The sequence below is a fragment of the Camellia sinensis genome, chromosome 12 (assembly GCF_055761805.1).
Source record: "Camellia sinensis isolate YWXY chromosome 12, ASM5576180v1, whole genome shotgun sequence".
Classification (NCBI taxonomy): domain Eukaryota; kingdom Viridiplantae; phylum Streptophyta; class Magnoliopsida; order Ericales; family Theaceae; genus Camellia; species Camellia sinensis.
Genome location: NC_138972.1, coordinates 42983333 through 43055421, shown reverse-complemented (window position 1 = coordinate 43055421; position 72089 = coordinate 42983333). Strand labels below are relative to the sequence as shown.

Sequence of the window (72089 nt, the reverse complement as noted above, 5' to 3'; positions counted from 1 at the left end):
ATCTAGACTATGTTGCCTGGGACTGCTGTGGGGCGGGACCCCTCTTCCTCTTACTGTCTCAACTCTCTCCCTAAACGTCCTGACTCCTCCTAGGGCCTCTCATCCTCTCCTTATCTGCCTGAACTATGGTCTCAAGATGAATTGCCGCCTCTACAAGGCGTCCATAGTCCCTAATCATCAACTTAGCTACCTTGAAAAGGAGCCCGGTCCTCAACTTCTTCTTGAACTCAACATATCGGCGTTCCTCAGTCGCCATGAATTCTGGTGCAAATCTAGAGAGGCTAGTGAAAGTTGCCTACAATTCGGCTACTGGCAGGCTAAGCTGCTTGAGTTTCAGGAATTGATCTCTCAACTTCTCCCTAGTAGTGGGAGGTAAGAAATTATCTTGTAAGGCATTGACAAAAGCCTCCCAAGTCACTCCAATGCGCCCACGCGCATACTTCCACTATTGACTCACATCTCTCTTCAGCTGGAAGGATGCCAAGGCCACTCTCAGCTTATCGTCTTTGATGCCAAGCATCTCAAATGTTTTTACCATCTACTCTAACCACTCATCCACCTTTAGTGGCTTCTTAAGATCACCCAAAAACTCGTCCGAAGTGGACCGAAAGGACTCCCTCTTTAAAAATGATGGCCCTGCCTCAGCAAATTGGGCCTGAACTTGATTCTCAGCCTTGATAATATCCATGGATTACTGCAAAACTCCAGTCATTTCATGGGCCAAAGCCCCCATGGCCTGCTGACCAACTTTTTCGGCCACATTGGCCTGACCAACCTCTTCCTCTTGTGCTAGAATCTTACCTAGTAAAGGCACCTCATGCTTTCTAGGCCTATCACAACTACCACCACTACATCCACGTCTTGACATCCTAATGAAGGTAACAAAAGATATTAGTAGATTTACAAATGTGCGAAGTTAAGTCACTTGTGTCCTAATGCGATGGACAACAGTAATTCACTCCACATAAGTACATAATCACATAAACACATATGAATTTCCTTCCTAAATAATGATCATCCCGCAGCATTGCTAGAGTTCCAATTAGAAATAGCAGTGATCAAGTGCTCTTCTAATAGGACTTCTAGAAACTCGTAGACCCAATCAATATCTTAGGAATTAAATCGCAAACCCATATAATCATATAAGCATGTTATCACATAGTATTACAAACATACAAACATCTTCATCAAGGGAGATAAACCCATTGTGATATGAACCACTTCCTACGTACCCAAAGTATTCAAACCCGGTTGTAACACCCCAAAATAATAGGCAATAGACAATCCATTATACACATTAAATAACTACACCAACATAAGTAATTATCTTTCATTAATTCCAATTGAGTTTATAAAAGAATGACATATACAGAAATACATTCATAAGTCTATCCCTGAATCTATCGCATATGTCACAGCATGAGATAATATCTGAAAATAAAACAGATAATAAATGCCCTAAAGACTTACAACTTTCCAAGACAGTACTTGGTTACAACAAAAGTGGAGTTTAAGTCTAATACACATAAAGCCCTTGGATTATACAAAAATGAATATAACAAAATGAAACTCTTGCTTCAAGTCCTCCCAAACTATTGCCTTGGTGGAGGCATATCATTAGCACTTGAAATACTTTTCCCACATAAGGTGAGCCAAAGTCTAGTAGAAATAATCCATCAAAGTATATGAATCTTAACAAAGTTATAAGATGAATGCATATGCAATGCTTGTATCAAAACATTTTATCTCTTTCCAAAGACCATGCAATGCCAAATGAATATCATAATTCATAAAACATTCTCCTTTCAAGGGAAACAAGGCAGTATATTTCTGGAAATCTCTAAAATAGTATCACATTTCAAAGAAATTTTGTTTGCGGGAAATCGTAAATCGGCACCTATGTAAATGTAGGCTATACAAACACTATTATTGTCATTTTACGGATATTTCGTCTGCGGGATCGACACCCATATATATGCGCGATTTTTAGGACTTGCACCCGAGACACACAAGCCAACTTATTTGATATAACAATAAATTATTTCCAGATTTACTCCTTTTCTTAAAACAATGTACATTTGTAATGTATAAATATGAAATAATAACCGATGCAAATGAATGAGAAAAATAGTTTCAATTTCCCTAATTCTTATGCAATTTCTACAACAATCATAGTTATCTTCCACCGATAGTCCAAAACAAATATTTCTAAACTAATAAAGAAGAGTCCATAAAGATAAACTTTCCATATTCCAAAGTGTGGATGGTAATACATACCCAACTCCATCAAAACTAATCCAATTTCATAATTTCAATATCAATCTCATTATTTATATAAAATCAACATTTGACATAATTAGGGCACATCCCCTTTTATTTCTCAAAATCAATTCTACATATTGAAACCAACTATTTATTTCCAACTCAACATTATTTTCCACATCAAAATCATTTTCAATGATTTATTTGAAAAACCCCTCTTATGATTTTCACCTAAAACCCAAGATTTGTTCCAAATCTTCCAAAATCTCAATATTATTTAGGAATAACAAATAACTAAGTTAAAACTCATAAAAAGTGTAGAGATATCCCTATCTCAAGTTTTAGAAGATGAGAGAGACTGTGTAGGAAACCCAAAGATGCAAAAATCAACTTTGCTCTGATTAGAATGAAGCCCTCGCCGAGCTTTACCTTTTTAACAAAAAGACATGGGTGAAAAACTCTACATATCTAGGTGTATTTCTAGAAAGAATGTGATTTTTAGAGAGAGGGAGTCTCAACTTAGGATTTTGAAATGTTAAGAGAGAGAGAGAGAGAGAGAGAGAGAGAGAGAGATGAAAAAGTAATGTAAAAAAAGACATTTACGAACTGATATACGCGCAGACCGCTTGAGCACAAGAAGTGTTGCTCGAGCATCCAAACACAAAAGATGTGACCGATTGAGCGCAAGAAGCTTAGCTCGAGTGCAGAATATAAACTCCTAAAAGTTTTATAAACCGTAGACGATCGCTTGAGCTCAGTAATGGTTGCTCGAGCCAAACACCGCTCGAGCGATAGAAGCGTCGCTCGAGCGTACAATACCACTTCCCAGTAGTTTTGTAGTCCTGCAAAAGTACTGAGAGTTCACAAAGACCGTTCGAGTGCAAGAAGTGACGCTTGAGCAAAGGAACAAAATTCTAGGCAACAAAAGTTTGAAAAACAAGTTACCAACCTATTCTAAACGCAATCAACACTTCCCAAAAGCTGAACTCAAAGAGAGATAAGGGGAAATAAGACATGAATAACTATATATGACAACGAAACCATTCAAATGGGTCAAGTTCAAACCAGAATCACTATATAGTCCATAATATATTTTTGTATTTCAATAAGTCTTATTATTTGAACATTGGATCCACAAAATCCTAATTCTTATATTTAAGGTATTTTGTAAATAATTTAACCTTTACAATATATTTTTTAAACCCTTAGCAATTTAATGATGTGAACATTCATATTTGATAATGTGAATGTTTACATCACGGAACATTCACAATATTAATGTGAACATTAATGCACACTTCATCCTATTATTATTAGGTGTATTTTGGTATGACTTCGAAAAGTCTACAAGTGTTGAGTGTATTTGTTAGGGTTTGGTTAAGGGTGATTTGTTCGGTAAAAGTTAGCAAACAGGAGAGTTTGTCATGGGAATTAGTGTTTTTGTATGTTATTCATGTGACGTGTGTTAATATAGTATGTGAACCAAGGTTTGACCTTATCGGTCACCGAGGGATTGAGGTCTGGTGTTTGACTGTTATTTGGTTCATGTGCTACATAATGGTAGTACTGTGGTGCGATAGGCTCTTGTGAGTTGGTTTAGAGTAGGTAAGTGTGTTTGGTTGTTGGAAACCTAATCGGATTGTGAGAACATCGGTGGAATAAGGAATTCAAGGTCGAGATAACCCACTTTGGGTAATGGTAAGATGTTGTATAGCAGTTAATAGAGGTTTGTTTTGTGTGGTATGTAATAGTGTATGGGTGATATGTAGAAGGGGATTGGTCATGAGACTATCCCAGGTGGTGGTCTCGGTATTAGGCACTTGCATATTTAATGTGTTGTTATAATGTTTGATAGTACTGAGTCACTTTTGATGTGTGTGTTTATTTCTTGGTAGTCTTGTGTGGAATCTCTCATATTGGGACGATTCTTATTGTGGTTTCGGTTTATGAGTGGAACTGTTGATAGTGTAGTAAGGTTGTTATTGATAGTATAAGTCCTTGTGCGTGCGTGCGTGAGTGCGAAGTGTTTGAGAACCATGGGATGACGTAGGACTTGACTTGAGGGGGTTGGTTATGTGTTATGATGTTTAGAAGTTTAGCTTAGAATCACGTATGGTGTGAGGATGTGTTTACGGGGTAGGCGTATGTGTTATGGGTTAGTTGGGAGTGGGAGGAGTGTGGGTAAAATTTGAGTGATCCGGCATGATTCAATGAACATATGAGATTGTGGGTGTGGAACTCCATCTCAGAGTTAGTGAAATTGGACAATATGTTGGTGTTGATGTTGAATTAGGCGGAGTTAAGTGGTATGTTAGTGTTTGGAGGCTAGTGTAAGGTTGTGGTGTTGGATAGTTGATTGGTTGGTATCCAGGTTGGTTGACATATAGTCACCTCGGGAATAGATTGGAGTTGAATTTGAGGCTCATGTCGTTAAACAGTGCCATAATGTGGCCTGTAAGCATTAAGTCTCGTATATATAGATGGGAAGTTGTTGGGAGTTTGGAGTTACAGGTGGGAACTTTGGTCTTGTGAGCGCTTTTGCACCATTATGTGTTTGACGATTGTGGAAGTTTCTTGATCCTCCTTTGTGTTGTTGGTATTTAGGAAATTTCTAGAGAGTTGTAGACACCTCATTTTTGACCGTCCTCAAGACTTGGACGTCATCGTTTGAACACTCGATGATCATCCATGCTCATGTTTGTTTTGAGTTCTCGGAGGTCTCGGCTATGCGCCTTGCCTCAAGATCTCTCAACTTATCTATTTTGTGCTTGGTCATGGACCAAACACTTGTGTTTTGCTTCTAAGAGAAGAGGGTGGCTTGTTTTCCATCCCCTCAACCCACCGGCCATGGCATGAGGCCATCGGCCCTTTTTTCTTGCCACCGGCCAACAGTGTTGGCCAGTCGGCACTATATTTGGTCTGCCGGCACTTGTGTTGGTTGATCGGCCATTTTTGGTGGCCGAACCCTATTCATCTGCTTTATGCAGATATTTTATGCTAGCTGGTGCAGCTGGTATCCACAATTAACCCTCTCCATACACGTGTATAGAGGGATTTGCTCCTTGCTTGGCTTCTCTTGGAAGCCTTAGAATTTGAGCCTCTATAAAGAGGGAGCCCCTCCTCCCTCCTCCAGGGTTCAGAAAATTGGTTCTTGAGAGGATAGATATAGGATTGTATCTATACTTCCTTGTTTAACCTTGTTTTGTGCTCAAAATAGTAGTATTGTCCTACTATTGTACACAAACACACACTAGAACACCATCTTTGGTTGCTGAGGTGCTCGGAGGTTGATTTCAGTGTCCTTGGGTTAGTTTGACCTCAAAGAAACCTGCTGGAGCTTTGTGTTTGAAGAAGTTCTTCAAGGGTGAGAAATTACCCTATTTATTCCCCATTTTTGCACAAACTTTTAGCCTATCTTGCATGTTGTTTTGAGCTTAACCTGTAACTGATAAAAGTTCTGATTTTGCATGCTTTTGATCTTTGTTTAAGGTCTCTTTGAGGTTTGGGGTTGTTTTCCCCCTCTTAGGCCTTCTTTTAGGCCATTCCTTTTGGACATTGTTCTTGTCTTTGTATGACCTCTCTACCACTGAAATCCAAAGGATTTTCATTCGTGGAGAGGTGGTTTTGGTGTCCCAAATAGGAGAGGGTCATCCCCTCTCCTTGTTGTCTCTCATGCTTGCATAAATGGCTTATGTTTATAGCATGTATGCCTAGCTTGTTTTAGCTCCATTTCAGTATATATTAGGCTTTGTTTTGTCATGATATAGCATTGTTTTGACTTAGTTTAGACATGCCATGCATGCTTTGTATACTTGTCTTGTAATCCCATGATTTGCCTTAACATGCACCATGTTGTAACATGCCATTTTAGCATGATTTTGGCTTAACTCCATGAAGCTTCTAACTTTGTTTTAACATGCTAAAGCTCTGATTTTGGTTGTTTTGGTCATCCATGACTTTCTTTGTATAACACTAATTTGTATAATATTTTTCAAATATATAACACAAATTAATTTTACATAATATTTTTCATATATATAATTATTAATTTGTAATAAATTTAATATCTTAAATCTCCCTCACACCTATTTTTTACTTTGATATTTCATTATATGTTAAATATATATATGTATTAATTATAGCAGAGCAGAACAGTTTTGACGACGAATTATAAATTTTAAAGTTTAAACGGCGAATAACGAATAGAGCGGTACGAATTGATACAAATCAATGCGATTTTAACAAATTGATCGGTATTTTACACTGCCCTAATTGGCAGAGTATTTGATACGAAATTTTAGCATGATTTTGGCTTAACTCCATGAAGCTTCTAGCTTTGTTTTAACATGCTAAAGCTCTGATTTTGGTTGTTTTGGTCATCCATGACTTGCTTTGTGTAGCCACCATGTAATCTAGCTTGTAGGCTTTGAGTATTGAATCCTTTGACATACTTTACTTGGACCATTTCAGTGGTTTGGCATCACTTGTCATGTTATTTCAGTCCATAAAGTATGCTCAAACACTTGCATTTATCACTCCTTTAATGCTTTGAAGGATTTGTGTTTTATGCCTCTTGAACGGTCCATTGTGTATGCCACCATGTTTAGGCCTCTAGGATGCCATTTCAATGTGTTTTGGTCTTGTCCTAACATGCCATAACTCTGATTTTGGGTTGCTTAAATCATACCATGTTTGGTTTTGATAGGTGTTTTGTAACACCTCTTTTGTAGCTTTGCTTGCCTCTTGTTTTGGCTTTGTGTTCTAGCATGTTTTGGCCTCATTCCTTGCGTGTTTTAGACTTACCTTGACCTGCCTTGGGACTGTTTGAGTGCCCTTGGCCCTTTGGGGCTTGCTTCATGTAGCCTTGGTTTGAGTCCCTTGGCTAGTTTCAAGTTTTAGGCCTTATTGCATGCCTTAATTGCATAGTTTGGTTGATTTGGCATCATCCCTCGCATGATTTCAGGGCTTAACATGCTTGTCTAATATCCATGCTTTTCATTCTTTTTTTAAGTATGCTTAAAACTTTTATGTTTAAAGTAGTGGACCATTAGCATGCATGTTTGTATGTGTATTCCATGCCTTTGTCGCATCATTTTGGCTGCTGATTTGGACCTATTTGAGAACTGTCCATTTTGGTTTAAGTCCATCCTCGCATGTTGTTGCATGCTTACCTTGTATGTCGTCACATGCTTGTTGCATATTTGGTAAATTGCATGTTGTAGTGTGCTAGTTCAATTGTGCCTTGTTATGTACTTGGCCCATTACATGTTGTTGCATGTTAGTATATTGCATGTTGTTGCATGCTAACCCCATTGCATTTTGTTGCATGCCATACTAGCTTACGTGTTTAGGTTGTATACCTATTGCATATTAGCTACATGTTTGCCTTATATGTTATTATATGCTTGAATATTGTTACATGCCTTGCATATTCGCATGCTTAAGTCGCATTTTGCATGCTTGTTAGCTTGCATTTCGTCTTGTGCTTGATATGTTGTTACATATTCTCACGTGTTCGAATGCATGTTAAGTAATATTGCATTGCTTGTTTGCATGCTCATGTTGCATGTTTGTTTGCATGTTCATGTTGCATTAGCTTGCTTGCACGCCTAGGTTGCATAGCATTAAGCATGCATCCCTTGCCCCTTGATAAACCATGATAGAGGCTGGGGGTCTTTCATGTGTTTTGTGTGCATTTCATTTGACATTAAAATGCACACTTGGCACCTTGGGCCATCATGCATTGAAATGCATGATTGATGGCCCGAGGGTCGAGAACCATACTCCTTTGAGTCTCAAACATGATAAGGAGGGTGGTGGTCCAAACATTGCCTTGAAAATGCATTGACATGCTCTGTCTGTCCTTTGCTGCAGCAAAACAGGATTCTGCAAGAAGAAATGGCCAGTTGGCCATCTTCAATGCCGGCCGGCTATGCATTATTGGCCGAGGTCTCCACAAGTGGTCGATGACCAGTTCCCCTTGGCCGGTGGCCTTAACTTCTGGCCGGTGACATCCCACAGTGCTTAGGAGGTGATTCAGAAGCATCCTTGAGACTTGCAAAGTTTCCAGAGGTGCAAAGCAGTGTAAACAGAGGCAACATGACATGGCGATGGATTTCCGAGCGAAGCCGAGCATGCATGCATTCGTCCCTCTTCCCAAGGATGCTTTACTGCTTTCAGTAGCTTAATTATTTGTTTAATTAGTTAAGTGTTGTGTAATAATTAGTTAGCTTGTTAGTTAGTTAATTATTTGATTTGTATTATTCCTTCGGTCCCTCCGTCGAAAGGGCGCAATTGTGTAATAAACGTGCGTGTGTGTGATGCATGTCTTCCAACCTCCACTTCTTTCTCCCTTTTACTTAACCGCTTATGATGGTTAGTTCTAGGGCACGTTTCAATTAGCATACTTATGCTTGCATGTTTGCATCATTCATCTCTATTGCATGCACCGGGCTCGACGTATCATACTAACTGCATTGTATTTAAATTCCAAGTTGAATACATGTGTCGAATTGTCGCATCTCATATGCCACTTTAGATTAGCCGAGCCTATTCTAGTTGCATTTTGCCTGCGATGCATTAGTCATCTTAACATGGACTTGGATCATACATTTGATTACTAACATGTTCCTTATTTTGGCTCGGAGTACACTGTGAGTGTTTATGCTTTAGCATCTTGCACGTGTGTAAGTGTTAACATGACAACATGCTTACCATGAGGCTAATTGCTTATGTGATATAATTGCCTGAATGCCTGTGGGTGAAGGTTGGGTTGCTTGAATTGGGATAATTCATCAAAATCTGTATTTTAGCCTACTTGCGAGTAGCAAAATTCAAAACCATTTCCAAACAAACAGATATGCGATGCTTTGTTCCAAGTTAGACGATCTAGTCTATACTTGTGTGTTGTGCGCATCACATAGTAATTCTAGCTAATAATCGGAATAAGAACGCATGTGTTTTCAAAAACTCTATATCATGCTTAGTACAGGCCGATCTTCGGATCGGGCGAGCGGGGGTGCTCATAGATGACCTTCCCCAACCGTACCCAAGTTCCCGATCCGAGGCAACTTTGGTGATGACGAACACGTGGCCTTCGGCAACGAGTCAGGGTTTCCTAAATTCTCCCAAAATAAATATTTAGGTGGCGACTTTGTATCTGGAAAAGCAGTCCATGTTTGGCACTTCTTTCTTAAAAATCAGTTTTCCAAAACGATTTGCCAGATTTGGACTCTTTGGTGATTTATCAGTCTCGCATAGCACTTTGCGGGATTAGATTTAGAACCGTGACATTTGTGTCTGAACTGTGGTAGCATAAAGCCCGAGGGCGCGTCCACAAGAGTATTATTGTAGAAATTTTGTGTTAGTGTTGTCGTATCACTCTGGGTGTGATGGGTGTTGTTGGGTGACCGTTGTGGTTCATCAGAGCAATGCTAACAAAATGAGTTTAGGAAAAATAACTTTCTTTTGATGGTGTGGCCTTGGATGGCCTTATTGAATTGAAACTGTTTTGGCTTTAATTAGAAATGTAAGTTTTCAATTTAATAAAAAGCTCAATCTAGCAAATCATGAAGATAAGAGAAGTTTTGTGTTATGAATAACACTTTTGATTTTCGAGAAACGATGTTTGAATTCTTTGAGTTTTGTGGTGGATGATTGAAAATGTATTTTGGTTGTGGGCAGTGAGAGTTTGGGCACCTTTTGAAAAAGGAAGGTTTTTAAAGAAATGGAGAAAAGAGAAATTTTCTTTAACTTGAATTTGTTGTTAAGTTTTTTTATTTAGTATTGTGGAGTTGTGTTATGACCTAGCATGTTTTGCTAGTTATGTGTTATGTGTGGTTTGCGAGGAGGTTAGAATTGTCGAGGTTGTTATGCCGTATTCGTTGTCTTGTAATCGTGTTGGGTTGTGTCTTCTCTTTTGGGAGATTGACCGAGATCTTTGTGTATGAGTGGTTTTCTTGTTCTTTATATTTGAGTGTTGAGCACTCAGTGGTGATTTGGGTATTGTCGGTGGTTGAGACGTGGTTGACATCTTTGAGTCCAAGTTGTTGTTGTTGCTGTGGTTGTTGTTTCTTGTCTGATAAACCTAGTGAGTTATGTGGGTCAAAGAGGCATCTATGAGTTTTCTTAGCATTTTTGGTGTTCAGGTGTCTTTGGGGCACCGAGGTGTTGGATTGAAATCTAGGAACTTATCCCAAAATGGATAAGCTTGAGTTGGTGTTGTGTTCTCTTGTATGGTTTGATGGCCTTTTTGTTTTTGGCCTTTCTTCAATTTCGGGGATGAAATTTCCTAAGTGGGGGGCGATTGTAGTGGCCTTGGTCAGTTTAACCTGGCCCATTTTCATTTTCAGTTGGGACACGGAGTTGTTCTGAGTGACTTGGACTTTTTTAGGTAGTTTGGACCTTGGGAGTATGCCAGGCTAGACTATAATCTTATTCTTTTATTTCTAATACGTATTGATTTTTAATATAATATTTTACTCTTCTTTGTAAGTTCAGTAACCCTTTTTCAAGATCATAGGTTTTCAAAATGGGTTAAGGCTCCACCAGAAATCCGGATAATACTCTCCAATTCTTGACTCTTTCAAAATTTACACAACATGAGGGACGGCAAATTTTTTTGATTCAATTGTATTTGCTCAAAATCGATTTTATTATAAGCGAAATTACATGTTAGTGGGACATAAATTGCTTTTTTACATAACCATGGAGGGTTGCAAGTAGTATTTGTACCATCACAACTTTTCACTTGCATTTCACATGTTTTTATAATCTTTTTTCTCTGTTTCACTGTACTGTAATTTCTCCTTTAATATAAATGGTTTGAAGGAACATTAATTGGGCAGGGTAAAGTATAGGTAGGTAGGTCAAAACTGTAAACTTTATAGTAAAGTATAAAATTGTATCATTAAAATAGTTGAGTTTAAAAATAAAAATTCACTGATCCGTTGCCATCCGAGGTAACTTGAAAGAGAGAAGGCATAATTACCTACTTCAAAATGGTGATTTTTTTAATGGGTAAATTACAAATCCACCCTTTTAGATTTTCTTAAAGTACAGATTGTCTCTTGTGATTTAAAAAATTACAAATGTTCCATTGTTAAAAAAATTTTACTTAACAGAATTAACCAAAAAAATGAAATTTATAATTGCTTTATTATACAATAACAAAATTACCTAAATTATTAATTGAAATATATTTCTAACATTATTAAAAAACAGTTAACTGACTTGATAATTTAATAATAAAAAGGGCAATTTGTTATGAAATTAGAAAGCTCGTGGGTGGAATGTAATTTTTAAAATCATAAGAACAATTTGTATTTCCAGATTTTTGCTTCTACTCTCGAGCGTAGCTTTCTGCGGTTGAGCGGTCTTTGTGAACTCTCAATACTTTTGCAGGCCTACAAAACTACTCGAAGTATGCATTTTATGCTTGAGTGGTGTTTACTGCGCTTGACCGGTGGTCCTCTATCTGCAAAACTTCTGAGAGTTTGTATTCTACACTCGAGCAGTCACATCTTTTGTGTCTGTATGCTCAAGCGACACTTCTTGCACTCGAACGGTCTGTGCGTATATTAGTTCGTGAAAGTCACTTTTTACATCACTTTTTTATCTCACACTCTCTCTAAACATTTCAAAACCCTAAGTTGAGACTCTCTCTCTCTCTAAAACTCACATTCTCTTTACAAATATACCTAGATCCGTCAATCTTTTCACCCGTGTGCCTTTGTTAAAAAGGCAGAGCTTGGTGGGGGCTTCGTTCCAATCGGAACAAAGTTGGGTTTCGGCGTCTTTGAAGTTTCTCCATTCTCGCTTCTTCTTCTAAGCTTGAGGTAAGGATACTTTCTACACTTTTTATAAGTTTTAACTTAGTTATTTGTTATTTCTAAACAATATTGAGATTTTCAAAATTTTGAAACAATCTAGGGTTTTGGGTAAAAATCAAAATAGGGGTTTTTCAAATGAATTCTTGAAAATGATTTTGACATGGAAGATAATTTTGAGTTGGAAATAAATTGTTGATTTTTAATGTTGGGATTGATTTTGGAAAGAAAAGATATTTTGCCCTAAATGCCTCAAATGTTGATTTTATATAAATAATGTGATTGTTATTGAAATTGTGAAATCAGATTGATGTTGATAAGGATAGTGGAGTTAGATATGTATTATCACTCACCTCCTGCAAATTTGGAAAGTTTATCTTTATTGATAATTATTTATTTGTTTAGAAATATTTATTTTGGGCTATCGATGGAGGATAGCTATGAGTGTTGTAAAAATTGCATGTGAATTAGGAAATTGAAACTATTTTTTCTCATTCATTTGCATTGAGCATTATCTCACACTTATACATTAGAAATGTTACTGTTTTGAGAAAATTGGTGAATCTGGAAAGGAGTTGTTGTTACATCAAATATGTTGGCCCGTGTGTCCAGGATGAAAGTCCCGAAAACCGCGCGTATGCATGGGTGCTGATCCCATGGATGAAATTTTCGTGAAATGGCAATAGTAGTGCTTGTATAGCCTACGTTTACATGGGTCCCAATTTACAGTTTCCTCCGGATGAAATTTCCGAGAAAGGTTGTATTGTTTTGAAATTCCCAAAGTGTAATTCACTACCCTATTTTCTATTGTAAAGGGAAATGATTTATGAACCATGATATTATTATGGAATTGTATAGTTTTTGAAAAATATATAAAAATATTTTGGTACGAGCATTATATATGCATCCACCTTATAGCTTTGTTAAGATTCATATACTGCATTGGAGTATTTCTACTGGGTTTTGGCTCACCCTATGTGAGAAAAACATTTTAGGTGCTGATGATATGTCTCCTCCAAGGCAATAGCTTGGGAGGACTTGGAGCATAGAGCTTCTTTTCTGTATTTTTTGTATTCATTTTTGTATAAGCTAAGGACTTCAACTGTATTGGATTTAAGTCCACTTTTGTTATAACCAAGCATCGTCTTGGATACATGAAAACCTTAGGGCATTTCTTATATGTTTAACTCCCATTTTCTCTCTTTAGTTTGCAATATATGCTATATTAGGGTCAGGCATTGTGAATGTATACCACATATGTTTCTCTTTTGTAAAATCAATTGGACTTAATGGAAGATAATGACCTTATCATTATTGTCGTTTATTGATATTGTGGATAAATTATTGTAAGTATTTCGGGGCGTTACAATTTGGTATCAGAGCGTACGGGGTTTGAATACTTTGGGTACGTGGGAAGTGGTTCTTACCAAAATGGGTTTATCTCGCTTGGTAAAGATACTTATATGTATAGTATGCTTATGTGATAACATGTTTATGTGATTATATGGGTATGGGATTTAATTTCTAAGGTATTGATTGGGTCTACGAGTTTGTAGAAGTCCCGTTAGAAGAGCACTTGATCACTACTATTTCTAACTAGAACTCTAGCAAAGTCGCGGGATGACCACTATCTAGAAAGGAAATTCGTATGTGTTCATGTGATTATGTGCTTATGTGGAGTGAATTACTATTGTCTATCGCATTAGGACACAAATGAGTTAGCTTCGGCACATTTGTGAATGTGCTAATTTCATTTGTTATCTTCATTAGGATGTCTGGGCGTGGACGTGGTGGTGGTAGGTGTGGTAGGCATAGACGGCATGAGGTGCCGTTACCGAATGAGATTTTGGCACAAGAAGAAGGGGTTGGTCAGGCTAATGTGGCCAAACCAATTGGTTAGCAAGCCATGGGCATTTTGACCCGTGAAATGGCCAGAGCTTTGCGGGAATCCATGGACATTCTCAGGGCTGAGAATCAAGTCTGCCCAAGTTGCTAAAGTAGGGCCGTCTTTCTTGAAGAGGGAAGTCTTCCGGTCTAATCTGGATGAGTTTTTGGGTGAGGAGCTACTAAAGGCGGATGAGTGGCTAGAACAGATGGTGAAGATGTTCGAGATACTTGGCCACAAGGACGACGGACTGAGAGTGACCTTGGCATCCTTCTAGCTAAAAAATGATGCAGTTCAATGGTAGAAGTATGCGTGTAGGCGCATTAGGGTGACTTGGGAGGCCTTTGTCAATGCCTTCCAAGACAAGTTCTTGCCTCCCACTGCTAGGGAGAAGTTGAGAGATCAGTTTCTAAAGCTCAAGCAGCTTAGCCTGCTAGTAGCTAAGTTTAAGGCAACTTTCACAAGCCTCTCTAGATTTACACCAGAGCTCGTGGCGAATGAGAAACATCGTTGTATTGAGTTCGAGAAGAGATTGAGGACTGGGCTCCTTTTCAAGGTAGCTGGGTCGATGATTTGGGACTACAGTCGCCTTATGGAAGCGGCGGCGCATCTTGAGACTATAGTTCAGATAGAGGAGGAATGAATGAGGGGCTCCAAGAAAGGGACAGCCGGCCAATAAAAATTGGCATGCCAGCCACCTGTTGGCCAGCAGGCCTTTGAGTGGTTAGGCTAGAAAAAATTGGATTTTAGTCCAAAGGAGGTGCAAGGTTTTAGGTTCTAAAACTCAAAACTAAAGCTTTTCTGCTGAAGAAATTGAACGGTTTGTACAGCGTATTTTTTATCATCGAGTGTTCACCATGAGACGCCCAAGTCTTAAGGGCGGCCAAAAATGGAATGTCTATAGTTGCCCCTCTTTGATAGAGCTCAAAGTCATGAAATGACGTGAGTGAATGTCAAAGTCCGAAGACGACCTATTTTGACAAGGCCATAAGACTTGGGCAACAAAACAAAATACAGATGCAGTTGGTTGAACTCGAAAGGTGCTTACGCATCCTTTTGCAAGGAATCAAACCAGCATAGTTCAGGGGCATGATGCAAATGATACACAATGCAACGAAATAATGCAAATGATATACAATATAATGAAATAATCAAACCACGAGCAGTGCCTTCTACACAAATATCATAAAAGAATGGAGATGCAAATCAAACTATGTTTTATACAAAAAATGTACCGACGCCCTCAAACCAAAATTCTTTGTAGAATATGTGAGTACATAAGTAGAACTATGCATCTTGCAGAAAGAGCACAAGTGTTGGGTGGTATGATATAAGTGAGGAATGATCTATTGGGGAAAGATGTATTGGGAAATAACAATGCAATAGGATGATAATGATCCTAAACGCGTTTATGTGAAAAGGATGAATGCAACAAGATAGAGTATGATGCAATGGATAAAATGGATAGGGGCATTGGTCGAACTACGTTTAACCTAGAAAAGGCGTGGACACAAAACAAAACCACGTCTAACACAGAAAAGGTGCCGAAACCCTCAAACCACAATTCTTGCAGAATAGGCGCGTACACATGCAGAGCTATGTTTTAACGTGAAAAGTGTTGGGAAGTGGTTTGGAAATACCCTTCGGATCCTGGGAGACGCTTCGGTTCCTCAGATAGTCACCTGAAAGGAAATAAACACTCCCACGTGGGTGCCGGAATTAGCACTCCGATGGACAAGTCAGTCTCAAGCTCTAGGTTACTTGTATTCTAAGTTAAACAAGGAGATCCTTACCCTTCTCTGTAGTTCCTGTATTTATACTCGTTTACTGGGCCTCGGGGCCAGGGCCTACTCGTTACTTATTATCCTCTCTCATATTCAGCTCCATGGATTTACGCTTATCCGGCCTATCAATTGTATTCGACCTCCTGAATGCGTCGGGTAACGCTGAATAGTGTCTGTTCTGCAGAGTACGCTTTTCCCGGCATTGCTAATTATTCGGCTCCCACAATTGCCCCCCAAACTCGCCATTGACAGTAGTTAACTGGTGTGTTTGGTTTTGATTTTAAACAGCCAAGACATAAATTAGGCAGCTTTGCCTATCCCAATGTGTCAGAGCGCGCACGTCTTTTTGGTCATCATTATGCTTTCCCGCTTCATTTGTGCACCTTTTTCATTTAATACGATTTGAAACTTCAGTCCTTTCGAATGCATGCTTTTCTCGAATACTTGGGCCTCCTGGATTCCCAGACGGTATCATCCTTCTGACGCTTTTCTCTGCAACTTTCGTCCATCTATCCTCGTCTTCTTCACTTGTCGTAAGTTTTCTTTCTTTCTTTGCGATCCTATTTTCCGTGCTTATTTTAGCTTTGGTATACCCTCGGATCTTTGCTAAAATGGCTAAGCACCTGAAAGACCTCCTTTCCGAAGGTCGTACCTCGGGATTTCGACGACATTTTTCTATTCCTAATGATGTTCATCTATCTCTAGTGATGGAGAATCCTCTAGATATGGAGAGAGAGGATCGCAAGACAATCGTCTTGCCTCTCCTATCCATTGCGGACAACGGAGTCCGTTTTCCCTTACATCCATTCCTTAGGGCCGTCCTCCGCCATTGGGATCTAATTCCTTCTCAGCCCAATGTGAATTTTTTTTGAATTGTAATGGGGATCGTAGAGTTGAACCGGCACCTCAGGATCAATCTTGGCATTTCGGCTATTCGGCACTGCTATGCTTTAGCCAAATCTTCCGGTCGGCTCGGGCGGTACTTTCTTAGGGCCAAGAATACTGACCATCATTTGGTATCCATGCTTGCCAACTCTGGCAAGCAAGTGGATGACGTGATGGTCAATGTCCGAGGGAATTGAAAATTTGGCGAAGGCGAGGATCGCCTAGACCCTATTCCCAGACGGAAGGGTGAACCAGGTGGTCGTAAATCTCTTTGCGTTTATTGAACTTTTTTTTTACTCGGCCTTCTCTCCAAGTCTAACCCTTTATCTTTGCAGGCAGTAAATTGAAGAAGATTCTGACTTCTACTGATGACGCAGTCCTTACGCAGATTGCGACTGCACTCGGGTACTTCGGCCGTCCAAACGTACAGAAGCAAGGGAGAGCGGCCCACGTACTTCTTCGATACGAGCCTACTTATACTACTTTTTCGGCCGCGGACAACATTCCAATTCCAACCGGCGATCAACACCTTGCGGCTCTTATCTTCCCTAGCTTCATGAGCCTTAGGCAAGTTGGTCTCGAAGCTTCTGATTTGGGGCAAGACGTGGTGCCGGTGGTAGAGGTAGTCGTCGAACCAGCCGACCGATGCAATGAATCAGCCTGTGTGTGCGAGTTTTAGGAGTCGAATGGGGATATGATTTGCAGTAAGGGCTCCGAATCCAGAGACTTAATCGGCCCCAACGTGTTGTACACCGAAAGGGGCTCCGAATTTGGAGACTTAATCGGCCCTTAAATGTCATGCACCGAAGGGCGCTCCGAATCTAGAGGCTTATTTAAGCCAATCGTGATATCTACAAAGGGCGCTCCAAATCCGGAGGCTTATTTGAGCCAATCGTGATATCCACGAAGGGCGCTCCGAATCCAGAGACTTAATCGGCCCCAACGTGTTTTACACCGAAGGGGGCTCCGAATCCGGAGGCTTAATCGGCCCTAAGGTGTCATGCACCGAAGGGCGCTCCGAATCCGGAGGCTTATTTGAGCCAATCGTGATATCCACGAAGGGCGCTCCAAATCCGGAGACTTAATCGGCCCCAACGTGTTCTGCACTGAAGGGGGCTCCAAATTCAGAGGCTTAATCGGCCCTAAGGTGTCATGCATTGAAGGGCACTCCGAATCTGGAGGCTTATTTGAGCCAATCGTGATATCCACGAAGGGCGCTCCGAATCCGGAGACTTCAACGTGTTCTGCACCGAAGGGGGCTCCGAATCCGGAGGCTTAATCGGCCTTAAGGTGTCATGCACCGAAGGGCGCTCTGAATCCAGAGGCTTATTTGCACCAATCGTGACATCCACGAAGGGCGCTCCAAATCTGGAGGCTTATTTGAGCCAATCGTGATATCCACGAAGGGCGCTCCGAATCCGGAGACTTAATCGGCCCCAACGTGTTCTGCACCAAAGGGGACTCCGAATCCGGAAGCTTAATCGGCCCTAAGGTGTCATGCACCAAAGGGCACTCTGAATCTGGAGGCTTATTTGAGCCAATTGTGATATCCACGAAGGGCGCTTCGAATCCGGAGACTTAATCGGCCGCAACGTGTTCTGCACCGAAGGGGGCTTCAAATCCAGAGGCTTAATCGGCCCTAAGGTGTCATGCACTGAAGGGCGCTCTGAATCCGGAGGCTTATTTGAGCCAATCGTGATATCCACAAAGGGCGCTCCGAATCCGGAGACTTAATCAGCCCCAACATGTTGTGCAAAGAAGGGGGCTCCGAATCTAGAGACTTAATCGGCCCTAAGGTGTCATGCACCGAAGGGTGCTCCGAATCAGAAGGCTTATTTGAGCTAATCGTGATATCCACGAAGGGCGCTCCGAATCCGGAGACTTAATCGGCCCCAACGTGTTCTGTACTGAAGGGGGCTCCGAATCCGTAGACTTATTGACACTAATGGGAAATGAATTACGCAATTGAAAAAGATGAGACTTTTCATTGCAGAAGTCAGCTAAATACAAGTATCAAAGCGCACAAGTCGGGTCAGTGATATAACTTTCATAAAACTGTTCATGCTGACTACCGGCAGCCACGGATCTCTTCAACGCCACGGGCTGTCGAGAAGCGCATAAGCTGATGATAGGTGCTTGGCACGGCCTGCATGATATGCAACCAGGTTCGCCCCATGATGACATTATACGGTGAAGGAAGCTTTACGACCAAGAATTCAACCTTGACTGTTCTGGAGCCCGCTTGAACGGAACGGGTACTCTGGATTCGTGTTGAAGCCGAATAACAGATAAGGCGCCAGAGACAGATCTAACTTGTTGAAGCCGAGTTTGATAAGGGTCTCATAATACATAACCTCCGACGTACTCCCTGGATCTACGAGAATGCATTCGACGATAAACTGGTTTACGCGTAATCTGATGATCAACGGATCAATGTGGGAGATTGTCATGCCGACAAGATCAGAATCGTTGAAGGCAATACTCGGAGCTTTTTTTGGCCGTTTGGTTGGAGTATGTTGCTCTCGGGGGACTGGATGCGATTGATTTGTGTGCACGGTTAGAGGTGCCGGCAGGCTGTATATCATATGGATCACGCCAAGTGGAGGTGAATCTTGTCTTAAGGCTAGTGCCTTGGTTAGGTTGCCTTTTCTTACGTACTATTGCAACCAGCCATCTTGCACCAGTTCCTCCAGGTGATCCTTTAATGCGTAGCACTTTCAGTTTCGTGGCCATGATCTTTGTGATACTCGCAGCGTTTATCCCACATTCGTGTGTCAGGAGGGCCTACCATCTTCGACGGCCATTTGAAAATAGGAGATGTTAGATTTTGGACATTACCGCATTGATCGGCTCTGTTAGTTCCGTATATTTTTTGTCGGTACGTCTCGTGCCCCTGCTGTCGACTTACAGGAGTTCATCCGTTCGGTGAGAGCACTGATCGTTTGATCGGCGAGAATCCCGCCTTTTATCTCATTTACCCCGTTGCCGTGGTTCTGGGCTTTGAGGTGGTACGGAACTTATTGGCTGAGCAATTTTAGGGGATGCTGTTTTACTAGATACTCGTCCGGCTTTAACTCGCAAGGCATCGTCCTCTACCTTGTAGTATTCTTTAACTTTCTTCATCAACCCCCAGACCGTTTTGGGGGGTCTTCTGGTCAAGGAACTGCGGAGGGCACTGTCTGGTTGCAATCCCATTTTCAAGGCGGTGATGGCCATGGAGTCGTTGCAAGCGTCGTCAACAAGATTAAAGTATTCCCAATAGTGCGCCAAATACGCTCTCAGTGTTTCTTTAGGTTGAATTTGCATTGCCCAAAGAGAGTCTGCTTGTTTCGGCTGGACCTCGTTGGTAATGAATCTGGTCCTGAAGGACTACTGTAATTGATAGAAGCTTTTGACTGAAGCCGGCTCCAGTTTGTAATACCACCTGACTGCTAGAGGTCCCAAGCTGCTGGGGAATATTCAGCACATGAGGGCCTTGCTTGTAGTGACGGATGTGATCGGTGGGGTCTGATTTTCCATCGTAGAGGGTAAATGACGGAGCTTTGAACTTCTTGGGCAAAATTGCCCTTGAAATCCGTCAGACGAAGGGATCGTGCTGATCATCTTTATCCGAACTGTTTCTCCTGCACTTATTCCTTATTTGTAGACATTTTTCGGAGGAGCTGGAGGTTTCGGATCGTCCCTTCTTGTCGGGCTCTGTGGATAATGAGTTGGAGTCACTATCGGTGTCCCTTGGTCGGGCTCAAGGTTGTTGTTCACCTGCCCTTGGAGGTCGTTCGGGATCTTGGCGCGTGGCTTCTCTGGATTTCGCTACTTCTAGGGCCAAATCTTGACGGAGACATTCATTTTCAGCGATCATATTCTCCAGCCTCTGTTCATTCTTCTTTGCTTGTTCCATAATTGCTTGCATTGTCTCTTGCGCTGAAGTCGTTGGTGAGTCGAAGTTCAAAGCGCATCTTGCAGCGATGGTTTCCTTTCCGAGCATATTTGCTGGAGTAAGGTCATCCCTCTGTGTAATCTCGTCAGTGGCTACCGGAGGATCTTCAGCTACGCCTTCCATGGATATATTCGAGTATTTCCACAGACGGTGCCAATTGTAGGGAAGTGGTTTGGAAATACCCTTCGGATCCTGGGAGACGCTTGGGTTCCTCAGATAGTCACCTGAAAGGAAATAAACACTCCGACGTGGGTGCCGGAATTAGCACTCTGACGAACAAGTCAATCTCAAGCTCTAGGTTACTTGTATTCTAAGTTAAACAAAGAGATCCTTACCCTTCTTTATAGTTCCTGTATTTATACTTGTTTACTGGGCCTCGGGGCCAGAGCCTACTTGTTACTTATTGTCCTCTCTCATATTCGGCTCCATGGATTTACGCTTATCCGGCCTATCTATTGTATTCGGCCTCCTAAGCGTGCCGGGTAACGCCGAATAGTGTCTATTCTGCAGAGTACGCTCTTCCCGGCATTGCCAATTATTCGGCTCCCACAAAAAGTATGAGCACATGTCAAACTAAGCTTAACATGGAAAGGATACAGGTAATAAAATAGTATGATGCAATGGGTGTAATGGATAGTGTAGTAGATGTATGCGATGGATGCTACATGTAATGCGATAGAGGTACTAGATAATAATAGATATGATGTAGTAGCTGGGAAGTGAAAGTACCTTACGGGGGCAATTGGTGATGACTCACCTCATGCTGTTGGGGATCTTTCTCTTCTTTTTGGTTTTAAGACTTCTTCCTTCATCTCGCGCTTCTAAACAATAAAACAATCGCTAGGACCCCAAACACTCAATAAAGGTATAATCTTTACGCAAAAACCACGGGTACTACTTTTCTCCCTGGACATGTTTGTAACTTTCCCTATTCTCCAACAGGGTGACAGACTAGATTGGTTCAATATCTAGGACGGAGGCACATACAAGCTACCTTAACCTATGGGGCTGCTATACAGATTTCAAGCCGATGATGTTTTGAAATAATCTCTACACCTCTAGGTATTTAAACCAGACTTTAGTCTTGAAAATTCCAAACCTTTGCATTCTAGGCCTCGACCATTCGAACTCTAGTTTTCACCGTCTCAATTGGTCTCCTAAGAACTCACTATAAACATAGTCGGGTGGCTATACCTGACTGCTTGAAGCTATTTGGGAACAACAAACACCAAATGAATTGCACCTTTAGAGGATCTAAGGTCTCCTAGACCTTGTGAGTGCACAAGACTATGTGGGTGAGGTGCACAAAACAATCTCAGGTGAATGAATGCACAAAACAGTGCTATGTGGGTGGACAAGATAATGTGATGTAAGTGCACAAGACAGTGCAATACGGGGTGCAAAAGATAGTGCGATATGGGGTACACAAAATAGTGCAACGCAGATGCAAAAAATAATGCGATACAGGTGCACAAGACAATGCGATACAGGTGCACAAAATAGTGTGATGCAAGATGAATGCACAAAACAGTCCAATGTGGGCGAATGCGCAAGATAGCGCAATGCAGGTGCACAAGATAGTGCGATGTAGGTGAATGCACAAAACAGTGTTGTGCAGGTGAACACACAAAACAGTGCTATACAAGTTGAATACATAAAACAGTGCTATGTAGGGGAATGCACAAAATAGTGCGATGCAAGTTGCACAAGATAGTGCAATACAGGTGCACAAGACATTGCTATACAGGGTGCAGAAAACTGTGCTATGTGGGTGCACAAAATAGTGCTACATGGGTGCACAAAACAATGCTATGTAGTTGCACAAGACAGTGCGATGCAGGGTGCACAAGACAGTGTGATGCAGGTGAATGCACAAAATAGTGCTATGTGGGTGCACAAGACAGTGCGATATGAGGTGAATGCACAAAATAGTATGATGCAAGTTGCACAAGCCAGTACGATGAGGAGTGCACAAGACAGTGTGATGCGGGATGAATGCAAAAAACAGTGCTATATGGTTGCACAAAATAGTGCGATATAAGATGAATGCACAAAACAGTGCTGTAGAAGATGAATGCACAAAACAATACGATGCAAGCTGCACAAGACAGTGCGATGGGGGGTGCACAAAACAACACGGTGCAAGAGTAATGAGCAGTACGTAAAGTAGTGCATCATATACCTTATGAAATGAGTGTATGGCAACTTGCCATTATGTATTGAAATGTAACTGAAAAACACTGCGAAAGGTAACTCAATCAAACTCTGCCATTACAAGTATGAACAAAGTCAAGAGTATGAGCAATCAATCATGCAATTCAAATTAACCAGAGTGTATAAGCATTCATGCATGATCCAAAGCACATATATTAACCAGATGGAAGATGGCAATCCCAATAGAGCTTTGAAATGGTTGAAGACAACTTTCGAAAGCTGAATCATATCAAAATCATCATAGGGGTAAACTACTTTAATCTAGGAGAAAGTGCCCTACAAATGGCTCTAAGCGGATTGAGAGAAATGTTGGGTTCATGCCCCTTGTTCAATTGATGACCCCATCAGATGCATTGAAAATTGTCCCTAGCATACAGTCATTGGCCACCGGTTGGGTTCATGCCCTTTGTTCAATGGATGGCCTGATCAGATGTATTGAAAATTGCCCCTACTGTCTAGTCACTGTACACCTTTTTCAACATTACACAGGCACGTATGATGGGGATCATCAGATCGTGGAACAGTTACCAACCAATCAGACTCATGCTTCTCTTCTATTCCAGCATGTTGAGAACTTACTCTAGTCCCCTCTAAAGCAATGACAGATTCCTCATATACATTTTGCAATGATCATGAATGTGATGCCCCTTGTATGGGCACCCTCAGTTTGCTTATGAATCCCACACATGGACTTGTTTTGGGTTCGAAGCGAACATTTGTGTATGAAATTTTGACCATGCCACTCTGTTGAACTTGAGCGACAAACTCGCTAGTGTGACTCGATGAAGAGCATTTTTAAATGACCGACATGCTATGTTAACTCGATAAAGAGCACAGACTGAAACAAATATGGGGCATGATACAACAGAACTCACAATTGACCTAAAAGCAGAAAAAGACTCAAAGTGACTGATAATTCATAGTGGCCCAAGTATTACATAGGCTCCCTTTAAAACTCAATTTTGATTCCTTTTTTTGTTCAAGTTAGAGATTCTACTAATAAGTTCAAGTATTGAAAATTGATACACTTGTTGATTCAAGCTAGCTCTTTCTTACCCAATGCAAGTATGTGGTATGCACAACAGTCAATGTAGCTCATGGATTGATGCGAAGCTGACGACGTGAATTGGGCTAGATGATTGGGTCGAGATGAATAAGATGAATATGGTTAAGATCGAACTTCAGGATGAAGTTGCCTACGTATCCCAAGATGGGAATCAGGTCAACTTAGTTCATGGTTAAGGTGTACTCGGGTGTTGACACTCTCCTTTTGCGCTCTAACTTTTACCAAAGTCGCCCATTCGGGGTTTTCAACCTTACGCGCTATATTTGTTTGATTTCTCATTTTTCATGCTCTAACTTTTGCCTAGGTCACCCTTTCAGGTTTTTGGCCTAGCGAGCCTCCCAAGGATAGCGTTACAACACTTGTGGTGAATTTGATCAATAGTCATCCTTACCCTAACACAGGAACTAGCTTCGCCTTGATTTGAACTTGGTTCTCCATTCCTTTATGCATGTCCTTGTCCTTTCTTTTGCTCCATTTTCAGAGTTGGTTCTTCTTGCAATGTGGTACTTCCTCGCATTTGGCCTCGCCGAATTCAGACAAAAGTTCATTTCCTCACAGTTGCTTGGATACCACACACAATTCTGAACCTATCTTTGCAATTTTCCAAAAGAAAAACCTTAAAATTTTGAACCCACAAAGTACTTTGCGCCGATAATCTAGAATCCACTCAATCCATTTAGGGGATCCTTCTCAATACTCAAGCTTATTAACAGAATCTCATTCAAAATACAAATTCAAAGCTTTTTCTATTTTGAAAAGGTCACACATGTATTACTGTAGGCATAACAAAATGATAAAAAACTTGACTCTTGCTTTCTTATTTAGAAAAACGAAGACCTGAGGGTACACGAGAGCGACTCAACAAAAGAGACTCAACTAACGCAAGAAAAGACAGAGAAAATAAAACTCACAACTCAACTATTTACAGGACACAACGCAAAACAAAATCGGCATCCTTAAGACAAAAAGGGGTTTTCACTCTCCAAGTCCATCTGTAGAATTCGTGAAAAACTTCAAGTAGCCCCTGGGAGGGTCCAAACCCACCTTTAATTCAGCATTACTAACATCCACACCCAGCAGCATTGATTTCAAACTATCAAATTGAGTCTCACAGATTTAGCCTCACAATTACCCCAGTTGTCCCCACACATCTCCTTGACCGTGCTAGCTGGGGTCAAGGTTGATTGTTGGCAAGCCATGGATGGGATTTATGTTATGGAGTGGCAATCTATTGCAGTTGGAAAGAGGGGTATTGACAACTTTGGGATTTTCAGGTGGAGTGATGACCTTATTGTCAATCAAGTCTTGAATTTCATGGCGAAGACAAAAGCAACGGTCATGTTATCCCAGGTAGGCAACCTAAGAGGCGGGGTGAATTGGGTTATTAAAAAAAATTACAATATTAAAAAAAATAATAAACACAATATTTAAAATAAAAAACAAGACAATAATTATCAATATAAAAGTAAGAGAGATAGGGAGAGAAAATCAAATACTGAGATTTATAGTGGTTCGGCACGCCGGGCCTACGTCCACTCCCTATGGAACCTGCTTGAGAATTTTTTCACTATCAAAATAAATCAATATGCCACCAAGGCTTCACCAAGCTTGTGGATTTTACAAAAGTCTTACTTTTATCTACTGAGCTTCACTCAACAATAAATGCCCTACCCTTATAAAATTTTCTCACAAAATAATGAATAAAAAATAAGAGGTACTTTAACCCTCTTTTACATAATTTTCTCACAACGAGTAGATATGAAAGTGTAAGAACAAATACTACACTTAGATCTAAAAGTGAAAAAGCATAATGCAATACACTCAAAATTTTGGAGCACATAGATTTTTTCTCTTCAAGTTCTTACTTTTTCTCCCCATACAACACTTTTATTTATAACCAAAAATATATACCCGTTGGAGGAGAGGACGCTCCTCTTCTGACTTTGGAGTCCCTTCACGTGGGTTTACAGTTGAGGCATGCTCCATATGTGGTTTCATCTTTTCAAAAAGAATAGCAGCTAGTTATTGGTGCTTTTTAATTTTCAAAAAAACAAATCAAACACTTTGAATAAAAGGCTATAGGTTAATATCAATAAATAGTAACAACTCATTTTAAAACATTTCACTTAAGAAACAAAATAGTGCACAGTGATTGCATAGTAATTTTTATATTAAAATATTTGTATGTATAGTAAAATCTCTAAAAAAATTAAAACTGACATAAAACTACATACTTCTTTTAAAAGTTTTTTAATTGTTGAAAAGATTATAAATGCACTCAAATAAAAATAACCAATCATCCCATGTGAATATATCAAAAGAAACAATTCATCAATATCACATTTGTCAAAATAATACAACAAATTAATCATTTTCATCAAAATAATACAATTAATCGATTTTAAATTTGTCAAAAAGTGAATAGTAATATTTTCAAAATATTTTCATTTGAATAATATTTATAACAAATATATCATACAACCTATATTTTAAAGAGATAATATTTTGTGTCAAATAATATAGAATATGTATATTAAAAATCCAAAATTTTCAAATAATATTTTAGACATCATCAAAATTAAACAACATGTTAAACAATCTCCCGCTTTTTGATGATGGTAATATCTATATGAATTTGACACAAAATAAAAATCAACAAATTATTTGATAATTTTAAAACATAAGATATTTGATAATTTAAAGCACATGTATGGCAATTCCAATTCACATTTTACAATTAAAATTGATAATTTTCTCTCCCTTTGACATCATCGAAATAAAATATGGAAAGAGGAAGGTTTTAGAGAGAAAAAAATTTGCAGTCATCAAACCAAAAATCAGACAAACTCATTTGAGAAAATAAAATAAAATAATGGTTCTTCTGTCTTATCGTGATCATTGTAGGGATTTTGGAGCATCTCTTGAACAAATGGTGCAGCGGCGCCCAAATTGTTGACAAAAAAAATGTTTGAGTAGTTATGCATCGAGTATTGGATTGGAGGAGTGTATAAAAAGCGACAAAGATGATAGGTACATATATGAAATCGTCAAGTGTTGTTAGAGAAAAATTTGTTTTACTTTATTGTATAATCATGTCATTTCTTATCTTAGCCATCAATGGTTCTGACATGCATGAGGTGCCTGTAATGCAGGCAAATGAGAGGTTACCAATGGTGCAGTCACACACTATTCTTGTAAATAAGAGTCCTAGTGTGTTTGGTAATCAGAATGATGTTGATGGTATTAATAACAGTATTGCTCTTAGTACACAGACGATGACTGTAATTTCCAATATGGTTCAACGACTACAAGTAAGAATACAAGAAAATCAGCAATGGAGAGACGAAGTGTGCTTGTTAAAACAATGACTGGCTAATGTTCGCTAGGAGAAGAGAGAGCTAGGACAGTTGAGTTGGAGATGGTTATGGTCAAACTTAAGGACAAAGTTGCTTACGTATCCTAAAAATGAGAATCAGGCCTTACGTAGTTCGGCTCTGGTTCACTCGAGTATTAACTCTCTCCTTTTGCGCTCTAACTTTTGCCAAAGTTGCCTTTTAGGGTTTTCAACCTTGTGAGCTCTGTTTTTCTTTATTTCTAATTTTTCATGCTCTAATTTTTGCCTAGGTTGCCCTTTCGGGTTTTCGGCCTAGCGAGCCTCTCAGGGGTAGTATTTCTTCAACTTGTTCATATTAATTGGTTGTGAAAACTCCAGACCATCCAGGTCCATGAGAATAATTGCCCCTCCTAACCAGATTGACTTGATGATATAAGGACCAATCTAATTGGGTCTAAACTTGTCATTGGGTCGTAGATGGGAGCTCAGTTGTCTTTCAGTACCAAATCCCCTTCTTTAAGATTTCTAGACTTAACTTTCTCGTTAAAAGCCCTAGCAATTCTGCGTTGGTAGCCCTGGACATGATACAATGCCCTTAGCCTCCTCTCATTAAACAACATTAACTCCTCAAAACTTCTCTGTTTCCAGTCCGCCTCCACTATCTGACGCTCGACCATAACTTGCAGCGACGACACTTCAATTTCAATTGGCAAAACGGCCTCCATCCTATAGACGAATGAATAAAAGGTTGCCCCCTGTAGATGTTCGGATTGAGGTTCTGTAGCCCCAGAGTGCGAATGGTAGTTTATTCGGCCAGTCCCTATAAGTCTCAACCATCTTCTGCAAGACGTTCTTGATATTTTTATTGGCGGCTTCAACAGCTCCATTGGGTTGTGGCCTGTATGTGAATGATTTATGAAAGGCCACGTTGTATTTTTTCAACAAGTCTATCACCTCTTTCTTGAAGTGCGAGCCGTTATCTAATATGATATCGTTCAGAACTCTTTACCGGCAGATGATGTTGTTCTTAATGAACTTAGCCACATGTGATGCTTTCAATACAGAATAGGAATAGGCCTCCACCCATTTAGTAAAGTAGTCGATTGCTACCAGAATGAACTCATGCCCATTTGATCCCTTTGGCATGACTGCACTAATAACGTCAATTCCCCAGACTAAAAAAGGCCATGGTGAAGTCATATTGTAGAGTTTAGGCGGTGGCATGTTCATGCGATTAGCATGAATTTGACATTTATAACATCGTCAAACAAAACCAATACAATCATCTTCCATGGTTGACCAGTATTAGCCTTGTCTAAGGACTTTCCGGGCCAACATCACACCGTTCATGTGGGCTCTACACTCTCCTCTGTGGACAGCTTCCATAAGACGCTTTGATTCCTCTTTCTCCACACATAGCTTATGCATTCTCAGATGGCCTCTTTTGTATAATTTACCCCTACAAATGATAAATTGGATGGCCAAACACGGTATTCCCCATTTGTCTTTGGCATTTGTCCCTAGTGGATACGTCTCTTTTTCCAGAAAGTTCCAAATATCATAATGTAAGGGGTTTTTGTCTTGCATTTCATCTATTGCGGCAATGGTCTCATAGGTCGACATGTACTTCTGTCTAATAATGATCGGATGTATCCTGACTCACAACAGAATGTCTACCATAGAAGATAAAGTTGCTAGTGTGTCAGCAAACCAGTTGTTCTCCCTTAGCAGATGGGTAAACGTTAGCTTTTTAAACCTCGGAATTAGCATATCCAAGGCCTGATGGTAAACCTTCATTTTCTCCTCTTTAACCCTCCAATCTCCATTGCCTTGAGACACAACCAAGTTCGAATCCTTGACGACGTCCAACCTTTTTGCCCCTAGTTCCCAGGCGACTTCTAAACCAGCAATACATGCCTCATACTCTGCTTCGTTGTTGGATACTTTGAACCTGATTTTGAAGGCTAAGGGTATATAGGAGTCATTGGGTACTATCAGCAACACACCGATTCCATAATGTAAGCACAGGTTTCTCGAAGAAATATTTAATGAGATCTAATCTCGAAACCAAGATTACAGAATGAGCTAGCAAGTAGTGCCTCAACTTCCTGGTGGCCCATACCAAGGTTAGGCAAGCTTTCTCCAGGGGAGTGTAGCAGGTCTTGTAGTCTAGCATCTTTTTGCTCAAGTAGTAGATGGCCTTCTCCACTTTGGCTTCAGATTCTTGAGCTAGCATGCACCCCATAGTCAAGTCTGTTATTGATAAATACATAATCAAAGGCTTCCCCGGCTCTTATGGCGACAACACAGGCAGATTCTATAGATACTGTTTGACCTGCTCAAAGGCATATTGACAGCGATCGTCCCATTGAAACTTCTTGCCCTTCTTTAGGAGACCAAATAGTGGTTCACAAGTCAAGGTTAACTTTGAAATAAACCACCTTATAAATTGCACTTTACCTAGAAAGCCACGCACCTCATTTTTAGTCATTGGTGGTGGCATTTCTAAGATGCCCTTGATTTTGGAAGAATCTACTTCAATTCCCCTCTGCGTGATTAGGAAGCCCAGCATTTTCCCTGTTGTTACGCCAAAGGTGCATTTTTGCGGGTTTAACCTCCATCTGTATTCCCTGATCCATTGAAAGAATTTCTCCAATGCAGTGTTGTGGCCCTCTCATTCTTTGGACTCGACAATCATGTCATCTACGTACACCTCAACCTCTTTGTAGATCATATCATGTAGAATGGTGGTTGCAACCCTCTGATAGGTAGTCCCAGCTAGGGGTGTGCGCGGTGCGGTTCGGGCGGTTTGAGAGTAATTTTACAGACCGAATGGCGGATTGGCGAATTACCGGATTGACAAATTGCGGTTTGGGCGGTTTTTGGCGGATTGGCGGATTGAAGAATATTCTAACTAATTATCATACATTTACATAAATATAATACTAATTTGTATCATATTTTTTAGATATATAACACAAAGTAATTTTACATAATATGTTTTATATATATAACCACTAATTTGTAAAAAATTTCATATCTTTAATCTCTCTCGAACTTATTTTTACATTGATATTTCATTGGAGGTTAAAAAATATATATGTATTAATTATAGCGGAGCGGAGGGGTTCGGTTGGTGGATTATAAATTTTAAAGTTTAAACCGCGGTTAGCGGTTAGATCAGTGCGGATAGATGCAGATCGGTGTGGTTTTAGCAGATTGGGCGGTATTTTGCACAGCCCTAGCTCCAACATTCTTCAACCCAAATGGCATGACTCTATAACAGTAGTTGCCCCATGGAGTAGTGAAAGCGGTTTTCTCCCTATCCTCGGGTGCCATCAGAATCTAGTTATATCTGAAAAACCCATCTATGAATGACAACAGCGCGTGGCCGGCGGTGAAGTCTACCAACTCAACTATGTGCGGTAGTGGAAAGTCATCCTTTGGGCTGGCCTTATTCAGATACCTGAAGTCGACACAAACTCTGATCCTGTCATCCTTCTTTGGGACTAGAACAATATTGGCCAACCACGTTAGATACTCAGATACAAGCAAGAACCCTGCCTCAATCTGTTTGGTAACTTCTTCCATGATCTTCAAAGCCCAATCTAGGCGAACTCTACGTAGCTTCGGCTTAACTGGTCGGGCTTCAAGGTCAAGAGGGATCCAGTGTTGTACAATCTCAGGATCGATTTCAAACATGTCTTCGTAGGACCACATGAAAACATCTATGAAATTTTTTAATAAAGCGATTGAATGCTCACGCTCCTCCGAAGGCAACATGGACCCAATCTGGACCAAGCGAGGGTCTTCCTCAGTACCTATGTTAATTGATATGATTTTATCTATACAGGGTTTAACACGCCTCTCCTCTTTATGATCAACTAAAATTTTCAAAACCCGAGGAATTTCTTCCTCTTCGTTTAAGCCGAAATTTTGAAAATCAAGATCAGTACAACAAACCAAAGGCATAGAAAAATAGGTAAAGTCTATTGCATTCTCTTTCAAAAGGTCCTGATCCTCAGTTAAAGTGAACTCGAAAGAAAGGCTAAAAGACGACTTAGACTGGACTTTGGTATCCGGGTTACCACTCCCAGAAGTACCAAACTCAGAGGAAATTGAATCTGACTCTGATTCCACATACTCAATGGAATTAGATCCGGACTCACCATCCGATCCAAAACTGCTGATGACGCCTTGCTAAAACTTCCAAACCAGGCATGGAGCCTCAGATCCATCCACGATGAGGCTAGTGAAATCTGTTTCTGGGTGATCCTCGATCATTGAGATAGTAAAACCATGCCCCAAGTTGACAGACTCAGTTTCAGCACTAAAACTTGCCAGTAGATCAGCCAGCGCTTTTCCTAATAGCTCTTCCTCTTCAATGTCCAAACTTGCAATCCCGCCTTGATCTATACTAAGGCTCAAGTCTGCTTGTTCATCCTCCTCTTCTGGTAACTGGTGTTCGAAGAAGATCTCGAACCCCGGATACCTTCATTTTTGTTTCCCAGTCATACCAAGGTTCTAGAAATCCACAGAGAGGGAAATCTTTTCCTTGGCGTACAAAACGTCCGTTCAAGGTTTCCCGTATTAGTTTGTGGACTAACTTGTACTACTTCCCATCCCTCTTTGCGTTTAACCTTCCTCTCAACTTCTACCCTTTTCTTTGCCAATCTTCAGCGATAGGCTTGTATCCCAGCCCGAAAGCGTGGGGGTTATGACTCATCTCCTTGGCAACGGTACCTCCCTAGTTGCCACTTCGGCCTAGTCCTGATCTAGGCATATGTCCCTGTTTGTTCACCGTGTAGATGGACTGAGCACTCACTTAATTCCTATAGCCCTCTGCCATGATGGTTTAGACCAACTGGGCCTCTGCTAGAGATAAGTTAGAAAAGAACACATCCTCCTCCCCATGTATGATTTCTAATAATCGTGCAATAGTTCCCTGGGGAGGATGGATCGTAGAATTGCTGTACACAATAGCAATCCCGTCTTTAAAAGGGTACGTTACCAACTAATGGACCGCTGATGATACCGTTTTCATCTGATGTAGCCAGGGCCTTCCCAGTAGTAAATTGAGCGTGGCTGGTATATCCATTACATGGAATTCCACTTCATGCTCGGGGGGACTGATTAGGATATGACTCTTGAATGTTCCCATAATATCCTGTCTTGTATTGTCATAAGCCTGGACGGCCTGAGTCGTAGGTGTATAGCCAACTAGCCTTAAACCAATGGCATAGGTAGTCCTCACTAGACATACATTGATCACCGATCCGGTATTTACTAACACCACCAGAATCCACTTTTTCTGACTTTCCAGGGTTACATATAAGAGTCAGTTGTGGTTAGCACCCTCAGGTGGTAACTCCTTATATAGAAAAGATATCACCAGTGTAACGTCCCCAGATGTAACTAACGACACCAATTGGTTAGCAGTGTCAATAGGCAGTTTGGTCCAGTTCATTGCCTCTAATAGTGCTTGCTTATGCTCCCAAGAAGCCATTATTAGCCCTCAGATTGATATATCCACTTAAATCTTCATGAGCTATTCCAAGACCAAGTTTTTTTCAACATCCTTCTCTTTTGCTCTTTTAGCCTCCTTTCCAGAGGTCTTTGGCTGATCTAATACCGCTGGTTTGAAGTACCGACCACTCTGAGTCATGTGATTGATCTCGTCAGTATACCAAGTGTCATTCGGGGTGTCAGTTTTCTAACCTTCGTTAGTGTACGCATGACTTAGGTTGCTGTCTTCCCACCACTCTCCTGCAGTCATGGCCAGGCTAGCATCAGGTTCTATCTGGAGCATGTTAACATCACGCGCTCCATCATCATACCATTCTTTCTCTACCACAGTTTTGGTTTCTCCATCTCGATATTTTTAGAGCTTCCTTAGCATCCTTTTCTAGTCGCTGGGCTCCCATTTGACCTTTTTGGTAGTTTGGGCATCACTCACCATTGTCACAAGTTCTTTTTTCTCCTGTCCTTTAACCTGCTCTAGGGCTATCTTCATCTGGATCTTTTCTATCATTTCTCTTTGAAATTGTTCCAGTGCCTGTTCTTTCTCAATTAGAGGTGCAGTCTCAGCCTTGCTACTAGCACCTATTTCCTCTTCCTTTCCAGTCTCTTCCATCTATTCCTTCACATCTGACTCTTCCTCACTTAACCATCCATTGCCTGTTTCCAGCTGGTTCGAATCCCACCATCCCAGTTGTACACTGCTTATATCCTCTTCTTTAAAGAAGTAGAGGTTGTGTAGATACTCTTCCAGCTCGGCTACATCTTCTTCCAGTTCGGCTAAGTCATTTAGCCCCTGTTCTAGTCAATCGTTCTGATTCTGCCCTAACTGGTCCTCCTCAATCGCATTAATGCTGAGGAAGTCTGGCAATATGACTTTTGGCTTCAGTTGACTGACGACCATGATGTATAAGCTGGGGTCATACTCCTCTACGAGTGAGGCCCTTTTTTTTATGGCTTGGGCATCAGGCAAGCCATTCTCTAGTGCACTTCCTTTCTTCTCCGTTTCTACCACCATAGGTTCGGGTTGGGTTTGCGGTGTTAAATCTAGTATGTACATATCCGTGCATTCTGGAATATTCACTTCTGGCTTAGGTAGATGGGATAAGGTAATATATGTGCTGGGATTATAGAAGGGTGGTAGTGTATGGATGTGGTTAATGTTTCTAGGTGGGGGGACTTCGCTATGTGTAGGAAGCGAGTTGGTAGTTATGTTTGGTTTGGAAGGTGGGGCGATGACTTTGTTGTCAATGAGATCTTAGATCTCATGGCGTAGGCGATAACACAGATATGTGGGGTGACCATGTTGTTGGTAGAAGATATAATACTGGGTAGGGTCATGTTTGGGTGGCAATGGGTCCGGAAGTGGACAAGGATCGAGAGGCTTGAGATGCCCATTTTCCATTAATAGTTTGAGGCTGTGGACTGGGCTCATATGGAGGGGAGTAAAGATTCTTTGATTTCGGGGTGGGCCGGTATTTTGTGAAGGTTGTGGGGTTGTGGCGGTAGCAAAGGGATCAGCCATCTTGGCCGTTGAAACAATAGTATTGACATTTGCAGGCCGTAGAATAGTGTTATTGCTAGCATTGATACTCTGAGAGAATGGCCTTCTGGCGGGTTCACTTGTTCTGTGGATGATACTCTTTTTGAATGCACTCTCAATCTGAACCCCCAACTCATGTAAGGAAACAAAGGTGGATAATGATGTCACTATCATCCTCTGCAGCATATCTGTTTCAAGATTTTGGACCACCAACCGAACTTGTTCTCTTTCAACAGGTCTATTTGTCAGTCGGGCTGCCTTAGCTCTCCACCGGGCGACAAAATCAATGAATGATTCTTTGGGGATCTGGGTAGTAGCCTCCAGTTCGCTGACGGTCACCTCTATCTGAGTGTTATAAGAGTACTGATAGACAAACGCCTCGGATAACTCCTCAAAATTCCACTTTGTAGAGTCATCTAATTTAGCGTACCAGATGGCCACCACATTAGACAAGGTCCTCCCAAATAGTGATAGTTTCTGAGCCCTAGACAGGCCCATTGGCCTTAGCACATTCCATCGAATCTGTTGATGTGGGGCATCTTAAATTTCTCCGGTATTCTGACCGAAGTCTCAGTGTACTTGTCTTCGATAGCCGGCATGGAGTTGAAGCCCTGGGATTTTTTTAATGCTTTCTCGAGCCTGGCAATCTTGATCAAAGCCGAATCAATTTCATTGATATTAAAAGGAAAAATTTCTGTGGGGGGGTTGAACTGGAGGCTAAGAAGCTGGAGCCGGGGGAAACATTTCCTGAGGACCCAGGATTTGGGGATTTTCTACTAGTGGAGGTAGATTCGAGTTTGGCTGAGAAGTCGGGATCGGATGCACGGTCGATGCGGATGCCCCAGATGTACGGTATCCATGGTTCTTTGGAAAGTCACCATCATGTCAGCAAATTCTTCCGCGTTCTGTGCCATTGTTGGTCTAGATGAGTTAGATGCTGGTGAACTGATTGAGTGAGAACGGATAGGTGTTTGCAGAGTGATTGAGTGAACTGATCGATAAAAGAATTGGAGAATAGTAAAACTAGCTCATAGGAACCGGAATGATTCCTTGGTACTCGTGTGTAAACACACGTTAATCGGGGCTTTAAATTCTTGTTTATTTTTCTACTTATATATAAAAAAAATAATAACAATACTATACTTCAAAAAGCAACAAATTTATCGGTAAGGATCCCCGTCTTCAAATAATCATGTTCTCTTGTCCTAATTCACTCACAATTGTTGGATCATATGAGAATTTCAAGATGTGAAAATCTCAAGATTTATCCAACAGTTATGAGTGAATTGGGATAGGGGACCGAATTATTTGGGGACAGAGGATCCTTGCACTAAATTTATGAAATGCATTCATTACATCTCAATAATTAATGAGTAATTATTTAATAATTTCGGAACATCTACACGTGATATTCCATACTATTATAATAGATGGAGAAGGTAGATAAGTGAGGTATTGTATTGAGTGAATAGGAAATATAAGAAAATATATTAAATAATAATTAGTTAGAGAATACAAACACATAATATTCTAAACATATTAAATAATTTCCTGTAACTTTATATAAAGATTTGCTATAAACATCCAATCATGAATTGGTTGCATAATTGCAGCCAACCCTTTCATTGTCACTAGTTACACATCCCTCCAATTCATTATTTGGTTACACAGCTGCCGGTGGGATCAACTATGGATGGATCCCGTTTTAACGATACGAGCTATTTATTTTGTAAGGAGTTGTGTGCATTATTTATAAAAAAAATTAAATTGATATGATAATTGTAATATTTTTTATTTTATTGTATTTGTTTAAATGAAAAAAATAGACGATAAGTATATTATTAATAATTATTTATTTTTCTAAAAATAAATATAACAAAATAAAAAACGATGATCAAAATTTATTTTTTTATCAATAACACACCCAACGCAAGTCCTGTAAATGAACTATTGAAAACATTAAGTTTACAAAATAAGTGCATAAAATGAAACTTATATATTATTTTCCAAAACGTTGAAATAATTGTAAAGGGAAGTCTCAAAAGAAAGTGGAGAGTCCCAAAAGAAACAACTTTCCATTAATTCATCACATACAGCCTGTTTAGCGCCAAAAGAAACAGCTTTCCCATTTGGATCAAATTTTGTGGCTTTAATTTTTACCATTTTTTTTGTAGGTTTAATTGTATAAAAGTTAAAAGTAGAATATTATTAAGTTAAAGGTACAATAGTATGAATAATTATTTAAAAAAAAAAATCAATTATACAGAAAAATTACTCTAAGATTATTACACTCTAAGATTATTATACGAAAAATCTAGAATATTATTAATTATCTGGGAATGAAATTTTCTTAAAAAATTGTTCTCCACATAAATTTTGTAAACAATAATCCCTCCAGCTAGAAGGTCGCAGCCTGAATTTCCCGTATACAAGTGGGAGGCACACCTCACGGGTAATTTTAGTAAACTTAAATGTTTTATTAATATTTTATTAAATGTTTTATATGAATGTGAGATTTTCACAGTGTGACATTTATATGGTATGAATTTCGAATCCATATAAAATATTTAATAAAAATAATAATAAAACAGGTAGATTCTTAACATTTTTCCACACCTCACACACTAATTCCACGTCATGCAACCCAATCATCACCAAGTTTCAATAATTATAAATAGCCCCTTATAAAATTAAAAAATTACAAAAATATGGAAAGTATTAGAAAATTTTGTTTTGTGTAGAATCTTATAAGCAATAATTATATACGTTTAATTACAGCCCTTATAGCTGAGATAAATGGTAGTTTATTGTATATTTATGAATTAGAAAGTGAGTTGAATAGATTAAATTTTCTATTACTTGTTGCTTCAGGATAATCTATCATAAATTATAGCCAGAGAATTGATAGTATTAAAAGAAAAATATCCTTAGAAAAAGTTAGTGTAGACTATCAACAAAAGTTTTTACAAGACTTAATGTTATATTAAAATACACTTTATTTACTCTCTTTTTTTTATGAGTATTTATCACTATTTCTATATCCAAGATTTGTTGTTGGATCGTAATCAAGGTATAGTATTAATAGCAAACTATCAACAATGACATAATTTTTAACAAAATCTACTAACTACTGGTGCTATTAGAGATATTGAATTTACTAGAAAAAGAGTTGATAAAATAGTACAAGAGATCTTATAAGCAACTTAAGGGGGAGGTGAAGTGGGTTTCTAAATGAATTGCTAAATTAAAATATATATATATATATATATATATATATATAACTCAAATAATAAACAAGTAAAAATATGAAGCAATAAATATGTATAATAAATTAAAATTTAATCCAAACGAGAAATAAATAAATAAAAATATGAAGCAATATAACTAAAACTAATAAAAATAAATTAAGTGAAGGAAGAGAGAGCAAACACAAAATTTATAGTGGTTCAGCTCAAACTAATCCAACGTCCACTCCTCCGAATCCCCTCTGAGATTTCTTCACTATTCATCAAATAGTAGTTACACTCCTATTTTTACAAGTGCTAGTGAACCTTTACAATTAATCTACCCGCGATCACTCCAACCAACTAGTTGTAAATCCAATGCTAGTCACAACTAACCCAAGTAATTTTATTCCAAAAAAATCACTCACAAAAATATAACTCTCTTTTACAAGAAAAATGATAAGGGATTGAAAACTTTTTTACAATAAAAACTTCAACTCTCAATAAATTTTCTCTCAAAATAAATTATAACTCAGCGAAAATGCACCACACAATATTTTAAGAACTCTTGAATATTATCTGAAATTTTTCACCACTTCAATGTATTTTCTTTTCTCCACAAAGCTTCTTTTGGGGTGTATTGAAAAATTAATAAAAAGTTGACTTTTTTACTTTTTAGCTTATTTTGTCTTTTTGTGAATAAGTTATGTGAGATGTGATGTGACCTAAAATTGGTAAAAATGTAAAAACTGACTTTTTACCAACTTTTCAAAAATAAAATAGCCATTAAAAAAGAAGTTTAGATAGGCTCCTTTTTCCTTTTATTTTTCTTCCTTTTGAATTCATTAGCCGTTTGGACTTGCTTTATTCTTGTTAAAGAGCACTTCAAATCAATCAAAGGAATAAAATGAATAAGAAAATATATATATATATATATATATATATATATATATAAAATTGATATAATACAACCCACTCTTCTTATTATTATATTATATATAATTAAAGTATTTAAGTGATGCACAATAAATTTAGTGTTTGTTTGCCGTGTATTAAAAAAATATATTTTTGTACATATATATACTTCTTTTGGTTATATTAATTAACATCTTTTCACTATTTTTTTATATATTTTTTTTTATAAAAAATTAAAAAGTACACTTATTTAGAACATTCCAAAAATCTCCTAATTATTTTTATATCGATGCAATCTATATCAAAATGACAAATTCTATTTTTATATTTTTTGTCAAATCATTGTGAAAAAATATATATTAAAAATCACAATTTATCTCATAATATTTTAAATATTATTAAAATCAAATCATAACATTAATAATTATCAATAACAAATAAAATTTTCACATCAACACCGCATAAGCAATCAACGTCATTCGAACGACACGGTAGCTATTCAAATGGATCTAGGACCACCCTTTGTAAAACTTCCGCTTCGATTCAGACCATTAAACCATGACCACTAATCGGAGCTCTAATTACGTGGCATCAAATAAGGAAGGAAAAATCAAACCTTCATATTACAGTGCGTGTGTTTCACGCACTGTGAAAAAAAAAAAAAAAAAAATTCCCGCCCAAAAATCTAATAACAGAGGGAGAAGAAATCATGTATATTCTGAAGCTCTATTCCAGGGAGAAGAAATCGTGTCTCTGTCCCGTTTTCATCTCGCTCAAGCGTCTTCCCTTTCTCATCTGAATCGGGGCTGTTCCAGGGAGAAGAAATCGTGTCTGCGTCCTCGTCTTTGTCTCGCTCAAGCGTCTTCCCCCTCTCGGTCAAGCGTCCTCCGTCGTCCCTCTCCTCCACCGTCCGACGTATTCAAGTTAGTGCATCGTCTCCGGCGTCTCCCTATCCGATTGTCATCCTTCGTCCAGGTAAGTTTATCTGTGGCTTTTGTCCATCTCTCCCTCTATACTTACACATATATATACATATATATATATATATATATAATAGGATTTTGAGAATGCCAAATATGTAATGAAATATACATTGAAGCTTATAATTTTCATAGCAGATTAACAGAAATTGAATAGCTTAACAGATTGAGAATGCCAAATATGCTAATTAACAGATTAAAACTCAAGTTGTAATGGCAATTAACAGGGTAAAACTCAAATGAACAGATTAGCATATTTAACAGGACCTTCTCAACATATTAACAGATTAGAAATTGTTTGGGAATGCTAATTAATAGATTAAAACTCAAATTAACAGAAATTGTATAGCTGTCAAAATTGTAAGAGCTTGCATTGTTAGAAATTGTTATAATCTGTTAATCTGGTAATTGTTACAATTTGAAGCTCTTACAGATTAGAAATTGTTACAATTTGAAGCTCTGTTAATTTTTGAAAGGGTAATATGTTACAGTCTGTTGAAAGGGTAATATGTTATAATTTGTTCAAGAGCTTGCATTGTTAGAAACATATTATTTATTTGTTAGGAAAATATAAATAAAGAAATTGACAGATTAATAACAGAAATGGAGATTAGTTCATCTGTTAATCTGTTAATGGAGATTTGAATAATCTGTTCATCTGTTCATCTGTGTGTATATGTGTAAGTATAATAGAGTAATAACAGAATAGCTTGATTCTATTATTCTGTTAATCTATTAAATCATTTGATTTCATATGGTATTTTTGAATGAGCAGAAATGGAGATTGGTTCGAACAGTGCTGAGAATCCTTTATTAAATGAGAGTGAAGAAGTTGAGGAACCAAAGAGGGGTATGTATTTTAGCTCAAAGCAAGAAGTGTATTCATTTTATGCCAAATATGCTAAACATGTTGGATTTTCCATAGCTTATAAAACTCAAGTTTGTGGCGATGATGGGGAATTAAGATATTTTGGGATTGAATGTTCTCGATCGGGAAAGAGAATCAAAAAATCAGAAGTAAACCCTCTAAAGCCATCTTTGTCTACAAAAATTGATTGCAAAACAAGGGTACAGGCAACCTTACGAAAGGATAGGAGATTTATGTTAACCACAATTAACCTTGACCATAACCATGACTTGATTCCCACCGATTCACGTCATTTTGCAATGAATAAGAAAATTCTTACCCCTGTGAAGAGACGATTAGAAATTAATGATCAAGCAGGGATTGGGATGTCTAGAAATTATCACTCAATGGTTGTTGAAGCTGGGGGTTATGAGTCATTAACATTTGATGAGCGAGATGCACGAAATTACATTGACAGAGCTAGAACATTGAGGCTTGGAGAAAGAGATTCCGATGCACTTCAAAAATATTTTTTGAGGATGCATGCACAAAATTCGAGTTTCTATTATATGATTGATGCTGATACTGACTTTTGCATAAGAAACTTATTTCGGGCGGACGCAATAAGTCGGGCGGCTTACAAAGAATTTGGAGATGTTGTTTCATTTGACACAACTTACCTCACTAATAAATATGATATGTCATTTGCTCCGTTTATAGGAGTTAACCACCATGGACAATCGATTTTGCTTGGTTGTGGCCTGTTATCTAGTGATGACACAGATATATTTGTTTGGCTATTCAAATCATGGTTAAATTGCATGTCAGATCATCCCCCAAAAGCTATAATGACTGATCAGTGCAAAGCTATGCAAAATGCGATAGAAATTGTCTTCCCCAATACTCGACATCGATGGTGTTTATGGCATATCATGAAGAAAATTCTAGAGAAATTGAAAGGGTATTCCCAATATGAATCCATGAAGATGGATTTGCAAAATGCAGTGTGTGACACATTCACAAAAGATGAATTCGAGATGAAATAGAAAGAGATTATTGCAAAATTCAATCTTTATGAGAATCAATGGTTGGGGGTGTTATATGATAAGCGACATCGATGGGTTCCTGTTTATGTCAAAGATATTTTTTGGGCTGGCATGTCAACGACACAACGAAGTGAGAGTATGAATGCCTTTTTTGATGGATATGTCAACCCAAAGACTACATTAAAACAATTTGTTGAACAATATGACAATGCCTTGAGAAGTAAGGTAGAGAAAGAGAAGAAAGCTGACTTCAAGTCTCGGCACAAAGTCTTTGATTGCCTAACTGTATATGGTTTTGAGAAACAATTTCAGGATGCCTACACCAATGCAAAATTCAAAGAAATTCAAGCAGAGATGAAGAGACTAGTTTATTGTCAGCCGTTTCTTATCAAAGAAGAGGGTTCAATTTGTACATATTTTGTAAAGGAAGCTATGGTAGTTTTGGGGAAGATGAAGCATGTGGACTTTGTTGTCTATTATAATTCGACCGAATTTGATGTGCAATGTATGTGCCGGTTGTTTGAATTTAGGGGCATCATGTGTGCTCACTCACTCGTTGTGCTCATTGCAAGATGCATAAATAAGGTCCTAAATAAATACATTCTACCACGATGGCGAAAAGATTTGGATAGAGGGTACACATGTATAAAAACCACATACACTGGCTTTGGGGATGATTTCAATGCAAAGGTCTATGAGAAGATGAACAGAAAATTGGTTGGCCTTGTACAATTTGTTAGGAACTGTGAAGGGAAAATAAAACTTATCGACCGTGGGTTGGATGAAATCAAGGCAAAAATGATGAAAGATGATGAAGGCGGTGGGAGTAATGTAGCACCTTCGACTAGTAATGTACCACCTATTACTAGTAATGTACCATCTTCCCCGATTGACAGCATTAATGGAAAGGCAATCAGTCATACCAAGTTGCTTAGTCCTTTGGTTGCTCGGCGAAAAGGTCATCCAGTTACTAAAAGAAAGGTCGCCAAAGTAGATCAAATAGTGAATCGGTTGAAGGCAAGCAAAAGAAAACATAACAAATCAAAGGTAAATTGGTATTCATTACTCTCTATTCAACTCATATTTTATTGTAATCATGTCATACATTTGAGGCATTTATTAACTTTTATGAATATAGGGTAGAAAGGTGCTTGGAGGTGAAGGTGAAGGTCAATGTCAATCTCAACCTGAATGTAGTGTACGTAGAGAGCTTTATCCTTATGTGGTTGGCATGGAAAATAGTATGTGTGTGCCGGTACATGTACATCATAGGAATTTACATTGAGCAATTTATGTTATTTTCCAATTTATTTTAACATTTCATTTTAATTGAATAGGGACACATGGTCAATGCTATTGGAGACACATCTCTTACCCTGGCAAGTGTGGACATTATGAGAAGACAAAGTTTCATAAATCCCCCAACTCAGATTTATGGAGTTAGCACATCGCTTACCTCGTCCGACTGTATTGCAGGCACACCGGGATTTATGAGAACTCAACAATCCATGACTGCTACACATCAAATTTATGGAGCCGTACCATCTTCATTTGTTGACTTCAATGTACAAATGAACCACAATGACCGTGGCGGTAGTTTTCGTTAGTTGGAAACTTGTAATTGTAATGCCTTTTATGTGACTAAACTTGGAGTTTATTTTGTTTTGGATAATTTATTTAATATATTTTTTGGATTGTGCTCTGTCTGTTACAAATCTGTTAATGTTCCCTACTTTGTTGTTGATGTTCCAAATTGATGTTGTTCCCTACTTTGTTGTTATAGTTAATGTTCCCAATTGATGTTATATTTGTGCTCTGTCTGTTACAAATCTGTTACATATTTAATGTGCTCCAAAAAGTCTATGTCCAAAATGTGTTCCAAATCTGTTACAAGTCTGTGTGAAAAATCTGTTCAAAAATTATGTCTGCATATCTATCTACACCCAAATATGTGGAAAAATCTGTCTTCAAAAGTGTGTGAGAAAAACCTGTCTTTGAATCTGTCTTGAAAAACTAGTGTGAAAAAAATATGTTCTCAAAACTGTTTGAAAAACCAGTGTTCAAAAAAGCTGTCTTCAAAAGCCTGTCTCTTGAAAACTATGTGAAAAAAACCTGTCTTCAAATCTGTCTTGGAAAACCTGTGTGAAAAAAGTCTTCAAAACTGTGTGAAAAACCAATGTTGAAAAAATTTGTCTTCAAAAACCTGTGTGCAAAAATCTGTGTTCAAAAACCTGTGTGCAAAAATGTCTTAAAATCTGTCTTCAACAACCTGTGTGAAAAATAGATAAACAGAATCTATGTTGAAAATGTGTCCAAATCTGTCAACCTGTGTTCAAATACACATACCATACATAAAGGCGGGAGCAAACAGAATGAAGAATATGGATTACGAAAGCAAATATGATCGAAATTGAGCAACAGAATTGGAACATACAACACTAATTAAAGAAAATCATTTAATAAGACTTTGTAATTTAAAATACAAAAAAATAACTTACAATTACAATTGTAGCAACTGCAAGGATCTTAAATAGGCTACAAACGGGAAGAAGTAATTGTCACTAGCACACTCTGGTTTTTCTTACAACAGATGAATGGAAGAAAATTGAAGACTGGCTGAATGAATATAATTGATTACAATATATAGAAAACAAATTAACTATACAGCATGTGAGTTGGCTTGAAGGCAGCTGGCAGCATTGGAGGCTGAGCAGAGCTGTCGGTTGATTTTGGCTGATTGATTAAACAGTTGGAGCAGTTTTAACAAAAGTTGATTGAGTGAATAGTAACGGTGAACAGTAACTTTTACTATTCATCACTTTCGGTGGAGCATGTGAATAAAGGAATCTAATATAAATACAAATTGGCAGCTTTTCTCAAAAGAGTATTGATTGAAGCTAATTTGTATTTATATGGAATCCAATGTTGATCAAATAAATGGATCCTGAGCATCTTGAAATTCAGGACCAGAATATTGATTGGTTGATCCTTCAGGAGAGTGGGTACCTTCTGAACCTTCGTCTGAATTGTCTGAACTGGATGAATGGGCTTCACTTTGGTCCATAATTTGTTGGACTAACTGGAGCACTGCATCTTTAGATAACTTGGATTTGCTTTTAGCTTTGACTTTGGACTGAGTAGGAGGTGTAATGGGCTTTGATTGAGTCCTGGGGTGAGCCGGCAATGCAGGAGCTTTGGACTTAGCCTTGGACTTTGATTTATCAGTTGTGGATTGGACCGTAGGCTTGGAACCACCAGAAGAGAGGCTTCCAAGGTTGACTGGAGGAAGACTAGGCTGGCTTCCTTGACTGCTTGCAGCAGTTGGGTTCTGCTGGGCTTTAGCAAGTGCAGGAGTAGGAGCAGACTGATCAGATGGGAATTCTTCTTGAACAATTTCAAATATACGGGGCAAATTGAACTTGGCCCACCATTTGACTGAATGCTGACGAATGACTATTTTATCATCAAGTCCATAATGCCATTTGAATATCCAAGGGATTTTATATTTGGATATAAAAATTAACAATAATGGAAATTGCCTTTGGTGAGTGGTGAATGGGTAAACAGAGGCAAAATAATGAATTAGGTCATTAAGACCATCAGGCAAAATAATGAATTAGGTCATTAAGACCATGGGGATTTACTAGGACTAATGATGCGATTTTTTTAATAATTCATTAATTTCTTTTTTACACATTTCAAGTAATTCATGATTCATTTGAATAGGCCTAGATTTAGTAGGAATTTGTCATTCATTAAAATTCTTAATATATGGTAAAGTGACTACATGTTTTTTCCTATGCCAAAATGCAGTAGGTAAAGTTGAACAGACAGTTGATTCTAATTTTAATTTGAAATCATTAATTTGAGAAATGAGAATGGGATTAGTTAATTGTTGATCAATTCTCTTGTAATTAATTTCTTCTTTAAGGAAATTTAAATGTTGAGTGAGACGATTAATTGTATGAGAAATAGAACAATCTTTTAATTGATTTAATTCCAGCATTTCTGGTGGAGATAAAAATTTAAATGTAACAGGTTGGCCTAAAACATGAGTTATTTTGCCTTCACTAGATGTAGTAAATGGATATAATAAATAAATAAATTGTGTGCCTAAAATAATTTTATCAGTCATATTTTTAACCAGAACAAACGAAGTTTTAAAACATATATTATTTTGACAAATATGAACTTTACGTAATTTATATTTAATGTACATTTGACTACCATTAGCAGAAGTTAATTTCTCTGGACATTTTTCATAATATTTAGTAGGGAGTAATCCTTCTTGTATGTAATTTAAATCAGCGCCAGTGTCTATTAAAGCTATTAATTCTAATTCAAAATCTTCAACAACAATTTTAATTTTTGAATACCATTTTTGAATATAAATTTTATTGATTAGATTTAAACGTTTGTCTTCAAGAGTATGAGATTGAGATCGATTATCAAATAAGAGTTTATCAAGATTAGTATGATCATAATCATTTTCAGAATTATTATCAGATTCATGAGGTGATATAGGTTTGAAATTTTCTAAATTTTGATTTAGCTTGAGGGTAATAATTTCATCTTCTAATCGTTTATCTTTATTCTGTAATTCTCGGATAATTTGTTTAATTTGGTTGATTTCAGATTGTAAATCCTGAAGTGTAATTTCTTTATGTTTATGTTTAAATTTATCTAAAGTCTTAGATAGGCTAATAATAGGTTTATCAAACTTAGGTTTGTTGTCGGAATGAATTAATAAGGATTTTAACTTATCAATATATTTTTGTTTTAAACTAGGATCATCTAATTTGCTAATTAAGTCAATTAAGGCAGTTTCTTCTTGATGTGATTTGGTAAGGACAGTAATTTGTTTAACTGGTTTACAGTAGACATCATTACATCCTAACGTTATATTATTATCAGAATCAGTATTAGATGATTTATCATCAGAAGAAGTTGATGGATTATTGGAAGTGGAATCACAATCAGATTGGTTTAATTGAAAGATTTCAAATATTTGATTTTTTGAATCATTATTTATTTGTAATTGATTAATCTTATCTTTTAATTTTTGCTTTTCTTTACATTTATTGGAATAATGACCTTTTTGACCACAATTATAACATGTAATATATTTATTAATTTTAGATTTTGGATGTGATTTTTTGTAATGTTTCTTTTTGGGTTTAGTATAGAATTTATCATTGGATTTGGAGGGTGAATAATTCTTTTTATATTTATTAGAATATTTGGATTGATATTTATGCTTAGAATATTTATGTGATTTCCTACAAGAGGGTGCTACAGGAGGTAAACCATATTGTTCACAAAAATTTCCTAATTTATATTTAGCTTTGTGTTTATCTATGGCTTTTTGACTAAGTTTAAGATCAATACACATTTTTAATCTTTCTTTTTGAATAGTGCTAATTATATCGCCATAGGTTAAATTATCATATTCAATAATACCATTAGGTTGGCTAAGAACATCTCTAATTTTATGAGCAAATAAACTAGGTAATTGTAGACACCCCATTTTTGACCATCCTCAAGACTTGGACGTCACCATTGGAACACTTGGTGATTACCCTTGTTTGTGTTCGTCTTGAGTTCCCAGAGGTCTCGGTTGCGCGCCTTGCCTCAGGATCTCTCGACTAGACCGTGTTGTGTCTGGTTTTGCACCAAACACTTGTGTTTTGCCTTGGAGGGGCAGGGAATGCCTTGTGAGGCATCCCCACACATCACCGGCCATGGCTTGAGGCCACCGGCCAGTGATTTTATGCCATCGGCAATGTATATTGCCGGTCGGCACTCTTTGTTGCCGGTCGGCCATTTATTTTGCCAAAATGGCAATTTTGAATGGCTGATCACTGTTCATCTACTTTTATTAGATATTTTGTGCCAGCTGTGATAGCTGGCACCCACTCTGTTCCTCTCCATACACGTGTATGGAGGGATTTCCCTCTTGGATGGCTTGTTTTGGAAGCCTTACAAGAGGGAGTTGCCTATAAGAAGAGGCTTCCTCCCTTGGCATTAGGGTTACAAAAAATTTCAGAGGGAGCTCTGGATTAGGGTTAGGGTTGATACATATTTCCTATCTCTATATCTCTCTCTTGTGTCTGTCTAGTGTGTGTTTGTCCATACTATTGCACACAAACACATAGTGTTACACCTTCTCTTGGTTGTTGAGGGACCAGAGGGTTGTTCTTGGTGTTCTTGACTGGATTTGAGCTCAAGGAGGCAACAAGATCATCATTTGTGAAGGAGGACTTCAAGGGTAAGAAACTAGTCCATTTTTACCCCATTTTTGCACACTACTTTTACCTATCTTGCAACTATTTTTTGTCTTTTCATATAATACATAAAAGTTCTTTTTTTAAGGCCTCTAAATAGTTTGTTAAGAGTGTTTTAAGCTTTGGGGTTGTTTGACCCCTCTTAAGCCTTGTTTGGCCCTTGTTTTGTGCTATTTTGTGTGAGCTCTGGGACTTTGGTGTTTGGGCCTCCTCACCACTGAAATCTTGAGGGATTTCAGTGGTAAGGATGGTGCCTTGAGGTCCCAAGAAGGAGAGGGCCACCCCCTCTCCTTGTTGTCCTTGAAAAGGACCATTTTTGCCTCTTGAGGGAGCACCTAGCTTAGGCTCTTGTTGACCATGCCTTAGCTGTTATTTATGCTTATTTTTCCATGAAATAGCATTATTTTAAGTTGGTTTTGGTACACCATGCTTGCTTAGCATACATGCCTTGTAATGCCATTTTGTTGCCTTAACATGCCTTAGGTTGTAAACCATTGTTCTAGCATGTTCTAAGCTTGGCTTTGTGAAGCTTTCATATTTATTTTTCCATGATTAAGGTCTGTCCTTAGTTGTTTGGGTCGACTTTGGCATGCATTGTATAGCCCCTTTGCATTTTTGGCTTGTTGGCCTTAAGGGTGTGAGTGTATAGCATGCATTACTTGTTTTGATTTAGTGGGTTGGGACCATTTTCCATGTCATTTCAGTCCACTTAGTATGCTTGTATGCTTGCATTTCATGGTCCCTTTGATGTGTCAAAGGCTTGTGTTGCATGTTCCATGTTTTGGTCATTGTGCATGCTTTTGAATTCAAGTCATTTAGATGCCATCTAAGTAATCTTTTGGGCTTTGTTTTATGTGCTAAAACTCTGTTTTGGGTCATTGAATTCATGCCATGTTTGGCCTTGTTAAGTGTGGTTCAATACCCCTTTCGCTTGTTTTGAATCTTGGACTTTGCTTGCATACCTTGATTGCATTGTTTGGGTTGGTTTGGCACCATGTTCTTGCATGATTTTCAAAGCTTAATTTACATGCTAATTGTCCATGTTATGCCTCTTTCAAGTGTGCTTGAGAGTTGCCCTTTTGTGCTTAAGTATTAGCCCTTTAACATGTGCATGTGTGTGCGTGTGTTGGCCTCCATGTTTGAGCACTTTAGCCACTGATTTAGGCTTGTTTGAGAATTGCCTAATCATGTTTAAGTCCATCTCTTTGCTTGTTTGCATGCTCACCTCGCATGGTTGCTTGCATACTTGCATGTACACATTGCGTTGCCATGTTGCGTCCTTAGCTCGCATGCCTAGGTTGCATTGCATTGTGCATGCATTGCCTCACCTCTTGAAGTGAGTCATGATAGAGGTAGAAACCCCTTGGTTTGACTATGTGCATTGCATTACATTTGAAATGAAAAATACACAACTTGGTCTCTTGGGTTATCACGCATTGAAATGCGCGCTTGATGGTCCGAGAACCAAGGACCATGTCCCTTTGAGTCATAAACATGATAAGGGATATGGTCGGTGCATACATTGCTTGAAATGCATTGCCATGCTGTGCCTTGCCCTCTGCTGCTGTCAATTGCAGGTTCTGCAGACATTCTTGGCCGACCGGCAGTGTTCAGTGCCGACCGACCATATATCCATGGCCGATAGCTTCATCAACAGTCGATGATCACATCTTACTGCTGGTGGCCATTCTCCTCAGCCGGTGGTGTCTCCCAATGTCCAGGGAAGCAATTCTGAGACTTTGGCAGTTTTCAGAGGGGTAGAGCAGGGAAAACAGAGGCAGCCTACGCATGGCAGTGGACTTCTGAGCAAGACCCGAGCACGCGTGCATTGAGCCCTCTTCTCGAGGCCCCTTTTTCTTGCTTTCTTAAATTAATTAATTTGTTTAATTAATTTAGTTGGTCTGTAATAATTAATTAGCTAGGATAGTTAATTCATTATTCGAATTGTATTATTCTTTTGGTCCCTTCGAGCGAGGGCGAATTTGTAATAAGTGTGGGTGAGTGTGTGCATGCCTTCCAACCCCCACTTCTTTCTCCCTTTTACTTACCTGCTTTGATGGTTAGTAATAGGTCATGTTTAATTTAGCATACCTTATGCTATGCATGCGTGCATCATTCATCAGTATTGCATGCACCGGGCTCGGCGCATCATGCTAACTGCATTAGTATTTCAAATCTAACTTGAATACATGCTACTTGTGCATTTTCACATGTCATTCATAAACTAGCTGAGCCTACTCTAGTGACATTCCGTATGCGTTGCATTAGACATTTAAACATGGACTTGGATCATGCATTGATTGCTAACAAGTTCTTTGTTTTGGCACGGAGTACGATGTAAGTATTTATGCTTTAGCATCCTTGCACGCGTGTGAGTGTTGCCATGATAGCATGATTACCATGAGGCTAGCTGCTTATGCGATATAACTGCTTGAATGCCTGTGGGTGAAGGTTGGATTGTCTGAGTTGGAATAGCTCATTGAAATCCGTGTTTTAGCCTACTTGCGAGTAGCAAATTCCAAAACATTTTTCCAAAACAAACGGATATGCAATGCTTATTCCCAAATTAGGCAATCTAGTCTATACTTTTGTGCTGTGCGCATAACATAGTAATTCTAGGCTAATAATCGGGATAAGAACATATAACGTTTTCAAAATTAGATATCATGGTTAGTAGAGGCCGATCTTCGGATCGGGCGAGAGGGGGTGCTCATAGCTAACCTTCCCCAATCGTACCCAAGCTCCCGAGCCGAGGCAACTTTAGTGATGACGGACACGTGGCCTTTGGCACCGAGTCAGGGTTTCCTAAATTCCCCCATGAAAAATATTTAGGTGGCGACTCTGTATCTGGCAAAGCAGTCCATGTTTGGCACTTCTTTTCTGAAAATCTATTTTCTCAAAACGATTTGCCGGATTTGGACTCTTTGGTTCAGATTAAGGACCGTGACACAAATCGAGTCCGAACTGTAGCACGAGGGCCTCACGCGGGCGCGTCTACAATAATCCATTAATAAATTTTTCTTTCCAGAATGCTTTAGTACAGTCTTCTCTTAACATAACTCTAGAGGTAAAAACATCTTTGTACCATCTAAAATCACTTAAGGTTGGATAGGTGAGGTTACTAAGCTGATCTTGTATGCGAGAATAAATATTAGTAGGGGTACCGATAAAATGTCGAACAATAGTATAGACTAATGCATTAATACCATCAGGGTGGCAACATCCAATGTTTTCATCAAAGATAGGGAGGCCATTATCATCAGTTTGGTTAGCATAAATTACAGATTCTCTTTGATCTTCAGTTAAATATTTTTCCCACCAAGATTTGAGCATACCAGTGAAACCAGAAGTAATTAATGTAACAATTTCAAGTTGAGTATATTGGGGATAATTGGAGAGATAACTGTTGGAGACCATAGATAAATGATTTAACTTTTGGAGAATTTGATCTTCACTAAGACCATTAATATTCCATTCATATAATTTTTTGGCAGAAACAGAAAATTGATTATTGAGGTTTGTTTCTTCAAATTGAAGATCAACAGGAGTAGGTCGGGAATACCAATTTTTTGTAGTTTGAGGATTAACTCTAGGATAATGAATTTTTGTAAGGTGATTAGAGGATTGGAATTGTCGGGCTAATTGATCTATGTCATCATTAGTGGATTCAGCGTCTGACTGGATAGAAACAATTTCAGTAGTAGGTTGTTGATTCAGAATAATAAGACCTTTATCTTTAGAGGGTGAAGCATTATCAGAGGTAGATAATTTAGTAAATAATGTTTCAATAGCTTTGACAGTGGAGTGATCATTGGTAACTAAACTAGTTCGTTTGGAACGATTACTGGGTAGGTTAAGTAAAGGGTGATCTAAAGGTTGTTTAGTAGATGTGTTTTGAACAGATTCTAAATTGGTTTCTATTTTGTCTAATTGTTTACCAATTGTGTTTAAATATTGATTAATATAATTATTTTGTTCAATAACCTTTTTAATCTCATTATCATTACCAAATAGTTTGAAAGGGGAAGCAGGGATTTCAGACCCTTGTTGAGTAAGAATTATTTTCTCTAAAGAAGGATGACTAGAGCTAACAGAAGTGGTGTCAAAAGTTTTCCATTTATGTTTTGTGATTGTATTAATCTTTTTGTAATACTTGTCAACATATTCTAATAGAGGTAATTGAAAACCATATTTGACCATAAAATCATACCATTGTCTAGTAATTTTGGACATTTGAGTAGAATTATATTTAGCATAATAAGCATGTTGTTGTGTGGTATTTTTAGAGGATTTAAATTCAATAAGTAATTTATCTAAATCAGGTTTGAAATCTTTTTTGATTGTCATTAATTGGGGATTGACTGGTGGTATAAATTCTTCGAAATCAGTTTGAGTTGGAGAATGATTGGAAGCAATTTCTTCATCAGTTGGATGTGTAGAATAAACAGGTTTACTAATTTGAGAAGAAGTAGTATTATCAATACCTTTTAATTTATTTTTTATAGAAGGTTGACCAAGATGGATTTGACTATTTTTCCGAAATAAAGGGGTATTAAATATTTCATCTTCTGTTTCAATTTCAGTTAGAACACTAGATGTACTATGTCGAGAGGATTGGCTTCGATTAAATTTAATTCGAACAGAACCATCATTGAATTGGTGAATATCTTGGATATCTTGAATTGAGGATTGTTGTTGGTTATGTTTGTAATTTTCATTAACAGTAATTCATTGATCAGGTAGATCTACATTTTTCCATTCAATCATTTGAGGAACATTAATATGGGATTCTCCATCGTTACTACTACTTTGAATTAATAGAGTTTTATCTTTGGGACTCTTATGTAAAGCATGAACATTTAAATTAGTTTGCATACATTTGTAATGAACACGAGAATGTATTTGAATACATTTGCATACATTAGTTTGCATAAATTAGTTTGTATTTAAATTAGTTTGCATACATTTGCATACATTAGTTTGCATACACAAGAATGTATTTGAACAATCTGTGAAGCACCTGTGTTCAAATACACAAATCTATGAAGCACCAGACAAACAGAATCTATGTTCCAAATCAGTCCAAAATCTGTCCAAATATGTGAAGAAATTCTGTTCATAATATGTGTTAACAAGCTATCCAAATCTGTGAAGCACCTGTGTTCAAATAGACAAATACATAAACAGAATCTGTGTTGAAAATCTGTCCAAATCTGTCAAGAATGTGTGAACAAATTTTATTCACAATCTGTCAACAATATCTGTTCAAAATCTATCCAAATCTGTCAATAATCTGTGTTCAACCAGACAAACAGAATCTATGTTCCAAATCAGTCCAAAATCAATCCAAAATCAGCCCAAAATCTGTCCAAAATCTGTTCAAAATCAGCCCAAAATCTGTGTTCAAACAAACAAACAAATAACTTTCAAGCTTCCAATCAGATAACAAACAATCCACATGATTACATATTCATACTTCTCAATCCATAATTGTAATATATCATAAATCTTCATACATATCATCTTCATAATTAATACAACATCAATTACATGTTCTAACTTGTATAAAAATTATTACATCTTCATAATTAATATAACACCAATTACAAGCAACATGAAGATCCCATTAATACAACACGAATTTCTATTTATGTCTCTTTGCAATTTTTGCATTTGAATGTTCTGAAATTGATGTTGTTCGCTTTGAAATCGAAGATGTTCGTCCATACTTTGAAGTTGTTCGGTGACAATTGGTGTATTGTCCATTCGCACTTGCCCTTCCTCTCTACGTTGTGAATTTGTAGACAAGCACCATGCAATAAACCCACTGCAATCAGGACAACAATAAAATAGCTTATTCTTGTTTCGTTTCGTCTCCGAAATTAGAATGATTGCTTTTTTCCGACATTGAGGATAATTTCTGTTGCAATACGTCAATTGATCTGAGGTACTGCCGTTAACACTTGAAGTTGACATCTGCAAAAATATGAAGTGAAATCTGCAGTTGACATTATCACCTATAAATGTAAGAACGATTGCCACATATACTTAATTGTATAATCAAACTCATATATTGCTCATTGGGCTGGCATTTATATACAAAAGAATCCAGTGAGTGAACAGTGTGGCAACACCATTCATGTTTGTTGAAATCACTAGGTTAAATGTTTTGTGAAGTTATTGATACAAAAATGTGTCATCAGATGGTTTACATTCTCACAGCGAATAACTTATAATTTCTGCATATTTGCACCTATTTTGGTTTGTTAGTTCGTGATGAATTGGTCTTTCTCTGGTAGTTTCTGCCACAAAAGAGTACAACAGTTTTGACAGCTCTGAGTTCTACTTCTACATATCTAATTCATATTATTCCTTATAGACAATTCAACTTTCAGTTGGGGACTAGGTGTTGGAATCATGTGTATGATGTCTGCTGGGAAGGCTGAAATCAGTAGGCTGAACACGGCAGTGGATGAGACTACAAAAGTTGTTCAAGAATTAAAAACTGAATTTTCTAGAATTCAATCACTATTTTAAAACTATTACCCTGATTGTGAACTAAAATTCAATCATTATCTTAATTCAATAGTGAAAGATAGGGTAATATTACCCTGATTATGTAATTATTGAAAGACAACTGCTATTTTAATTCCTCACTATTTTAGTTCTTCCAAAAGGAGAAGAATAAGAATAATATACCAAATATTCTCATTGCCAATTAAAAGATGTGAGGAACTTGCAAGTACATAGAAAACACAAAAGTACTCAAAGAAAATAAAACCACACAACTACATTTAAAGGCAAAAGTACTCATACAACATGCAATTATGCAGCTAGATGTGCTGAAAAATGTTACTAATTATGAAAGTTTGATTCATGCAAACTTAGCATATAGATTTGTAACAAATTCATAAATGAAGATATTATGATGAGATTAATTAGCAACTAAAACTAGTATATCGACGGTGAACCTTGAAACTAAAAATGGTTGTAAGCTGGTTGTCTAGTTTTGAAATCAAGCACTGAGAGAATTATAGCATAAGTCCACATGGACTGATAATACCCATATACATTCTGATTTCTCATTCCAAAATACTAAACATTTTGAAATAACTTTATGTTCACATATCTTAAAAATGTGTGTAGATTTTCATGAAACTTGAAGAAGAAAAGTCAATTGAAGGTAGTAATTTTTTAGATGATTAATAACATTGTTCACGATGTTTGAAATGATTAGTAAATTCAGGGGAGAAACCTAGAATTACATTAAATACAGCATAGGACCTTCCAAGTAATATTTTCATTGAATTAAATTATTTAAATAGAGAATTACATTAAATGATTGTGCATAATCAGGGTAATATTTTCATTGAATTAAAACTATTACCCTAATTGTGAACTAAAATTCAATAGTGAGGAACCTCAATTCAATAGTGAGGAATTAAAATCAATAGTGAGGAACTAAAATTCTACTCATTACTTTATACAAATCTACATTTCAAAATTATTGAAGACAGATTGTATGCAAATATATATATGTATATATATATATGCCCTGATTGTGAACACAATTTGCCATTGTCGCAAATTTGGAGAAACTACTCATTAATTTCAAAGAGATATGTCTGTTTGAAATAATTTTGTCATTGTCGCAAATTTTATATCAATTTGTGGTTAATCTATGTCTGTGTTAATGTGTATGCAAATAATATGGTTAGAATCTGTCTTCAACAAATCAGGGCATATATATACAGATGAAATCAAAGAGAAATCAAAGTCAAAGTCACAATCTGTCTTCAACAAATCAAGGCATATATATATAGATGAAATCAAAGTCAAAGTCACAATTTGTCTTCAACAAATTAGGGCATATATATAGATGAAATCAAAGTCAAATCAAAGTCAAAGTCACAATCTATCTTCAACAAATTAGGGCATATATATATATATATATAGAGAGAGAGAGAGAGAGAGAGAGAGAGAAATTATTTCACTGACTTGTGCACACAGATCTGTCGAGAAAACACGGAGAGTCGAGAGAAGCGAGTCCGGTGAGAAGGCGGAAAGAGACTCGGTCGTCGTCGGTCGTCAGAAGCTGCGCTCGTCGGGTCGCTGGGGTTGTAGAAGCTGCGTTCAACCTCGATCGTCGCCGAGGTTGGAGAGTCGCACTCGTCTGGTCGGGTCGCCGGTGTTGTAGAGCTACGCTCGTCGAGGAGGTCGCCAAGGAGAGGCACAACAGAGAAGAGAAGGAAGAATAGACAGTCTTCAAATGTATTGTGTGTTGGAAATGAATTTGAAATTTGAAATGAATAAGAAAGAGGGAGAAATGGGCGAGTTTGCATCCATTTTCCACATAGGCAGCCACGTCATTAGTGCTAATTTAGTGGTGAACATTTAGAGGTCGGGAGCATTTTTCTTAAAACTTAGTGGATATAGTACCACCCTTTTTAAAACTTTTAAAAATAAGGTACCTCACGTAATGGATATAATACCACCCTTTTTTTTAACTTTTGAAAATAAGGTACATAGTACCACTCTTTTTAAAACTTTTAAAAATAAGGTACCTCATGTAGTGGATATAGTACCACCCTTTTTAAAACTTTTGAAAATAAGGCACCTCTCTTTCTCATTTGTCCACTTTCTTGCTTCTATCTCTTGATCCACGCGCTCCTCGCTATTTTATTTTGTTCTATCTTTTTCTTATATTTTTTTCTCTCTGTCACGGTTAATCTTGAGAAATTATTTTTTCTTTTACTTTTGGACAATTTTATGTGGTGTCTCAAACTATCATTCATTGGTTACACTAGTAGGATCAGAACCTTTTTTTTTTTTTTTTTTTGAGTTTATAAAAAATAATTTGATAAATCTCAAGTAATAAATGATAAGAAACAATACTTTAGGAATATCAAATAATCACTCGTTAACCTCACATTCACGTCGTATTCTCCCTCTCAATTGTCACTTTATTTTTTTTAAATAAATTTAACTTTTATAAAAACTGAGAATTTATTAGGAAATTCTTTTTCAAGTATTGTATTCCAATTAGTCTGTAACGCCTCAAAATAATAAGCAATAGACCATTCACTATATACATTAAATAACTACACCAACATAAGTAATTATCTTTCATTGATTTCAATTGAGTTTACAAAAGACTGACATATGCAGATATACAATCATAAGTCTATCCCTAAATCTATAACATATGTCACAGCATGAGATAAGATCTGAAAATAAAATAGATAATAAATGCCCTAAAAGTTTACAACTTTCCCAGACAATGTTTGGTTACAACAAAATTAGAGTTTAAGACCAATACACTTAAAGCACTTGGCTTATACAAAAATGAATATAACAAAATGAAACTCTTGCTCTAAGTCCTCCTAAGCTGTTGCCTTGGCGGAGGCATATTATCAGCACCTGAAATGTTTTTTTCACATAGGGTGAGCCATAGCCCAGTAGAAATAATCCATCACAGTATATGAATCTTAACAAAGCTATAAGGTGAACTCATATGCAATATTTGTATCAAAACATTCTATCTCTTTCCAAAGACCATGCAATGCCAAATGAATATCATAGTTCTTAAAACATTCTCCTTTCAAGGAAAACATGGCAGTGAATCAGATTTCTGGAAATCTCTATAACAATATCACATTTCACGAAAATTTCGTCCGTTGGAAACCATAAACCAACACACATATAAATGTAGGCTATACAAGCATTACTATTGCCATTTTACGGATATTTCGTCTACAAGATCGGCACTCATGTATATGTGTAGTTTTCGGAACTTTCACCCTAGACACATAGGTCAACTTATTTGATGTAACAACAACTCATTTCCAGATTCTCCCATTTTCTCAAAACAATGTACATTTGTAATGTATAAATATGAAATAATAACCAATGCCGCACGTGCCCCTCGCACCTACATATATTTCAGTATGCAAGCTCCAATCTGCCCTATTTTCTGCACATGCGAGGCCCTAAGCCGCACGTGCGGTGCAAGAAAATCTGGAACCTGAAAATCTACTCAAATGTCCAATTCACATTGGTGGCAAAACAATTTTATTTCCATACATTTTAAGCTCCAAAAACACTCAAGAACACATGGGATTAAACATAGTAAGCTTAAACAAAACTCATAACTTCAATTTGAAACTCAAATCCATGTAAAAGTTCAAACTTTTAAACTTTTAATACAAAGTTATTCACTATGCAAATTGAGCTCCAAGGTTTGAATCCATGGAGCTTCCTTCTTAGTTTTCAAAACTCATGCAAGAAATCAATTGTAGAAAGAAGATTTTCACGGAATTATGCCATGCATGGTGAACTTAAGAGTGAATTTATTCTTTTCTTCTATATATTTACTTGTATGTCTTAAATTTTAGCAATAAGAGAAAAACCTTAATTTGATCATCAATTCATTTTAATTTACCCTTGAAACTTAAATGATGGTGCATGTGCAAGTCTCTATAGCAAGAATTTAGGAAGAAAAGCTTACCTTGCTCTAATGGTTAGGGAGAATGCAAGACAATCCTCTACTTTCTTCCTATGTTCTTCACCTCTCCTTTCTTCCTTCTTTTCTTACTCTATGTTGAACTCTCAAAACCTCTCCTTCTCTCTCTTTACGTGTATACTCCTAAGCTCATCAAGGTCCACTACTCTTCTCTCTTAATTCTTAGTCAATTTGATGAGTCATACTCTAGTTCTTTGATCATACTCACAGAGCTCATATTAAATAAACTAATAAATCATCTAAACTAATTTAAATTCAATTCACTCAAATTAAATTAACTCTCATCATATTATGATCTTAATTACACTGAATTAAATTATACTATTATGAATTAGGCTCTAATTTCCTATCCTATTATTTAATTCTAACTTGTTAAAACTAGCGAATCAGACAGTTTAATTTCACTCTAACCTACCTGTCCACAATAACACAATTTAAATAATCACTTGGCATCACAATAACACTTCACAACATATAATTACACAATTAGCAATAAGCACATAATTAATTAACTTAATTTGCTTAATTAAGGAGGCGATTGTCACATTTTTTCCCCTTTAGGACGTTTGGTCCTCTAAACTCAATTACCTTCCTTTGGGAAGAATATAAGGTCAAATGGGAAGAGGTTTGGGTATCTCCTCTTCATATCAGCTTCAATTTCCTAGGTTGCATAAATACCACCATGGTTTTGCGAGTCTAGTTTCACGAAATTTCTTTGTTTCTCAACTTCGTGATTCGCCGATTTACAATCTGAATGGGCCTTTCTTTGTAAGTATAGTCATCACTCAAAAGCACGTGGATGGGCTCAATAATGTGAAAGGGATCCCAAAGGTAATCCCGTAACATCGAAACATTAAAGACATTATACATATGTTCCATTTCGAGAGGGAGTGCTACTTGATATGCCACCGGATTAATCTTTTCAATAATTTCATACAACCCAACATTCCTCGGTGCTAATTTTCCCTTGGTTCCAAAGCGAGTTTACCCTTTCATTGGTGTCACTTTAATAAAAACATGGTTACTCACTTCGTATTCCCTATCTCGCCTTCGGACATCCGCATAGCTTTTCTGTCGGCTTTGTGCAGTTTTCAATCTTTGTTGAATTAACTTCACATTTTTTGTTGTTTCATGAACAATCTCAGGCCCAAGTAAAGGCTCATCTCTAACTTATGCCCAACAAATAAGAGACTGACATTTTTTGCTACATAAACCCTCGAAAGGCGCCATACCAATGCTTGAATGGAAACTCTTATTGTAGGCAAATTTGGCTAAAGGCAAGTGAGTTTCCCAATTCCCTTGAAAATCAATCACACACATAAGCAGCATGTCCTCCAGAGTTTGGATTGTTCTTTCCGACTGGCCATTGGTCTGTGGATGGTATGCACCGCTCAATCTCAATTCAGTACCCAATGCCATTTGCAGAATTTACCAAAATCTTGATGTGAACTTCGAGTCCCTATCAGAAATAATGGATACAGGCACTCCATGCAATCTAACAATCTCATTAATGTAAATTATAGCCAACTTATCCGCATTATAAATTTTTTTGACACGTAAGAAATGAGCAGACTTAGTCAACCGGTCAACAATAACCCAAATTGAATCCATACCTCTATTGGAGCGAGGTAGTCCAACAATAAAATCCATGGTAATATGCTCCCATTTCCACTCCGGTATTGGCAGAGGTTGAAGCAATCTCGTGGGTTGTTGATGTTCAGCTTTAACTTGTTGGCAATGTAGGCACTTTGACACAAACTTAGCAATTTCTTTCTTCATTCCCGGCCACCAGAAATTAAGCTTCAAGTCTTGGTACGTTTTTGCATTTCCTGGATGGATAGAAAGTTTTGAACTGTGGCTTCTTGCAAAACTCATTTTTTCACGTCAACATCATTTGGTACACACAATCTACCTTGACATTTCAACACGCCATGTTCAAAAACAAAATCCAGTCTCGGTTTGGATTCCCGTTCATCAATAATCTTCTTCAAAAATTGATCTTGTTGCTATTTTTCTTTAATCTTTTCAAGAATCACTAGTTGAGCAGAAATAGCAACCAATGTCCTGCCTTGTTCTCGTAAAACAATTTCAACCTCAAAATTTTCAAGATCATGTAGCAATTCTCTTTGCCCAGTAAGTAAACAAGCCAAATTCCCAATTGATTTTTGACTAAGCGCATCAGCAATAGTATTAGCTTTCCAGGGATGGTACAAGATTTGCAAGTCATAATCTTTTATCAATTCCAGCCATCTTCGTTGTCTCATGTTCAATTTTTTCTGGGTAAAGAAATATTTTAAGTTCTTGTGATCTGTGTAGACTTCACATGTTGCCCCATACAAGTAGTGGCACCAAATCTTCAATGCAAATACTACTGCGGCAAGCTCCAAATCATGAGTCAAATAATTATTTTCGTGTGGCCTCAATTGTCGAGATGCATATGCTATTATGTTGCCATTCTGCATCAATACACACCCCAAACCCTTATAAGAAGCATCATTAAAAATAGTAAATTCGTCCATACCTTAGGGTAAGGTAAGAATCGGTGAAGTCACAAGTCGAGTCTTCAATACTTGAAAGACTGATTCTCTCTTATTAGTCCAGTCAAACGGTACTCCTTTCTGTGTCAACTGAGTCAAAGGCAAGGCAATTTTGGAAAAGTCTCTCACAAATCTTCGATAATATCCAGCCAAACCCAAGAAACTCCGGACTTCAGTAACATTGGTAGGTCTAGACCAATTAACAGCTGCCTCAATCTTCTGTGGATCCACTGCAATGCCATCTTTATTGATTACATGCCCCCAAAATATGACACTATCAAGCCAGAATTCACTCTTTGTTAGTTTTGCATATAATTTCTGCTCTCTCAAGGTTTGTAAAGCAATTCTCAATTAATGTTCATGTTTTTCTTTGCTTTTGGAATAAATCAAAATGTCATTTATAAAAACAACTACAAATTCATTGAGGAATGACTTGAAAATTCTGTTCATAAGATCCATAATGTAGCAGGCGCGCATAACAAGAAATTCATAATGTCCGTACCTTGTTCGGAAAGCAATCTTTTCAATGTCCTCAACTTTGACTTTCAATTGGTGGTATCCGGATCTAAGATCAATCTTGGAAAAGACTTGAGCACCATGCAGTTGGTCAAATAAATCATCAATACGAGGCAACGGGTACTTGTTTTTCACTGTCACCTTGTTCAGCCCACGGTAGTCAATGCAAAGCCTCAATGAACCATCCTTCTTCTTTACAAATAAAACCGAAGCGCCCCACGGTGATGTACTAGGTCTGATAAACTTTTTGTCCGGCAATTATTATAATTGAACTTTCAACTCTTTCAATTCAGTAGGGGTGATTCTGTACGGAGATTTGGAAATTGGCTGTATACCCAATATCACCTCAATAGTGAACTCAATCTCCCTGTCAATCAAATCCCCTGGAAAATCATCTGGAAAAACATCTGGGAATTCTCTGACTATAGGAATACTATCCACATTAACTTTATTATCAGTAGGCACAGTCAACACACAACATAAATACCCTTTACACCCATTTTTAATCAATTTGTAGGCTTTCATAGATGAAATCAAATATGGGGGAGGCACTACTCCAACTCTGTTAAATATAAATTCAGGCAATCCAGGTGGACAAAACACAACTTGTTTTGTTACACAATCAGTAGAGGCATGGTATTTTGTTAACCAGTCCATTCCCAAAATTACATCAAAGTGGTCAAGATTCAGAGGCAATAAATCAACATATAAAATCACATCCCCAATAGCAATCTCACATGCAGGATACATATAAGCACAAGTCATGGACCCCCCAATAGGTGAAGACACAGCTAATAAATAATTCATGGGTTCCGGTGGTCTAGTTAATTTTCTTGGAAAAGCATGGGAGACAAATGAATGTGTAAACCCCGAGTCAATTAAAATATAAGCATTTTGAGCACAAATTGGCAGTATACCTGACACAACTATCTTAGTATGCTACACATCTCCTTGTACAAGTGCAAACACCCGGCCTTGCCTCAAAGTTTCTCTCCCAGTAGCTTTAGGATTAGGTTTTGGTGTAGGGGTTGATGCTGCAACACTTGCTACGGGTCTACTAGTTCCTTGAGATGTGAGAGAACAATCTTTGACCATATGGTCCACCTTTCCACACTTGTAACATGCCCCTAAAATTTTGTAACAAGCCTTTTTATGTCTTCTACCACATTCTGGACAAGGTGGTATGGAATTGTTACCTTGGCTGGAACTACTTGTCGACCCTGTATTTTGCTTTTTATTCCACAAGTTGTTCCGGCCCTTTTTAAAATTAAAACTTTGTCTCTTACCCTGCCATTCAGTCACCAGGGTCTTAGCCTGTTTCAATGCTGCCACATTTGCCTCAGCTATGATAGCTCAATCAAGGGCATCCATATACTTGTGTAATTTCAAAACATTAATCCGGTCAAGTATCTCCACATTAAGTCCACCCTCAAATTTTCTAGCCTTTTTTATAGTCAGTATCTACCATGTGTGGTGCATAGTGGGCGAGCTCAGTGAACTTAGTTTCATATTCTGCTACTGACATGGTACCCTGCTTCAGTTGTTCAAATTCAGATACTTTGCGATCTCGAACACACTGAGGGAAATATTTATGCTAAAAAGCTTCTTTAAACTGAGCCCAAGTCATAGCATTGTTTGTATCACGAATATGCATCCACTACCGCCTGGCTTCTTCTTGTAAGGTCAAAATAGCCAATAACACTTTTTGTGCCTCTGAACACGGGAATACTTCAAATAGTTTTTCAGTTTCTAGGATCCATACTTCGGCCTTCAATGGCTCAAGACCTCCCTAGAATGTTGGTGGCTTCATTTTGTTAAACTTTTATGTCAAAGTAATAACATCATCATTGCCATTTGGTTTTGGCTGCACTAATGGCGGAGGAGGAGGTGAGGGCTGTTGGTTCTGTTGTTGTCTTAGAGCCTCAGTCAATAATTCAACCATTCTTTCCAATCTTGCAATTCTTGTTTCGAATGATTCAGTTTCATCTGTATTCCTTGCATTCTCCATTGCATTATATAAAGCATAGTAATAATAAACATAGGAAAAGTAGTTTTCTTATTCATGTTAGCACATATTCACATATATATATTCACACACACATATTTATGCTTATGTAATGCCCTAATTGCTTTTCTAGGACATCATATAGCTCATTTGGACACATGTGTGCGGTATAACTCGTGCTCTGATACCACTCTATCACAACCCAAACCCACCCCTAAGGGTTTAGCATTGTAACCGGCCAGTAATCCGTAATTACCAAATGCCTACTTAGTAGTAATAACAATTTAAAAGAAAAAAAAAAAGAGGGGGGCCAGTGGAAGCCTGTGTACATATTAAAACATAATGCCCAAAAAGGTGTGAGGACATAAATGAACAAATACCTTCCATATGAGTGCATACATATATGCACACATAAGTCCAGGTCCATATCCAACATACATATAAAAGCTTAAGTCGTAGACATCCAAGACAGGTTAGGGAATTAAATCCCAAGTCCAAAAACAAAGTATAAAATATTTATTTGACATCAAACAACTTTCCAAAAAGGGATGGAATTATATCACCCAAAAGCCTTGACAATAACGGATTAAAGCCTCGTAGTGAGGTACAATGGGTTGGCTTGACAAAACAAAATCGGGTCAACACTGCTAACTCCGCTCGGGTGACTAATCACCTACATACACATATATACACAGTGAGCTAAAGCCCAGTGAATAACAAATGCGTAAAGGGGTTAAGAATGAACGTCTTTTCAGTATTTAAAACAGACAATTGCATCAGTAGATCATTTGTATGATCAATATTTCATATTCCATATCATACCTATCATATAGGAATCATAGCAGTCATACGTGGTACATCCAATAGCAGAACAGTACATTAGGTCTTAAAAGACCAAACAATCAATTGATGGCTATCAAAACAGTAAACAGTAGCTCTAACATTGGAACTAACAGAGATTTCTGTAATAGTAGCAATAACAGTAACAGTAACAGTAACAGTAACAATAGTAGTAACAGTCAGTTGCCATGGATGCCATGAGTACAGTTCATAAATTACGACAAACATTCATTCAGTAAACAATATCATTTCAAAAAGTAGTATAGTTAATCAGTCAGAAAATAATTATAATTGAATATAACTTTATAACATTATTACTCACAGTGGGCTCCATGGAACACGTGCTAATATGCACTAAAGACGCAGTGTCCGACCTAAACAAACAAATTCAAGCACAACAACTCAATTACATCCATGCTGGATTCAATCATTTCTTTTTCTATTCACTTCGTTGTTCATTCGGTCAATTTCTGTTCGTTGTTCACTTATTTGGTTCTAATCGGTTCTATTTTCCATTCGTTTACTCATGAGATGCAATGCACATGAAAAACACTTTTAAACCGATGCAAATGGAGGCCTGGAAGATGGAAAAGATGAGCGAAAAATAAACCGAAGCTGCCCAAAAGGGTGCAGGTGCGGGACCAGTGTCGCACGTGCCCCCTGTACCTTCATATATTTCAGTATGTAAGCTCCAATCTGCCCTATTTTTCGCACACGTGGGGCCCCAAGCTGCACGTGCGGTGCTGGAAAATCTGGAACCCGAAAATCTGCTCAAATGTGCAATTCACATTGGTGAGAAAACAATTTCATTTCTATACATTTCAAGCTCCAAAAACTCTCAAGAACACATGAAATTAAACATAGCAAGCTTAAACAAAACTCATAACTTCAATTTGAAACTCAAATCCATGTAAAAGTTCAAACTTTTAATACAAATTTATTCACTCTGCAAATTGAGCTCCAAGGTTTGAATTCATGGAGCTTCCTTCTTAGTTTTCAAAACTCATACAAGAAATCAAATGTAAAAAGAAGCTTTTCATGGAATTATGCCATGCATGGTGAAATTAAGAGTGAATTCATTCTTTTCTTCTATATATTTACTTGGATGTCTTAAATTTTAGCAATAAGAGCAAAACCTTAATTTGATCATCAATTCATTTTAATTTACCCTTGAAACTTAAATGATGGTGCATGTGCAAGTCTCTATAGCAAGAATTTAGGAAGAAAAGCTTACCTTGCTAAAATTGTTAGGGAGAATTCAAGACAATCCTCTACTTTCTTCCTAAGTTCTTCACTTCTTCTTTCTTCCTTCTCTTCTTACTCTATGTTGAACTCTCAAAACCTCTCCTTCTCTCTCTTTACGTGTATACTCCTAAGCTCACCAAGGTCCACTACTCTTCTCTCTTAATTCTTAGTCAATTTGATGAGTCATACTCTAGTTCTTTGATCATACTCACAGAGCTCATATTAAATAAACTAATAAATCATCAAAATTAATTTAAATTCAATTCACTCAAATTAAATTAACTCTCATCATATTATGATCTTAATTACACTGAATTAAATTATACTATTATGAATTAGGCTCTAATTTCCTATCATATTATTTAATTCTAACTTGTTAAAACTAGTGAATCAGACAGGTTTAATTTCACTCTAACCTACCTGTCCACAATAACACAATTTAATTAATCACATGGCATCACAATAACACTTCATAACATATAATTACATAATTAGCAATAAGCACATAATCAATTAATTTAATTCGCTTAATTAAGGAGGTGATTGTCACATTTACCTTTTTAACAAAGGGACCCGAGTGAAGAACTCAACAGATCTAAGTGTATTTGTAGAGAGAATGTGAGTTTTAGAGAGAGAAATCTCAACTTAGATTTTGAAATGCTTAGAGAGAGAGATGAAAAAGTGATGTAAAAAGTTACTTTTATGGACTGATATACGCTTAGGCCACTCGAGCGTATGAAGTGTCACTCGAGCGTCCAGACACAAAAGATATGACCGCTCGAGCGTAAGAAACATAGCTCAAGTGCAGAATACAAACTCGTAGAAGTTTTACAGACAGAACACCATCGCTCGAGCTTAACAACGGCCACTCAAGCCGACACCGCTCAAGCGCAAGAAGTGTCCTTCGAGCGTAGAATACCATTTCTCAGTAGTTTTGCAGACTTGCAAAAGTATTGAGAGTTCACGAAGATTGCTCAAGCGCAAGAAGTGACACTCAAGCGAAGGAACAAAAATCTAGGCAACAAAAGTTTGAAAAACAAACTACCAACCTGTTTCAAATGCAATCAACACATCCCAAAAGCCAAGCACAAAAGGAGAAAAGGGAAAACAAGACATGAATAACTATATATGACAGTGAAACCCGGATCCAAAATATCAAATGGGTCAGGTCGAAACCAGAACCCCTATAATCTTCCCCCCTTTAGGAATTTCGTCTCCAAAACTTTAAACTAAACATTAAAACCATGTTTTAACCAATTACAACAATGATAATAATTCCAATTCATCACCATGACCCATCCACCTGTCATCTATTCCCATCAACATGATAAACGAGTTTTCAATACTGAATATACAATTCACATTTCCAACACATATGCAATGTTTATATTACATTAACATAACAAAGTTTTCAATACATGCTCAAACATCAACAAATAGATCCGGGTACTTTTCACGGACTTTCATTTCATGCTCCCAAGTGGCCTCTTCAACCCTGTGGTGTCGTCACAACACTTTTACCAAAGGAATCGTCTTGCCACGCAAGACTTGGTCTTGAGTATCTAAGACTCTAACTGGTCTCTCCTCATACAAGAAATCCTCATCAACCTCTAACTCAGTGCAGTCCAACACGTGTGAAGGATCCGGCTTATACTTTTGAAGTATACAAATATGAAACATGTCATGAACCCTGAAAAGCTGCGGCGACAAGGCCAAACGATAAGTTACCTCCCCAATTTGCTCTAGGATCTCAAAAGGTCCTATAAACCTAGGAGACAACTTTTCATTCTTTCCAAACCTTATCAAACCCCGTCTAGATGATATCTTCAAGAAAACGTGGTCTCCCACCTCAAAGGATAACGATCTCCTCCTACAGTCGGCATAGCTCTTCTGACGACTTTGAGCCGTAACCAACCTCTTACGGATAATGCAACTTTCTCTGTCATTTTTCAGACCAACTCTAGACCCAACACAGTTGTATCACCCACCTCGGCCCAACACATAAGTGATCTACACGGTTAGCCATATAAGGCCTCAAATAATGCCATGGCAATACTCGACTAGAAGCTATTGTTGTAAGAAAACTCCACTAAGGGTAAGTGCCTCTCCCACGACCCCTTAAAGTCAATGACACAACCTCGAAGCATATCCTCAAGGATTTGAATAGTACGCTCTGACTGCCCGTCAGTCCGAGGATGATAGGCGATACTAAAAGTCAATCTAGTGCCCAAGGCATTCTATATGCCCTGCCACAACTGAGCCATAAAACGCAGATCTCTATCCGAAACAATAGTCACAGGGATCCTATGAAGTCGAACTATGTCCCTAATGTAAAGGTCGGCTAGATAATCTACCGAGTCACTCATGCGCATAGGTATAAAGTGCGCTAACTTGGTCAATCGGTCAACTACCACCCAAATGGCGTCATTACCCCATTGAGTTCTTGGAAGACCTACAACAAAATCCATTGTCACATGCTCTCACTTCTACTCAGCTATAGGTAAGAGTTGTAGCAAACCTGCTGGCCTCTAATGTTCGATGTTCACTTGTTGACAATTCAGGCACCTCGATACAAACACGACTACATCCTTCTTCATCCCCTTCCACCAAAATTGGTGACTAAGGTTGTGATACATCTTTGTGCCTCCCGAGTGCACCGTAAGGCATGAATGGTGAAACTCTCGATGTACCTTCTCTCGACAAGATTTCAGCACGAAAAGACGGTCAAGATATCTAACACTCGTGTCAGAATACACGTTCAAGCCTTTCTCTACCATCCCACTAGATATCTTCTCTCGGAGGATTTCTACCTCAAGATCACTCTTTTATGCTTCTATAACTCAGCTCACAGGTGTAAGTTGTGTAACCACCGAAAACAAAGTTGCCAACTCAATGGACTCACTAATGTGCAAGTCAAATTCATCAACAGCATCCAACATCTCCCATTCTTGAATGGCAATACAATCTACATTGCTAAAGGACTTTCTACTCAAGACATCAGCCACTACATTGACTTTTCCCGGATGATAGTGCAACTCAAAATCGTAATCCTTCATAAACTTCATCCATCCCATTTGCTTCAAATTTAGGTTTTTTTTGTGAGAATAGATATTTCAAACTCTTATGATCAGAAAACACCTCAAACTTCTCACCATAAAGGTAATGCCTCCAAATTTTCAAAGCAAAGATCACAGCTGCTAATTCTAAATCATGGGAAGGATAGTTCCTCTCTTGTGTTTTCAACTAACATGAGCCATAAGCTACTACATTCCTTTCCTGCATCAAAACACAATTCAAACCTTCCCATGAAGCATCACAATACAAAGAATAGCCCAAACCCCTCTCTGGAATAATCAATACTAGAGTAGTGGTATGTCCAACTTTAAGTTCTTGGAAAGACTTCTCACAAGTCTCATTCCACGTAAACTTGATTCACTTTTACGTTAGTCTAGTCAAACGTGAGGCTAACTTAGAGAAATCCTCCACAATCCAACAGTAATACCCAGCCAACCCCAAGAAACTACGAATCTCAAAGGCATTCTTAAGTTGTTCCCAATCTTGTATTCCTCCTATCTTAAAAGAGTCTATCGTCACTTCTTCTCTGGATATTATATGGCCTAGGAACTTAACTTCTTTCAGCCAGAATTCACACTTCCTGAACTTAGCATACAGTTTATGGACTCTAAGCAACTCAAGCACAATTCGCAAGTGTTTCTCTTATTCCTCCTTGGACGGTGAGTATATTAGAATATCATCAACAAAGACGACTATGAAATGATCTAAGAACGCATGGAATATTCAATTCATTAGATCCATAAACATAGCTGGTGCATTGGTTAGCCCAAAAGACATCACTAAGAGCTCATAATGGCCATACCGCATACGGAATGCCGTCTTCTGGATATTTTCCTCCCTTGCCCTCAACTGGTGATAATCTGATCTCAAGTCTATCTTAGAAAAACAGTAAGGCCCCTTCAACTGGTTAAACAAATCATCTATGCGTGGCATTAGGTACTTGTTCTTAATAGTTTCCTGGTTTAACTTCTAGTAATCAATACAAAGTTGTAATGCACCATATTTTTTCTTGGCAAAGAGAGTCAGTGCTCCCTAAGGCGAAATACTAGGGCGAATAAAACCCTTAACTAGCAATTCTTGGAGTTAAATATTCAACTCACTCAGCTCGACGAGTGTAAATCTGTACGGTGCCATAGAAATCGGTGTCGTGCCAAGCACTAAGTCAATAGAGAACTCAATCTCACGATGGGGTGGCAAACTAGTGAGATCCTCAAGAAAAATGTTTTGGTATTCGTAAACTACCCTTGGCAAATCAACTCAGATTTCATCACATTCACTACCCAAGAAGGTTTCAAGAAGACAACTAAGCTCACTTCAACCACGCAGATCATACACCGGCGACAAAACTCTATCAGCTCTGTCCCCGATGAAATAAAAGCATACCACTCAAGGTACATATAGTAACCCTCTAATAGTAACAATCTATGATAGCCCGATATGATAACAACCAATCCATACCCAATATAGTATCAAAACTCGACATGTCGATCAACACAAATACAAAAACAAGTCGGCGATCGGTAACCTCTATGTCACAACCCCAACACCCTTGTTCCAAAACAATCTCACCACCAACAGGTGACTCTACACTGAGTGGAGATGCTAACAGAGCCAATTCTAACCCCAATGTTGATGCAAATGCAGTTGAAATAAAATAATGAGTTACATCCATATTAGTTAACACATTGGTAATAAAATTGCATAACAAGAAAGTACCTCTCACAACTAAAGGCTCTGGCATTAAGTCTGGTGTAGTAACAACATACACATGCCCTGTAGGTCTTTGCGCCACCTGTTCACCCCTTGAAACATAAGTCTAATACACTGATTGGGGTGGAGAGGCCTCCTAATTGGCCCTCAAGGCCTGTGTAGGCTGGTGGCTCTATGTCTACCTCAAACTAGACGCACTAGGTATGCCACCTAGCTAAGGACAAAACCTCCTCACATGCCTTGACTGTCCACACTAATAGCAGGTAGGTAGTTGTCCTCTCCTCTGACTCTGGCTCTGAGAACAAGCCGTAGGCGGTGTAGATTGTTGCCCTCCTCCTCTCTGCGGGCAAGCTGGTGACTTGTGACCCAACTAACCATACTTGAAATAAGAGAAGCCTCCCTGACTACCTCTTCCTAAACCCGAACTCGGCACAGGAAAGGTGGATCTAGACTATGTTGTCTGGGATTACTGTGGGGCGGGAACCCTCTTTCTCTTATTGTCCCGACTCTCTCCCTAAACCTCTTGACTCTTCCTAGAGCCTCTAATTCGCTCCTCCTCTACCTGAACTATGGTCTCAAGATGAGTCGTCGCCTCTACAAGGCATCTGTAGTCCCTAATCATCAACCTAACTACCTTGAAAAGGAGCTCGGTCCTCAACCTTTTCTTGAACTCAATACAACAGCGTTCCTCATCGCTATAAGTTCTGGTACAAATCTAGAGAGGCTAGTGAAAGTTGCCTCAAATTCGGCTATTGGCAGGTTAAGCTGCTTAAGTTTCAGGAACTGATCTCTCAACTTCTCCCTAGCAGTGGGAGGCAAGAACTTATTCTAGAAGGCGTTGACAAAAGCCTCCCAAGTCACTCAAATACGCTCACATGCATACTCCTACCATTGACTTGCATCTCTCTTCAGCTGGAAGGATGCCAAGGTCACTCTTAGCCCATCGTCTTCGATGTTAAGCATCTCAAATGTCTTCACCATCTGCTCTAACCACTCGCCCACCTTTAATGGCTCCTTAGGATCACCTAAAAACTCGTCCAGAGTGGACCAGAAGAACTCCCTCTTTAAGAATGATGTCCCCGCCTTAGTAAATTGGGCCAGGACTTGATTCTCAACCTTGAGAATATCCCTGGATTCCCGCAAAGCTTAGGCCATTTCATAGGCCAAAAAGCCCATGGCCTGTTGACCAACTAGTTCGGCCACATTGGCCTAACCAACCCCTTCCTCTTGCGCCAGAATCTTATCTAGTAAAAAACCTCATGCCTTCTAGGCCTATCACACCTACCACCACCACGTCCACGTCCTAACATCCTAATGAAGGTAACAAAAGAGATTAGCACATTTACAAATGTATCAAAGCTAACTCACTTGCGTCCTAATGCGATGGACAACAGTAATTCACTCCACATACGTACATAATCACATAAACACATACGAATTTCCTTCCTATATAATGATCATCCCATGGCATTGCTAGAGTTCCAATTAGAAATAGCAGTGATCAAGTGCTCTTTTAATAGGACTTTTAGAAACCTGTAGACCCAATCAATATCTTAGGAATTAAATCTCATGCCCATATAATCACATAAGCATGTTATCACGAAGTATTACAAACATACAAACATCTTCATCAAGCAAGATAAACCCATTGTGATAAGAACCACTTCCCACGTACCCAAAATATTCAAACTCAGTATGCTCTGATACCAAATTTTAACGTCCCGAAATAATAGGCAATAGACCATTCATTATATACATTAAATAACTACACCAACATAAGTAATTATCTTTCATTAATTCCAATTGAGTTTATAAAAGAATGACATATGCAGATATACATTCATAAGCCTATCCATGAATCTATAACATATGTCACAGCATGAGATAGGATCTGAAATAAAACAGATAACAAATGCCCTAAAGGCTTATAACTTTCCAAGACAGTACTTGGTTACAACAAAAGTGGAGTTTTAAGTCCAATACAGTTAAAGCCCTTGGCTTATACAAAAATGAATATAACAAAATGAAACTCTTGCTCTAAGTCCTCCCAAGCTATTGCCTTGGCAGAGGCACATCATCAGCACCTGAA

The 72089-nt window shown here is 38.1% G+C and overlaps 1 protein-coding gene across 1 annotated transcript; it reads left to right on the top strand.

The window, feature by feature from the left end:
• Nucleotides 1-40150: 40150 nt before the first annotated feature.
• LOC145803528 (protein FAR-RED IMPAIRED RESPONSE 1-like) lies at nt 40151-41266 on the top strand. The gene has a single exon (XM_082896821.1). The coding sequence runs from the start codon at nt 40151-40153 to the stop codon at nt 41264-41266; it is 1116 nt and encodes a 371-aa protein (XP_082752947.1).
• The last annotated feature ends 30823 nt before the right edge of the window (nt 41267-72089 follow it).

Excerpts from the sequence above, each read along its gene's own strand:
- LOC145803528 (XM_082896821.1), top strand. The coding sequence starts at position 40,151 with ATGGAGATTGGTTCGAACAGTGCTGAGAATCCTTTATTAAATGAGAGT.